General features: G+C 34.5%; 3 protein-coding genes and 1 long non-coding RNA gene across 5 annotated transcripts; 2 read left to right on the top strand and 2 right to left on the bottom strand.

Annotated features, from left to right (window-relative positions):
* Positions 1 to 598: 598 nt before the first annotated feature.
* On the top strand, positions 599 to 4,415 carry LOC110904279 (OVARIAN TUMOR DOMAIN-containing deubiquitinating enzyme 12). 2 transcript variants are annotated; one of them, XM_022150117.2, is made up of 11 exons: positions 599 to 730; positions 1,956 to 2,288; positions 2,367 to 2,518; positions 2,605 to 2,678; positions 2,788 to 2,842; positions 2,956 to 3,030; positions 3,115 to 3,188; positions 3,295 to 3,343; positions 3,436 to 3,520; positions 3,651 to 3,707; positions 4,148 to 4,415. In XM_022150117.2, the coding sequence occupies exons 2-11, from the start codon at positions 2,000 to 2,002 to the stop codon at positions 4,165 to 4,167; spliced, it is 930 nt and encodes a 309-aa protein (XP_022005809.1). In that variant the 5' UTR covers positions 599 to 730; positions 1,956 to 1,999; the 3' UTR covers positions 4,168 to 4,415. The 2 variants fall into 2 exon arrangements, with proteins under 2 accessions (XP_022005809.1, XP_022005810.1); XM_022150118.2 differs by having other exon boundaries at positions 617 to 843.
* A 3,576-nt stretch (positions 4,416 to 7,991) lies between these two features.
* LOC110906069 lies at positions 7,992 to 11,059 on the bottom strand. The gene is made up of 5 exons (XR_002573632.2): positions 11,004 to 11,059; positions 10,477 to 10,583; positions 10,069 to 10,125; positions 8,282 to 8,512; positions 7,992 to 8,175 (listed from the first exon to the last, which is right to left on the bottom strand). It is a non-coding gene; the product is annotated as an uncharacterized LOC110906069 (long non-coding RNA).
* A 19,661-nt stretch (positions 11,060 to 30,720) lies between these two features.
* LOC110904278 (P-loop NTPase domain-containing protein LPA1 homolog 2) lies at positions 30,721 to 34,795 on the top strand. The gene is made up of 8 exons (XM_022150116.2): positions 30,721 to 31,071; positions 31,173 to 31,312; positions 31,892 to 32,196; positions 32,363 to 32,444; positions 32,752 to 33,162; positions 33,240 to 33,959; positions 34,041 to 34,151; positions 34,235 to 34,795. The coding sequence occupies exons 2-8, from the start codon at positions 31,175 to 31,177 to the stop codon at positions 34,616 to 34,618; spliced, it is 2,151 nt and encodes a 716-aa protein (XP_022005808.1). The 5' UTR covers positions 30,721 to 31,071; positions 31,173 to 31,174; the 3' UTR covers positions 34,619 to 34,795.
* Positions 34,796 to 40,704: 5,909 nt separating this feature from the next.
* On the bottom strand, positions 40,705 to 44,865 carry LOC110904277 (cell division cycle protein 48 homolog). The gene is made up of 9 exons (XM_022150114.2): positions 44,702 to 44,865; positions 44,427 to 44,601; positions 43,511 to 43,739; positions 42,644 to 43,410; positions 42,330 to 42,551; positions 42,160 to 42,231; positions 41,793 to 42,074; positions 41,335 to 41,694; positions 40,705 to 41,262 (listed from the first exon to the last, which is right to left on the bottom strand). The coding sequence occupies exons 1-9, from the start codon at positions 44,725 to 44,727 to the stop codon at positions 40,972 to 40,974; spliced, it is 2,424 nt and encodes an 807-aa protein (XP_022005806.1). The 5' UTR covers positions 44,728 to 44,865; the 3' UTR covers positions 40,705 to 40,971.
* Between the last annotated feature and the right edge of the window lie 15,702 nt (positions 44,866 to 60,567).

Genomic DNA, 60,567 nt, shown 5'->3' with positions numbered 1-60,567 from the left:
AACACGACCGTTATCAATTACATTTTTGTCTACTTTCATGATGACTTTTGTATTTATAAAGCAAATAAAATCATCATCATCTTACTCACTAAATCCTCAATAGCAAAGCTAAAATAGGGTCTGAGGAGGGTAAGATGTAGACAACCTTACCTCTACCCCATAGGAATAGAGGAGCTGCTTCCAATAAGACCCCCGGCTCGATAGTAGTTTTGCATCAAGCCTTGGACATAAGGCACATAACACTCAACAATTGGGACAAAGGCCGATTAGTGCATGTACCCCCTTGTCTTTCGGCTATCAACGCCACCACATGATGCATGATTAACTGTCCCTCGCTTTTTAACGTTATTTTCACGAAATTAGTAAAATAACGTTAAAATTAGTGCACTTTCACTTTTGCCCATGAGTGCCTACACATATATACATTATATGCGTATACTGCAAGCGGGCGTATAAAATTATTAATTATTTTTCTTTGATAATAAAGACTCAAGTTTTTTTTTTTTTATTTTTTTTTATAAAGAAACAAAAAAAAAAAAGAAAAAAAAACTTTAGTCTTTATTATCAAAGAAAGAAAAATAAATAATAAATTTTTGACAAAAACACTATTGCAAAAGCGACCGTGGTGAGTATTCCACTCTCGAACAGACAGAGATGACGTTGTTCATCTTTTGATGATTCCGTTTCTGAAGAGCCACTTTTTCGATCTCCAATTTAATATCCGATTCAGGTACATAATAATTCCTACCAATGCATCTAATCTAAAAGCAAATCGCCCTTATTTTATGCCGATCAGCTTTTCAATCTCTTCACTCTTTTCCTTCGATTCACATTAATTATTAGGTAATTGCTGCAATGCATCAAATCACACAATGTGTTGTTATTTGTTCGATTCTTATTGTTGTACAATCGGATTTGTATGTTCATATGTTACAATTTGTCTCTTAAATCGCACATGCATCTTCATCGTTTAATCGAATTTGCTTTACAATCGTTATTGTTAATTGAATCAGTTTGTGCATATGCTTTAGATTTAGTTTATATGCTTTAAGTTTTATCAATTAGGTTATTTAATTACAATTATGTAAGAGGAAAGGGAATTAATTAACTGGAAATTTGCTGCATAAAATGAGTTATTTGACTGTTAATGGTTAATTAGGTTAATGTCTACTGTTATTGATATGATATCTAGGTTTACTTTCTCTTTTTAGTGTTGCTATGTTTATCTCTTCTATATTTGTGACAAGCTGACTACCATTTCCACTAGCCATTACATAGAAACTTTCTTCCTGGTCCCAGCGATACTTTGATACCATGTTAAAAAAGCAATGATAAGGGTTCCATGATCCTGATTGAAATATCCTCTCGGATAACCATACTTGTAAGTCGTAACTTCTAATCATGAATGAACTAATAAAGTCTTTGACGATCGCCCCTAGAGAGCCGATGGATTTTAATCACATCAACGCTGAATAAGAATAGGTAGAAAAGGTACACTTACCTGAAAGGCTTTGTTCTTTAATAAAGATGTAAAGTTATAGTTTGGCAAGCTGCCACCGACTCAAATCCGTCTATTTATAGCCGATTCAATAAAGGCTCTTTGTTAATAACTTTGAGTCTTACGTGTAGCTTGATATGGGTTAAGGTTCAAACCTTTACTTCCTCTGTGTAACCAACCATAAGTCAGTCATGCACTTATTTATATTCTGTAGCTAGGTTGATATTGGTATTCGGGTAATGCGGTATTATAATAGTATCTTGTGGCAAAGAAAGTGGGTGTGTTGTTTAAATAAACAACACCAAAACCTTATTCGTCCAAGTTTAGCCACATAATAAGTCCATTATCATAATCTTTCTAGGGACCACTAGTAGATAAAGTTTGTGGTTTTCTATGAATTAGGCTATTTTCTCTCTTTTCAGCCTAATATTTTGACAAATTTATCTTATCTTTGCAGCCAACAGAACATGAAATAAACTTCACGCTTCACACATTAGCAAAATGTTTTCATATGGTCAGGATCCTGATGTTGTTCGGTGGGGTCTTCAGCTCTTTGATGGTGGGCCACCCACTGACAACGGGTATTCCAGCTACGGTCCACAAAATTACACAGATTGTTATCATGATCAATATTCAAGGGAACTCAGTTACAACACGGAATGTGTCAACACAGAGAACGAAAAACATCATACCCTTGAACCTTCTTGTGAACCAATTGATCATTCACAAGCATCATTTTACTTACAGGATTCTGATTCACTTCATCAATCGATGGCAAACTGCACTCTTGGTAACAGATAAGCAAAATTTGTTCTTGTTCGGTTATTTAAGTTTTTTTCCAGTCTAATGATGTTTGTATGCTTTATAGGAGATGATGAGAACACAAATGATATGCCATGTGGCAGCCCTACAAGGCAGTTGGACTATGAAGAGGAATTGTCTTACTCATTGGAGCTGAGTGATGAGTATGCATTTGATGATGAAGTTGGCAAGAGGTTGAATCAGATGGCTTCTGTTCCTGTAAGTGTCGTATCTTGGAATATAGTTATCTGTTAGTGTTTTTACCAATCAGATATATAAGAAATTGCTACTGGATTTCTGTATAGCATGTCCCTCGAGTCAATGGAGAAATACCTTCTATAGACGAGGCAACTTTAGATCATCAGAGGCTACTCGACAGGTATTAGGACGTACCATAATTCATTATCGTTTTACCTAATTATTATTATTATTATTATTATTATATTTGTTAGTGTGATATAAGGGTTAAATAAATCGTTCTTCTTCAGGCTGCAGTTGTACCAGTTAGTAGAATCTAAAGTTCAAGGGGACGGAAATTGCCAGGTGAAAACTCTTAATCAAACAGTTAAATTATATTCATGTACAAGACACATCATAAAAGCTATGTGGTTATAATTGCTTAATATGAACTCTGAACAATACGTTTCATTTCTCAGTTTCGAGCTCTATCAGATCAAGTTTACCGTACAGCCGAGCATCATAAATTTGTGAGACAACAAATTGTAAATCAGGTTGGTCTAAACATGTTAGTTTTCTTGTGATTATTTATTCATTTTGAATTCTACCCTTTCTAATACTGATTCTCTTTTTCACAGCTTAAATTACATGCAGATATATACGAGGGATACGTCCCCATGCCTTATAGTGATTACTTGAAGAACATGGCAAAGTATTTGCCGCCTCTTTTCTCTTAATTTGGTTAACACTTATTTCCCATGTTACCATCTTACCTTGTATTTATTTTTTTTTTTTTTAAATCTGTGTAATAAAATTAGGGCCGGCGAATGGGGTGATCATGTCACTTTACAGGCTGCTGCTGATTTGGTATGAGATTTCACGTCGTTGTAGATATATTTCTTTTGCATCAGTCTACATAATCTTGACCAGTATATAACATTGATTGATTTATGGTGCAGTATGGCATCAAAATCTTTGTAATCACGTCGTTCAAGGACACCTGCTATATTGAGATTGTTCCAAGTGTTCAAAGGTCAAATCGAGGTATTATTTTTTGTTTGCTGCCCTTATGATATATAGTATAGGATAGTAAGGGAATTATAATTAACAAGATGCAATATTATATATAAATTTGACTTAATTGCTTTTTCTTTTTATGATAACTTTGTGGCAGTAATTTTCTTAAGCTTTTGGGCAGAGGTTCACTACAATTCAATATTACCCGTGGAAGGTAATAACTAATAACTCCATATTGAATGATTATGAATAATAAGAGACTGGTGTGGCTCTAAAATCCTAATTAAATTCCTATAAATCAGAAATTAGTATAATCTCTTTCCCCCAAAATAAATGCATATACTAATTTCTGATTATGGAGGATGTATTAATGAAAACCAACAAGGGTGGTGTAGTGGTGACTGATAATTCTTTTTTACCATAACCTCTTGAAGGCCACTTGCCTAACGCAAGCTATGATTTATCTGATCCCATTGGTTAGTAGGCTATTAGAGGGGTCTTGTAAGTTTTCCGGTAACAGGGTCTCCTGGTTAAAAAAAAAAGGGTGAGTTTATGAAGTTAGATGAAGTGTTACATGCTTGGTTATCTTTTTGAGGTCGCGTCGTGATTGTAGTAATTTTGGTTTCTAATCTTGTACATGGTTTATATATGCAGATGTCCCAAATATGAGATGATAAAGCAATGATGTAGAAGATGGGAATTTGAGTGGCTATTTGACATGCAACATAGTATCTACTCATTTTTATTGGGTATATGTTGCATAATACCTAGCATACAACAACATATTTCATTTTATGATTTTCTGTATCAACTAGAATGTTTGTTATTCTGGGGAAACTCTTAAACCAGAACTTGAGAGAAGATCAATAGTTGATCTTTTATCCATGATCAAAACAAAGCTTAAAATATTAAAAGTACACCATCCAATGCATCATATGATACAAATTAATTAAGTGCATCAATGATAGGCCCCACTACTAGAAATAGCAAAAAAAAAAAAAAAAAAAAAAAACTGTTCTTTTTTAAAGAATATAAACTTTGAGTTAAATGTCATTTTAGTCCCTGTGGTTTGGGCTATTTTGCTAGTTTAGTCTAAAGGTTTCGTTTTTCTCTTGTGAGTCCAAAAAGGTTTCACCGTTGCCATTTTAGTCCACTGGGTTAACGTCATCCATTTTTTCTGTTAACCAGAAGAGCAATTTGGTCATTTTATATGTGATTCTGTTAACTAGAAAGACAATTCGACCATATAAAATGACTGAATCGCCCTTCTCGTTAACAGAAATAATGGATGAAATTTACCCAGCGGACTAAAATGGCAACAATGAAATCTTTTTGAATCCAGAGGTGAAAAATGAAACCTTTGGACTAAACTGGCAAAATGACCCAAACCATGGGGACTAAAATGACATTTAACTCGTAAACTTTTGATCTTTCTATCAAATGCTTGTATATTTGTTATATGATATTGTGGTTCTAACTCTAACATGAAAAACATGTTTGAAAGAAGACACGTGAACTTTATGTTGGATAAAAGCTGATGATAAGGTGATGGAATATTCATATCTTTAAACAATTACTATCTTTAGTCATATATTATATGAAAAGCTCACACAACTCCATACAAGATCTTTGTAACACTCGAATTGAGAGTGATGGATGAGATTCTCTTAAAACCAGCTAAAAATATATGATTTTCTTAAATTTATCCTTCGACATAAATAGCATGTCTCGTATTATAACCCTTTTTGAATTATTTTGATTAGTTAAACAACTAACAAAATATTTATTTGAAACAACCCATGTTTTGTATTTAAAACCTTAACACCTAGTATCAAAAGTACATATCCATCAATGTTTAATGCCATATACAACAAAAATGTTATTGTTCGGTAACAAATATAACAATTTTAAGGGATGGGTGTCAAATTTGTGTCTTTTGTTTTATGTAGTGCAGTGGCGGACCCAGAAATTATTTGCTGGGGGTGCGAATGAGGTGTTCAACCATATTTTCAAGGGGTGCGGTCGGGTTTTTTGCCTAAAATATACACTAAATTTTTTTTTTCAAGGGGTGCGGCCGCCCACCCTGACCACTATGTAGGTCCGCCCCTGATGTAGTGTCATATAGAAGTCTTCCAAAAAAAGGATGACTAGTCTGTCCTTTTAACTCATCACAAAGTTTTATTGCAACAATGGACAACTTCATGAAAGAGTGTCGGTTGGTAGTTATAATAGTTGACAGTTATACAGTTATCATTAGCGGTAGCAAGAACTCATTCAGATAATATTGGCATATTGACAGTATCTAACCATAAGTTGTTGATAGCTTGAGTTACTGTTAATTGAGGTTATTACCGACAACGTCTTTATTGTCTGTCGATCATAGTTGCCAACTTGCAACTGATGGACCAAGTTGCTGCTAATGATAACCAGTTACTACCAATGATGAATTCACATGCAACTTTCCATCATGTATTTTCAAAGACTTTTTAACATGATAATCAACTTTTTATTCCATTGTGAGCACCACTACTTGACCGGGTAGCGAAACCCATGCCATCTAAATTTAAATGACTTAATGACACTAAAATCACCAACAGTTTTATCATTCTGTTAGTTGCTCTTGACCAATGTTCAGGGATAGTTTATCTTCAAAATACTAGTAACTAAGAATAAAAGTAAGGAATTCCTTTTTTTGACAGATGGTTCTTCACAAGGCCAGATCCTCACCTGATGACAGACGCTACGAGAATGATGCTAAACCCTCTTACAGGACCACAGAACGGGCATCTCAATCTCCAAAAATTAATAAAATGACAAATTCTATCTCTTCGCGAGGCGGTTCAAGGGATGCGGCCAAGAAAACCTTCAATTGAGTTCATGCTTGAAACTTAGTTTTTAAACCACTAATAATAATGCCATAACCATCATAGCATAAATATCAATATTTAGCACATAAATCATCATAGTTATTATGAAACCAAAACAGACAGTTTCATTAAATAACTTGATAGACTTAACGAAGACTCCGTCTTTTTTTTTTCAAGAACACGCAATGGATTAAGGAGATTGATTAAATGTCAACTTTAGTGAATATGTTTTTTTTTGTTTTTTTTTTTTTTTGTTTTTTTTTTTTTTGTTTTGAACAGTGTTAATTTTTTAATTTGTAAGTGGTGAATATGTTAATAACTGATAGTTTACTTCTAATTTATAAAGAACCGGGTCTCTTAAATTAATTTTTATATTGACTGACTAAATAAATTTATAGGTCGTGCATTACGCGTTTAACTTATGAATACGTGCTCGGTTTATTTTGAGCTTTGTTTCAAAAATATGAGTTTGGCTCTAAGTAGTTTTTTAGGCTTGAAGTTATCTCGGGCTCAAATCATTTATTATTTATTAGTTAATTGATATACACTTATAATTTGTTTTTTATATATTTAAACTAGGTTAAAACCCCGTGTGTTACACGGGTTAAATAAATATAATTTTATACATTAAGTAATAAAAAAATATATCTTAAAAAAGCACGTGTTGCATAGGTTGAATAAAACTGCGTATTACAACGGTTGAATAAAATTGTGTATTATATAAGTTGAATAAAATGTAATTTAATCGGTTGACACATACAGTCATCAAAACATGTCTTTAAAAATGAATTTTGAAGTACTATTTATTAATTATAAGGGAAAACAAAAAATAGATAGCCTCAATAAATGATACGCGTCACTCATAGGTTTGTTTATTATATAGTATAGATATAGATTCGTAGACTATACTCATATAAGTTATTTAGTTTAGAATTAATGGAGAGAGAAAAAAAAAAGCTTAGCCGTTTAAAAAAATATAAGTTATTTTATTTATAATTTTTGTTTTATATAAGACATTCGTAGACTACAAAGAACCTATTTTAACGATCATTATTTTATATTTAAATAGAAATCAGATTATTATTTTCTAGCATACCCGTTTATTCACCCAACAACAAATTATAACCTGTAATATATTAAGCTGTGAATTATAATATAATAATATGTCAGTAAATGGGTAAATTCAAAATAATCGACTTTCGATAATACATATTTTTAAATTTAATATAATCAATAATTTTAGTACTATATAATAATGATTAGATTTGATTTAATATTATCTTTTAAATTGATGATCAACATTTATCCTCAAAATTGTAAATTAATCCTTAAATGTTTTATTAAAAAGTTAAAATTCGATTAGAAAATAAAGAGTCGTTAGTTTACCCAAACTAAATAGAACATGAATGATATTATCTTCTAAATTGATGATCAACATTTATCCTCAAAATTGTAAATTATTTAATTTAATAAGAAAACAAAAAAATAGATAGTCTCAATGAATGACAAGTGTCCCAAAAATGGTTTCTTTTATTATATAGTATAGACTAGGTTATCACCCGCGAACTTCACGGGTAGAAAAATTTACTTTATATTAATCGAGTTATGTCATTAAATAAAATAAAAATACATGTTTTCAAACGTAATTTTTTTATAATTGTTTTGAATTGAAAGTTGTAGTCAATGGGTTGCGAGTAAGGTCAGAAACTTCGGGCAAGAACCGGAGGCAGAAACTTGCCTCTCTGAACGGCCCATGAAATAAAAAAAAAACTTTTATTTTTTTATAATAAAATATACACATGAAGTTGTTCGAACCTGCAAAACAAACTCATTTAATTAAATTTAGAAGTTAATAGTTTAAATTAGAAAATATAAACAACAAAAACTTTATTCATTAAAATATACACATGAAATTGTTAACCTGAGCTTCACCAACATCTCTGCATCATCGACATCGCAGAGTACATCCAAAATCATTTAACATCCTAAACCTGTAACAACCACCCAGATAAGAGACTTAATCTTCCAAGTACCTCGAATGGTTTGTCGGATCGTTCAAAATCCAGTATGTTTAACGCAACTTCACAGCTCTATGAAACAATCGGCTCTGGATCTTTGGAGAATTTCTCAAATAGAGATATACTTTGGTCATCTACAAAAATGGTTTATTAAGGTCAGAAACATCAAATTTTTCATAAAAGTGTCCCGAGTCAACCCAACACAGCCGTTTTGACCCTAAAAACCATGTTTGACTACCTACCCAATATAGTCCATTTTCCACAAAATATTATTAAAAAGTATAGTAGATTTTAGAAGCATGGTTACCTTATATTTTTGGTTTTAAAAATGTGGCAACTCCCTCTCTATCCTCTTTTCTCTGTGTTAAATTATTCTTTTTTTCCTTTTCCTTTCAGTTTTTCGTTCAGAATATAATTCAGATTATAAGAACCTCTCATTTTTTATACTTAAATGTGAATCTAATTGTTCAAACTTATTTGTCTACAATCAACAAAATCTCATATAACCAGCAATTTCATGCACAATCAAAGGTGTCACAATCAAACACAAACATAATTCAATCTACACATCTCTCAAAACACAATCTCTAACATCACTAACCTGTAGCAATAATTCAAAACCCTAACTAATGTGTTGTGCACTCACTAATATCTGCTACACATGTCTCACTTATTCATCTTCACAACTTCAAACACATCTTATCTAACACTTTATGCCAATCAACAAAATCTCATATATACATAAACCTTAAATATTACTCAAACACATCTTATTTAATGAATCAAAATAAAAACACATAAACCTTGAATATTACTCAATTTATGACTACTATCCCACAAAACAAAAGTTTGTCAACAAATTATACTAACTTATGCAATGGTAAACCATAAAAATAACAAATTAATTTAGATGATTAGCCTTGCAGAAAACCCAAATCGGGAAAGTTTACCAGAATCGTTAACGAAAAAAATCAGACTCAGATTGGGTTACTCAAGCGGATATTAATCACGAAAAAATCAGACTCAGATTGCCATTACTTCAAAATTTAAATTTAAAATAATGATTGACTTCAAAATTTAAAATTTAAAATTTAAAATCTGAAAATCAAATCACTAATATCCAACCCCGTAAATCAAGCAAACTTATAAGGAAAGTCTAACCTTTCAAATTTAAATTCAATTTACAGTTTCGAAATTTAAAATCAAACACATTAATGGCAAACTTTCAAATCTAATAAGTTATGTTCAAACTTATTTGTCTACAATCAACAAAATCTCATATAACCAGCAATTTCATGCACAATCAAAGGTGTCACAATCAAACACAGACATAATTCAATCTACACATTTCTCATAACACAATCTCTAACATCACTAACCTGTAGCAATAATTCAAAACCCTAACTAATGTGTTGTGCACTCACTAATATCTGCTACACATGTCTCACTTATTCATCTTCACAACTTCAAACACATCTTATCTAATACCTTATGCCAATCAACAAAATCTCATACATCAATCAGCAATATAATGCACAATCAAAGACCTCACAATCAATTTCAAACATCAATCAATATACAAAATTTCTCAATGCACAAATTTTAATATCACTAACCTAATGCGCTACTACTCAATAATGTGTCGGTGCCATGAAAAAACATCATAACCTTAACTAATGTGTTAACTTACCAAGGCTCAAGGCTGTATATTTTCCCAATGTTGTTTGTCCGATGCATCGTCACAAATCTAACAACCGAATCAATCAAATTATTAGTTAAAACCCAATAAACAAAGTATACTAATATCCTATCCCGTAAATCAAGCAAACTTATTAGGAAAGACTAACTTTTCAAATTTAAATTCAATTTACAGATTCGAAATTTAAAATCAAACACATTAATGGCAAACTTTCAAATTTAAATTTAACATAATAATTGACTTCGAAATTGAAAATTTAAAATCAAACACAATAATGGTTTATTTCAAAATTTAAATTTAGAATATGGATTAACTTCAAAATTTAAAATTTAAAATCTGAAAATCAAATCACTAATATCTAATCCCGTAAATGAAGCAAACTTATTAGGAAAGTCTAACCTTACCAAGCAAAACCAACCGACATGGTACCAATTTACAGCAATAGCAAGCATATCTCTGTCCAACATAGTTGCAGCCAAAAACTCCGGACCATCCAAAATAAACACCTAATGAATCAAAATAAAAGCACATCCCTAAAATTACAAATAATATAGTCAAAGCATCTCATAAAAAACATCAGGATTTCAAAGCATTCAAAATTTAAAATCAAACACAATAATGGTTTACTTCAAAATTTAAATTTAAAATAATGATTGACTTCAAAATTTAAAATTTAAAATCTGAAAATCAAATCACTAATATCCAATCCCGTAAATCAAGCAACTAACTAAATACAAAAATTATAACTCAATGACTCACGATAAATCATCATCAATAATTTTAAGACATTGACATATGAAAGTTGTTCTCCCCACAATAAGGTTGCAAAATCATATGGTATTTCCTATCAATCGAAACAAAAAAAAAAAACATATAAGTTGCAATAACTTATTGTGTGCACAAAACTGAAAACTTAAGAAACATACCAAAAATATAGGATCATAGTCCCCAATCAACTTTAACAACGAAGGAGCGTTGTTTTCATGATCCATAACTGCAATGGAAGTAACCACTGTTTTAAAAAAAAAATATAACGGTAATCTATTTATAGAAACAAAGTCTATTTACATAAACCGAATCATAATTTCGAATACAAAAATCATCTTTAACAACACTAATCTATTTATAGAAACAAAAACAACTTTAAAAAGAAATTAAAGACATCTTTAAAGAATTAACAATTAACTAAGTACAAAAATCATAACTAAATACAAAAAATTATAACCCACAAAACAAACCATAAGAACTTCAAAAGATAATCACATAAAATTTCAAATTAACACCTAAAGACAAAAATAAAAAGAAAGACTATACATATCAAAAAACAAACAACACCAACAAAACTGAAGTAACCTGTTTTTGGTCGACGAACAATTCGAAAAATATAGGATCATAGTCCTCAACCGACTTTAATAACGAAGGAGCGTTGTTTTCATTATCCATAACTGCAAAGGAAGTAACCATTGTTTAAAAAAAATATAACGGCAATCTATTTATAGAAACAAAGTCTATTTACAGAAACCGAATCATAATTTCGAATACAAAAACCATCTTTAACAACACTAATCTATTTATAGAAACAAAAACAGATTTAAAAAGAAATTAAAGACATCTTTAAAGAATTAAAATCTAATTAAATACAAAAATTATAACTAAAATACAAAAAATTATAACTCACAAAACAGTGCAAGATATACCTTTTCTTCAACTTCTCATAGGAACCCATGCAATAGTTCCTTGTAGGGGAAGGAGTCTGAAAGAAGCTCTTCACCTAAAATTACAAAGCACAAAAAGTTTGTGAGCTATGCAACTCGAGTACAAAAACAATAGTCAAAGACTCGAAGCATCCCTAATATTACAAATAATATAGTCAAAGCATCTCATAAAAAAACATCAAGATTTCAAAGCATACAAAATTTAAAATCAAACACAATAATGGTTTACTTCAAAATTTAAATTTAAAATAATGATTGACTTCAAAATTTAAAATTTAAAATCTAAAAATCAAATCACTAATATCCAATCCCGTAAATCAAGCAAACTTATTAGGAAAATCTAACCTTTCAAATTTAAATTCAATTTACAGATTCGAAATTTAAAATGAAACACATTAATGGAAAACTTTTAAATTTAAAATTTAAATAGAAACCTTAATTCCGGAAAAATTATCATACTAAAAATAAATCACTAAAATTTAAATTTGAGGTTTCAAAAAAAAAATCATTAACAAAATTTAAAATTGCTCAAAAATATAAATTTAAAATTTGAATTCCGGAAATAGAAACCCTAATTCCGGAAAATAATCATACTAAAAATAATTCACTAACGAAATTTAAAATTGATCAAAATTTTAAATTTAAAATTTAAATTCCGGAAATATAAATAGAAACCTTAAAATTTTAAATTTGAGGTTTCAAAAAACGTAACACCATTTATTTATAGAAACAGAAACTTTAATTCCGCAAAATTATCATACTAAAAATAAATCACTAACGAAATTTAAAATTGCTCAAAATTTTAAATTTAAAATTTAAATTAGAAACCTCAAAATTTAAAATTTAAAATTTGAATTCTAAAAATTATATCACTAACATCCAATGCCATAAATTATCATACTAAATATAAATCACCATTTATTTGCTATAAGTTTAAAACGAAATAAAAAAAGATAAATATCAGTTTACTTAAAATATGATTAGTAATTAGAATACACATAAACGTACCAAAAATATCGGTTCATCTTCATCGATAAGCTTTAAAAATAAAGGACTGTTGTGCAAGGGATGCATATCTGAAAAATATATATGAAGGTTTTTAAAAAAATAAAACGGTAAAGTATTTATAGAAAAACAATCAATATTCCTAAATCAACAATCAATAAGCTTTAAAAGATAATTTAATCAATTGAGAAACTTCCAAATTCAAAAATAAAAAGAAACGGTTTAAAAAAATAAAAAATATTTATTTTTTAGAACCAAAATCAATATTCCGAAGACAAAAACATTATACCGGATGAAAAAATATCAGACCACTGTAAATCTTCATCAACACAATCAAAAAACATCGGACACAATCAAAACATATCATCATCAACAACAAACTAAAAGACTGTAAATAAAAATATGAGTAACATGAGAACAAAATCAAAACATCAACAAAATATCATTTCATATGATTGGAATCGGATGATGCAAAATCATCATCAACAAACAACCAACACACAACGAAAAAAAAAAAGAAATACCGAACAGAAAGGATAAAATCAAACCTACACAAACTTAAAAAAAAAAAAGAAAACAGCTATAACATTTAACTAACCTCTGTTGTTTCACGAATGATCGGAGTCCGATTTTATCCAAGATTTAGGGTTCCACATGAAAAACAAAATCAACAAAAATCAGTAACTTTGATATATGTAGATGATGATAATAAAACCTCTGATCTTGATTTTGTTTGCAAAAAAAAAAAAAAAAACAGAAAGATAAATGTTCAATCGCTAGATTAAAGATACACAATAGATAAACAACAAATTAAAATAATATACCTTCAATTTTTATGATCAGATCTACAAAGTTTAGGACAAAGAAGAAGTTAATAGCATTCGACACAATCTTTATAAAATCAAGTTTCTATAGAATTGAATAACATAAATAAAGTAGATTTAGGATCGATTGTGTAGATTACAATCGTAAAACAAAGAAATCAGAAACAATAAAATCAAAAACATAGAAACATACATTTGATTGGTTAATAGGATTGATTTGTGTGAAGAAGATGATGTTGCAGAGATTTGGCTATGGTTTAGAATTGAGGATCTTGGTGATGGTGATAGGAGAGAGGATGCAACTTAGTTTTTTAGGGTTTGTAAAGTGTGTGCAAGAAGAATGAGAAAAAAAGAAAATATATACTATGACCCGAATTCGAAAAACCCGACCCAACTCAATTCGGATCCCGCCTTTTTTCCTTGGAATCGTGATTGTACAAAGCAAATTGGGATTTCCCTCCTAAACCAAATTGCCACATCAGCCTAGATGGCCAAAGACAAAGGACACATAGCCCAAATCCATTTCATTTATATATATATATATATAGATTATACTTTTAATACATATTATTTAGTAATTTTAACACAATTAGTTTTATATATATATATATATATATATATATATTATTAAATAAAAATATATACATAATATACTTGTTTAGCCTCGCGGGCCAACTCGAGCTTGATAAGTGAAGTGTAGGCTTATCTATTAAATAAGCTTATTTTTAGGCTTGAGCTTGTTTAAGCGTGTCTCGATTCAAGCTTTTAGCGAGGCGATCTAGCTAATCTGGATTAGTTTACGAGCGGGCTTCGACCATTTACACCCCTAGTTAGAATGATAAATTAAGGTGAGGTGACATTATATGGTCCAAGGCTCGAAGCATGTTTGAGGGGTTAAGTTGTTAAGCTAATGTATCAAAATTTATACTCCATAATTTTTAGTGGGAATCAAAATATATGACCGGATTAACTGATAATTTTTTCTTTTTCATTTCAAATGATATAAACGTCAATGTGATTTACAAAGTTATATTGTTAAAATAATAACTTTAATAATTTGAAACCATAAAACTAACTTTAAAAAAACCACCGGAACCCACCGGAAACCCATTCCGGTGGAGGTATTGTCAAGAATCACTAAGTTTTACGTAGCAAATCTACGGAAAGATGCAGCGGCGCCGATTTAGCGAAAGAAGTCAGGAATTTCGGAACCATCTTCGATATCTATATCGCAAGGAAAAGAGACAAGGTTGGAAGACGATTCGGGTTTGTGTCATTGTTCGATGTTAAAGATTCAAGAGAGATGGAGAGAGTCCTGTCCTCCATTAGATTGGGAGATTACAAGATCAAGGTCAACGTGGCTAGATTCGTAATGGAGGAAGGTGAGGTTGAAGGCCAAAAGACGTATGTCCCGAAGAATAAGCAGACTCAGAATCCACAGGGGGATAAGGAGCATGGTAATCCAAAGATTGGTACTAGTAATGGTTTTTACTCAAACACTATGTCCTTCAAGGAGGCTTTCTCTGGGGTGGCTAAAGGCAAAACTTTGACGGTGGATGATACCATATGCGCTTATGAAGACCTGCATGGGAGATCGATTGCAGCTAGGGTTACCTCTTTGGATGTGTTGAGGATGATTAAGGTGTTATTGAAGGAGATGGGCCTTGGGGAGGGGATTGTTAACTGCTTGGGAGGTCTAACGGTTTTGATTACGTTTAATACTAAGGAACATGCGTTGATGGCTAAAGACGAAATAACGGGAAGATCGGATGTGTTTACTTCGGCTGTCATATGGGAAGGACAGGAGTTAGACTTCGAACGTGTCTCATGGTTAAAAGTCCTTGGTATTCCTCTATGTATCTTAGACGATCGGGTGATCGAAAACATTGGTAGTTTCTTTGGCATGGTGGTTCGAAAGCCGACGGTTGATAGTTTGGAGTTGGACGCTTCTTTTCAATACATAGGAGTTCTAGTTGGTCAAGGTGCTAGAATTCAAGAAGTTCTGTTCTTGAAATGGCGAGGAAAAACGTTTAAGATATGGGTTGAGGAGGAAGAGAAAGAATGGTTATCGAGCTATATCGCTCAGTGTGATGCTAGGGATTCCCAGGTGAACAGTGATCGGAACTCGAGTTCCATGAAAACGCCGGCTGCAAATCCGGCAAAGGTATTTATGGAAAAGGAAATAATTACAGAAACAATTAATGAGGATTTTAATGTCCAAGTTAATGGGGGTGTAACAGAGGAGGATGGTTCGGTCGAAAATATGGAAGGTGGATCAGGAGAAGTCAATGCAGTTAATCCCTTGATAGCAGAAATTCCGGTCAAAAATAACAAAAGGAAAAAAGATAAAAAGAAACAAGTGGACTTGGGCTTAGGGTCTGGTGGGTCATACCTAAGTAGTAACGATAGGCCCAATAAGGGGCCCAAAACTGATGATGATCCATTCGATTTAGAACCCATTATCAGGGGAGTGGATTGTAATATGGTAAAAACTAGAGGGACTGCTCCTGTTTCCTTGGCTAATTCTTTCCAGGTTCTGGTTGAAGATGTCGACGATTTTGGGGAGAATGGTGTGCCTAGTCAGGAAGATGATAATATGGAAGAAGCTCCAAAATTACCTCAGTCACCTGAGGCGAAACGTACGACAGAGGAATTGGAAGCTACAGTTGAGTTCGGAGGTCGTTTGGGGGTTCAATTACAAGGATTTGAAACCCTGATTGCAGACACTATCGAAGGTGAAGGGGTACAAACAGGTTTGCGATGAATTTCATGTCTTTAAATGTTCGTGGTATAGGGTCGGTGGGTAAACCGGCCTGGGTTAAGGGCTTGGTGTTAAAACATAAGGTCGATTTCTTGGCACTTCAAGAGTCGATGGTGGTCAATTATGAGAATTTTGATTTTGCTCTGCTGTGGGGTAATGGGGGTTTTGAGTTTGATACGGTTGAGGCTAGAGGGAAATCAGGTGGGTTAATCAGCATATGGAACCCGAGGAAATTCAAAAAGTTTAGCTCGGAGAGGGATAGTAATTTTTTGTTAACATCGGGGTGCTTGGTTGAAGATGGGACTGTTGTGAACATGGTCAATGTATACGCTCCTCAGAAAGTTGGGGAAAAAAGAATCCTGTGGAATCGTTTACTGAATTTGATGCAGGGGAAAACGGGAATGTGGGTTTTTGTAGGCGATTTCAATTCTGTCAGGTGGTTTGAAGAGAGAAAAAACTCGAAGTTCAATAGTAAGGCAGCCGAGGACTTTAATAATTTTATAGATGAAGCCACTTTGCAAGAATATTATATGCAGGGGAATAAGTTCACGTATTTGACGGGTGTGGGTAATTCGGCAAAGATGAGCAAGATAGATCGAGTTTTGGTATGTGAGGACTTCTTTACTAGATGGAATGGAGCTTGCTTTCGGGCTTTGGCAAGAGAACTCTCTGATCACAGCCCACTGCTATTGTCTACTAATGAGTTGAATTTCGGGGCCAAACCATTTAAATGGTTCGATTCTTGGTTACATAGAGAAGGTTGTGAAGAAGTGGTCAAGAAAGCATTTGATAGTGTTGTGTGTGATGGTCCTCCGGGTAGTTCCCTGCACAAAAAGCTGGGGGCTGCCAAGCTAGCTCTAAAAGACTGGTGGAAGCAGATTACGCTGAAAGAAGGGGAGGAAATGGCGGATTTGAAAAATACGATTAATCGGATGGAGAAAAAACTCGAGGATGGGGTGTTAGAGGAAGACGAGGAGTGGATCTGGGAGGAAAGCAAGAAGGAAGTGGATAGGTTGAATTTTCTTAAAAATAAAGACCTTAAGCAAAAGTCTCGTATGAACTGGGCGATTTTGGGGGATGAGAACTCTGCCTTCTTTCATCGGTGTATTAACGGGAGAAAAGCGGCGAATATGATTCCGGGGGTTTTGATAGATGGGGATTGGGTCTCGCAACCGCCTTTAGTCAAAAGAGAAATTCTTCGTTTTTACAGAGATTTGTTTAGGGAAAAGCATGTTTGCAGACCAAGGTTCGTGTCTAATGAATTGAAGCAAATTCCGATGGATAAAAAAGAAGACTTGATTGCTCCTTTTACCAAGGAGGAGATCAAGGAAGCGGTTTTCGATTGTGGGTCTGAGAAAGCGCCAGGGCCGGACGGGTTCAATTTCCGTTTCATCAAACATTTTTGGGATTGTTTGGAGGATGACTTTGTTAGTTTATTTGAAGAGTTCCATGGTTCGGGTTGTATTCGTAAGGAGTCCAGCTTGTCTTATATCACTCTAATCGCTAAAAACAGAACGCCTATGGGTTTAAAGGATTACCGTCCTATTAATCTAGTGGGTGTCATAAATAAAGCGATTTCAAAAGTTATTGCCTCTAGAATCAAGAAGGTCATGGGCGATGTGATTTCTAATTCTCAGTCGGCTTTCCTCAAAGACAGGTATATTTTGGATGGCCCGTTGGTGCTTAACGAGTTTATTAGTTGGGCTAAGAAGAGTGGCGAGAAGGCGTTTATGTTTAAAATCGATTTCGAGAAGGCGTATGATAACGTGAACTGGGATTTCCTTATGTCAGTTATGGATCAGATGGGTTTCCCCTCTAGATGGTGTTTATGGGTTAGAGGTATTATACAGTCGGCTCGGTCAGCGGTGCTTGTCAATGGTTCTCCTACGTTCGAGTTCGAGTGTCAAAAAGGGCTAAGGCAAGGTGATCCGTTGTCGCCTTTTCTGTTTTTGATTGTTATGGAAGCTTTGGCTGGCATGATTACTAGAGCTGGTCGTTTGGGGGATATAGAGGGTATAAAATTGCCGAATGCAGGGCCTACCCTTTCGCATATGTTATACGCGGATGACGCGTTAATTTTGGGGAAATGGGATAGAAGTAATATAGTGAATTTAATGAGGCTGCTACGTATATTCCATGTGTGTTCTGGTATGAAGATGAATGTTCACAAGTCGCATTTGTTTGGTGTGGGTTTAGATGATCTAGAAGTGTGTTGTATGGCTGAGTATTTGGGTTGTAATAAGGGTGATCTTCCTTTTAAATACCTTGGCATCAAAGTCGGAGCGAATATGAACCGGGTTAGCTATTGGGATCCAGTTGTGGACACTATCCGGAGTAGGTTACAATCTTGGAAAGCCAAGATGCTATCCATTGGGGGTCGGCTTACTCTGATCAAATCGGTGCTCTCGAGTCTCCCAGTATATTATCTCTCTATGTTCAAAGCGCCGTGTAAAGTTATAGACAATATTGAGAAGATTATGAGAAAATTTCTATGGATGGGTTGTAAGGAAGGAAAAGGGATTCATTGGGTCGCTTGGGAGATTGTTACGAGACCTAAAAGGTTCGGAGGTCTGGGAATATCTAAGCTTTCTGAAGTTAACTCGGCCTTGTTGGTTAAATGGGTGTGGAGGTTCAAAACCGATTATGATGGCCTATGGAGGAGGATTATTCTCAGCATCCATGGGGGAAGAAATAAGTGGGATTTTCTTCCGGTTAAAAATACTATCCCAGGGGTTTGGAAGGCAATTGTTTCGGGGACAGGTGCTATCCGATTTGATGGGAAGAGCATAGACAAGATGCTTTCCTGTCAGCTCGGGGATGGTAAGCGAATTAGCTTCTGGAAGGATACGTGGTTTGGGTCTACGCCGCTTAGTGTTAGATGGCCGGTGCTGTTTTATTTGGACAGGGATAAAAATTGCACGGTTAGTGATCGTCTTATTCAAGTGGAGGGGCAGAATTTAATCGCTGATGATTGGTATCTGGGCGCTTCAACGGTGGAAGGTATATCGGAGATCCAAGATTTGTTCTTTATGCTGTCCACCGTCCGTTTAAATGGGAGCCATGATCGGTGGTATTGGGATAACAACTTGGGTAAGGGGTTCTCTGTTGCCTTAGTGAAAGAGGCGCTGAGAAAAAATCTATATGGGCTGCCAGATCAGCGTATGAGGTGGGTGAATTGGGTTCCGATTAAGGTGAATATACACGTTTGGCGTCTTGAAAAAGAAAGGATTCCCACCTGTGTTGAATTGGTTAAAAGGGGAGTCAATCTGCCCTCTATTAGATGCGCCTTATGTGGAGTTGATGAGGAGACTGTTACCCACACCTTTGTTTCTTGTGGGTTTGTGTTCGGGGTCTGGAGCTTCATTTGGAGATGGTGTCATTTGGTTCCTGCTCACTTCAGCTCTATAGAGGACTTATTTTCTTGGCACGAGTCGGTTTCTACTTCAGCTAAAGGTAAGAAGGTTATTAGAGGCATTATTATGGTTGCTTGTTGGGCCATTTGGTTGGAAAGAAATAAGGCGATTTTTCAGAAGTCCGAGCCTAAGGTTGCTGAGGTGGTGGCTTCGACAAAATCTATGGCTTTTTTGTGGCTGAAGTATAGATCGAGTTGTAAAAGGATAGATTGGAATGAGTGGGTCAAATACCCGTTGTACATGTTGTAAGTTTGTGTTTGGAGCGGTCATGGTTTTTTGGCCTTGCTCTGTGTGTTAATGAAGTTTTAAGTTTCAAAAAAAAAACTTTAAAAAAAGATTTTATATTTAAAAAATCAATATATTTTTAGCTACAGTTTGTAAACCTAACCATAAAAGGTTTGAAAGTTTTGGGTTCAAGTCTCACATATGACAAAACTAAATAAATTAATTCGATATTTTTTTTTAACTAGAGTCCGTAATTGATAATCTATATATCCGTTCCAGGATGTTTTAGTATTTTAAATTGGGATTAGGATCAAATACAAAGGATCCTAATTGTAAGAAGTGTAAGAAGGATTTGTAGAGTGACAAGTGTCCAATAACCTAAAAAAAACCCACTACACAAAAAAACCCCACTACAAAAAAAAAAAGAAAACCTTAAACATTCACCACCACCAAAAACCTAACCCCCCCCACATCACCCACCCAAAAAAAAAAAAAAAAAAATTCCGAGGGGGTGGGGGTTTAGGTTTTTGGGTGTGGGTGTTTTGTTTTTTTTTAGGTTTTTTGGGGGTTTGGGGGGGGGGGGGGGAGGTTAGGTTTTTTTAGGTTTTTGGGGGGTGGGGAGGGGGGGGGGTTAGGTTTTTTTAGGTCTTTGGGGGGTGGGGTGGGGGGGGGTTACGTTTTTTTTAGGTTTTTTGGGGGTTTTTTTGGTGAGGTATAGTTTTTTTTTGTTTTTTTGCCGCGGGGGGGGGGGGGGGGTTAGGTTTTTGGGTGGGGGGGGTTTAGGTTTTTGGGTGGTGGTGGGGTGGGGTGGGGGTGGGGTGGGTGTTTAGGTTTTTTTGGTGGTGATGTAATGGGTTTAGTTTTAGCTTATTGGACACTTGTCACTCTATAAATCCTTCTTACACTTCTTACAATTAGAAGCCTTTGTAGAATAACTTGACCCTTTTAAATTGTTTGTTCTTCTAATTTTAAAGAAGGTTTTTATTTATAAAAACAAAAAAAGCTTTAAGAACCTAAGATAATCAAAATCGAAGTTTTACAAAGTCGTTTGTTTCTAGAAACTTAGTCTTGGACATATGACCTAGTAATACGCTCTATGAACGTGCACGGTGCACCAATAGCTTGTCCATTGACCCGATATTTTTATTACAATTTACAAATTACTTACGAATAATATTTCAACGTCAACAAAACCTAAAAGCCATCCAATCATATCAAATTATGTTGAGGTTGTTTGCTTCAATCATTCAAAGTTAGCAATTTGTTATTCTTTTTCGTATATGACATAGGTCGATTAAACAAAAAAAAAAATTAAAATAATCATAAGATTGTTATTAACCATAACTCTATATAAGTTATAACCATAACTCATAAGACTGGCAAAATCATTGAAGTTAAAGCTAGACGGTATGCAGCCGTCCTCAGCCCCGTCTTCATACGTCGCCGGCGTCACCCCATCCCGCCCCCCTCCCGTCGAGCTCCGTCCCCGTCTTCAACGTCGAGGAATGGACGGCGAGGACGATCCTCCAATGGTGGGCCCCTTTGTTTGTTTGTGTTAGTGACTTGTACATTAGGCTTCAATACTTGTACATAGGACATAGAAATTAAAACTAAAAAATAAAAAAAGTGGTGGGGTAGGATCATCCTCCCATACCCTCTAGTGACCATCCTTGGGAGGACTATGACGTGGCGCCTACGTGCGGATCATCTTCCCTTAGAGGACCATCACCATACCCTCTAGCCTAAGGTGTTGCTCCCCTTAAGGTCAAGGGTTCAAATCTCGTTGAAGACGAATTTAATGTAATTCAAGCCGTTGAAAAAAAAAAGTTCTAACAAGTTCTAACCATAATAAAAAAATATCCTCACTTAATAATCATCATTTCTATATTCTCCATAATCATGTTTTCTGATTTTTTTTATTCATTACGTATACGAGTGCGTAATTTGTGCAAGTAAATATGAAAAACATGGTTTAATCGTTTTTACACAGTCTTGCAAACAATGTTTTTCAAATATGCAGTTTAGACGCTAGTCTATCAAGGACCAATGAACTTGATTTGAAACGTAACCTAAACTACTTTATTTTGTTTGAGAAAAAAATCTTGTATCGCTTTTTTCAGATTTTTTTACTGAAAACATACACTATTTGAAAAGTGACTAGAAGAAATGACTATTTTTCTTGTATTATTAAACATGAATAGACGATGCCTAATGAAGATGCGAATTTTGGTCAAGAATGGGTTTGGACTTGCTCAACCAATAGATGTTTTCGAGGAGAATAGAAGTACCTCCCACCGATTAGACTGGAAATTAGAAAACATCGCTAGGCTCACCACAGGGATTCCTTTATGTGTATGGGTGTGCTAACATCATCTTTGCCCTAATTGGTGGATAGAAATCCCACATCTAAAGTGTGCGATTGGCACGATCTACTGTGCGTGAGACCATCATGGGGGAGAATGTGTAACGTTGCTTTATTGGTGCTTCCTTTGATCTGTAGTCACGTGTTCATAACAACGACGTCGATATATTCATCTACACCTATTATACATGCTCTTACAATTAACTTGTTCTAACCATGTGAAATTGGTGGTCATGTTTACCGAATAGTTAGGATTGTTACAAGTTTTGCTTTTTTATCTTATTTCTAATTCATTATGAAGCGATTGATGCATAATAAAAAAAATACTTTATACCCATAATATGCAACTTAAAGATCATAATTTATGAATAACTAAAATATAAGTTTAGTTTGTCTTTTGGTAAAATATAATTGTGAAAATATAAAAGAGCATACGTGAACAAAGAAATCATTTGAGATATAAAATCAAAATTTGCACAATCAAACAGAGATTATAAATTGCAAAAACTTAAACTCTGAAAATAACAATGTCACAAAACTTATTGTAAGTCAAACTCGGTTGTGTATGCTCCCATGCATAATCAAATTAGTCAGTTTATAAATTGAAGAAACACTAGATAGCACTAGACTATTTAGCCGATCGTCTCAAACAGAAATTATAAATTGCAAAAACATGAACTTTGAAAATAACAATGTCACAAAATCTATTGTAAATCAAACTCGGTTGTGTATGCTCCCATACATAATCAAATTAGTCAGTTTATAAATTGAAGAAACACTAGATATAGCACTAGACTATTTAGTCGGTCGTCGCGTACATGATGGTTCTACCTCTGTTCTCCACTCGACGAATGACTGATTCTTCCAAGGTATCCTTCAAAACAAACAACACCGGTGACTCGCTACAAGGAGGAGAAGATGGGGGGTTCTCCTTATAACCACCCTCCGGCGTGAGAATAGGTAATCACTTTGAGGATAAGTGGATGTATAGAGTGAGAGAGTAAGAACCAGATCCTTAAACCTGGAGGTTGAGTCTTCTATTATATCCATTCTGTCCCCCCTGCCATGGTCAGGCCTGGAGGTGACGTGACACATGGTTATTCGCTCCATTGGTGCCACATGTCGTCTTTTTTGTCTGTTGAGAGCATCTTCTTGTTGCCAGGTATCCTCTTCCAGAATCTTCTAGAACCTTCTGAATGCTTTTGTATGGCAAGGTTGTCGGCTTGGAGTGGTATGGTCCCTTTGACACGTGTGCACCTGCGATTAGATCATATCTTTTCATAAATTATATTATTTAGTAATGATCTAAAAGCTAAAATTATTAATAAAATTAAAGAAGTAATTTAATATGTGCAAAACTCAAAAGCCATAAATTTTGCAAGGAAAGTTCAGTAAGTTACGGGCCAAGACCCCTTTCATCAAATGGTCTTTTTCGAAATTGGCACCAACTATAATGGCCCTACTTCTTTCGAGAAAATTTTGACACTATTTTATTCTTTTTTCTCTTTATATATTCACAATTATACAAATGAATTAATCAACCCTCAACTGGTGTTCGATGTAAATCCATTGACTATGGTGTGGCCCTGAGGGACAAAATTAATTGCAATTGACGACCGCTTTACACGAGTCAATCTATGGATGACTTTGAAAATACTATTCATGTTGAAGAATTGATATAGACAACCGTGTTTTTGTCTCGTTTAACAGGTCGTGACGAAAATTTTGAGCCAAACCACTAAATACGGTTTTCGAAAAATATAAAGTATACTAATGAGATTGGTTGGATGGGCTAAACGAGTTGGGTGTTTTTATCTGGTTTAACAAGCCGTGACAAAAACTTTGAGCCAAACCGGTAATTACGATTTTAGAAAAATGCAAATCAAACCGATGAAATTACAATTTTAGAAAAATGCAAATCAAAACCGATGAGATTGGTTGGGTGGGCTAAATCGACTGGTTTTATGGTTTGGTTCTCTAGGTTTAGAACAAAGAAAATATTTTTAACATATTTTAAATTTTATTTTTAAAAATGAAAAGGATTATTCAAAAATATATTATACACATACAATTTTATAATCCTAAAATATAAAAACAATAGATAATAAATGTTAAACGACCGGTTCGGTTTACCGACTAGTTCCAAATTTCAAGTTAAACCGTTAAATCCGAACTGCACGTGTTTCAAATTGGCTGAGTTTCTTTGATATGGATTGCTTAATTAGTTTCGTCAGTTTGGGTGGTTTGACTGGTTTCTCCGGTTTATGAACGCGCTAGCTACAAACATGATTTGATAGACCCTTTCAAAGATTTTTTTCTCTTTAATTTCATTTTCCTTATTTATATTTCATATCTTATTTTTTTTAAAAGAAATTGTAATATTTAAATATTTTTTAAAAACAAATTTGGATCATTGATGAACTAATTGAGTATCATTATGCCATCAACCACTAGGCTATAATGCCTATATAGATAGGAGTAAACTCAATAAATCTAGGAAAATTCTCATTGTGGGAATCGAACCCATGACCTAATGGTCACTAAGCCTTATCCCACTCTAAAAATGTCACTAGGCTATAAAACCACGTACTTTAATATTTAAATATAGTTTATATTATTCATATACACGATATAAAAAAACTATAGTTTATCATAATAACAAATTTGATTGTGTCATATGTAAAAGAGAGATTGGATTTATATAACTCAAACTTTTACCAATTGGCTGATAGCACTCTCAATTTTCGATTTGTGTCACACTATCCCAATTTTCAACTTATTAGCCGATAACATTTCCAAACTAACCCAGTTTGTTGACATCAGCTGCCACATCCGCTGCTACGTCATAAAAAAAAGCCAAGTCAGATGCCACATCCCCTGCCACGTCATAAAAAAGCCAATTCAGACGTCACGTCAGCTGCCACGTCATCAAAAAACAAGTTAGATGCCACGTCACCACACATGTGCCACATCAGTAAAAAGTTAATTGGGTTAGGGTTCAGTTAGTTTTGAAGTGCTATCGGCCAATAAGTTGAAAGTTGGAAGTGATGTGCTACAAATCAAAAGTTGAGAGTGCTATCGACCAATTGGTGAAAGTTGATGTTATTTAAATCCAATATCCCTACGTAAAAAGGTTGGCGGTATGGAAAATACAAGGATACCAATGAGGTGGTGGTCAATTGATAAAAACAAAACATTTAAACAACTGGCTCAGGTAGGGGGATGCAGTGGCGGAACTAGGACATTAATTTAGGGGTATCCCAATTTTTTTTACCGTGCAATCATACAATATTAAAAAAAACAATACATAAATAAAGTAAAACATTGTTACCTAATAGATTTGTCCTCTTCTTTTTTTCATAGCTTGAAATCGTTCCATCATATCGTCGTCTTTTACTTCACTTAAAAAATCCTTTTCGACCGCACAAACCATAGCATTGTTCAAGAATTCCGGGCCGATTTGATTGCGTAAATCCGTCTTCACAAGCTTCAATTTCGAAAAACGTCATCATCATTAATTTCTTCGTATTTTCTTTTGATCAACATTCGCACTTGCATCAACGTCATCATTTGCTTGGATATTAACATTATCAACATTCGGACTTGAATCAACGTCAACATTCGGAGGAGTTGTTTCATTCGGAATTGTATCATCATCATTAATTTCTTCGTACTTTCTTTTGAAAAAGTTCCCGATTAAAGCTTGTTTTTTGGATTTTGGTTTCGTCATAACTTCAAAGAATTCAAACAATAAAACAATCAATTAACAATCAACGGCCATTAACAATGAGTAACAACAACAATTAAACCAACTAATCATATCAAACTAAAACAATAAAAAAACCAATAAAAAACTAATCAATTCCATAGATTTTATTCATATAAATATAAAATATTCATAAAACTAATGAATACCTCCTGTTCGTGTGAATGTGAATCTTGACTATATCTAATACTAATAAAAGACTCAAAATAATGCCACATGGCAATACCTCCTTATTCCTCAAATAAATTTGCTTACATAATTATTAAAAATATGTATTAAATTATTTATTATTTTCATAGCAAAATAATGAAATTAAATTAATTTTTTTTAATTCGATGCTTATCCGTTGATTCATTTTGTTTTAATTTTTATTCTTAAGCAAACGACCATTTTATTTTTTTAATATGTTAATATTAAATTAATTCATTAATTAATATGAATATATCAAAATCAAAAGCTTTATAACCATTAATTAATTATTATAAAAAATTTGTTGTTGTATCGCAAAGTTAATTGTTTATAAATTATTATAATTTTATAATTAATATATCAAGTCATTAAAATTTCATTATACGTTTTTTTTTTTTTGGGTTTGGGAATCAAAAAAAAAACTAAAGAAAAGTGTTATAGATATACCAAAGAATCTCCTCACTACTAAGTACTAACCCATCTGATCCTTTCTTTCATTATTTCTTAACGAAGAAAAAGAATATCTAAGTTATGTTAGTTTATAAGAGTCAAAGTGTCTTTATGATAATTTTAAGGCAAATCTACACTCATTGTTATAAGAGTCAAAGTATCTTCATGATAAGGTTAAGGCAAATCTACACTCATCGAATGTCCTTAATGGACTTAAACTTTTAGGCTTGCTAAACCATAGATAATTACTAAAGGTCGATGTTCTAATAACCATAGATAATTACTAAAGATCGATGTTCTAATAACGTCATTAAGAAATATTGATTAAAAGATATGGTTTACGCAATGGAACCCGACTACAGGTCCAATCAATGGCTATCGGGTTATTGAGGCACAAATCTTATTTGGAAGTAAAATTGGCGCTCAAAGGCTTATCTCTAGATTTCAATTAATACCCTTAGATAAAATGACACTCTAAATATTGAAAAGGTGACAAATTCCTCTCGCCATATCTTTTGTCATTCCAATAAATAAAAGTCAAAAACATTCACTATGTAAGGTTGGTTTGTTTCTAAAAAAAATAGTTTTTACACATGACCAACTATATGAGACATTGTCCAAAGTAAAAGATATAGTTATGTCAATTTATGTAAAGATTGTAAAATTATATAATTTTTTATTTTTAAACCCGTGTAATACACGGGTCTAATAATCTAGTTCATATAAATAAATATAAAATATTCATAAAACTAATCACTTATTCACTTCCATATATTTCTGAAACAAACCTCCGATTCTCCGAATGCCGATGCCCGATAACAGCAAGCTGACAACCTCCTGCGATTCTGCGAAACTGAAACAATCAAACAAACCTCCTGCGAAAGTGATTTCTGTTCGTGTAATGTAATCGTGTGACGTTGTTCGACAACAATTCTGCAAGTGCGAATGTGCGATGACAAATTGACAAACTGTTCGTGACTTGGAGTCTTGGACAATCGACCTTTGGTTTCCCTTCCCTGCATTCAATCTGCCGACTGCCGCCCCCATACACTATTGGTTTTTTTTTTTTGGAAAAATTACAGGTTTTGTCCTTTATCTTTATACCACTTTTCAGGCGGTGTCCTTTTTAACAAATATTGACAGGCCGTGTCCTTTACTAGGTATTTTGTTACAAGTTTAGTCCTTTACACCCAACCGAGTTAAAAAACTCTGTTAATTGTTGGGTGTAAAGGACTAAACTTGCAACAAAATACATAGATAAAGGACTAAACTTGCAACAAAATACCTAGTAAAGGACACCGTCTGTCAACATTTATTAAAAAGGACACCGCCTGAAAAGTGATATAAAGATAAAGGACAAAACTTGTAATTTTTCTTTTTTTTTTTTGTTTATTTGGGCTAACTAAAATTGGGCTATCATTTGGTTATTTGAGCCAATATAATCAGAATTATTTGGGCTTAATATCAGTTTGTAAATTTTTTTTGAGGGGTGTCCTAGTAGCTGTTGAGGGGTGTCCTTAGTATAAAAATCGGAAAAAAAAAATTACACTACCGGTTAAAAGTTGAGCCGTAGCCTGTGCTACGCCTCCGACCACACTAAGTCCGCCCCGGGGGGGATGAGTCTTGGTTTCAAGTTATACAGATGACAAGGATTAAAAGAAATTTATGGTTAAAAAATGGAAAATGTAGGGATATATTTAGGATGTAAGAATTGTTTGAGAAAGAATTATAAGTATAACGTTTTCGAAACCATACCCTATAAATGCTCTTAGGGTGTACGGGGCGTCTTCGGGGAGTGAATCGGTGAGGCGTTTCCCCGATCGGGAACACCGCCGCCATCACCGCGGGGTCCCGATTCGGGGTGGGTTTTGGGTGTGGGTTCACCGCGTGAAGATGGCACAAGTTTCGAAAGGGACCGTTGACAAACGGTCAAATTTAAAAAAAAAAATCAATTTTTTTTAAACAATATATATCTAACCAACCTAATTCATTTTTTTTACCACATTCACAACTCTCAAACCCACACCAAAACTCTCAAACTCAAATCTTTCAAACACAAAATGGATTCCAAGCTTCCGTTTCTTTCTACCCTACCTGACTTTCCCGATGATGGAGATGCATCGTCAAGCGATAGTAGCTTAATTTTCTTCCAAAATCTCATCCAACAAGCGGAGCTACTAGACACGGCATCGTCTAGTAAAAAAAAATTATGTCCGTCGAGATCGTGTGGGGGGCCACGAGACACTCATGGCCGATTATTTTGATGAAAATCCAAAATTTAATGAAGATACTTTTCGTCACAGGTTTCGTATGTCCAAGTCTTTGTTCCTAAAAATTGTTAGTGACGTGGAAGCGTATGACGAGTGGTTTCAAGAAGGCTTAGACGGGAGAATGAAGAAAAGCTTTACACCGTTGCAAAAGGTTACTTCGGCAATTAAACAACTTGCAACCGGTAACCCACCAGACGAGGGGGACGAGTATTTAAATATGTCTGAAAGGACCTCTCGTGAGTGCTTTGAATATTTCTGCGAGACGGTATGTAAAAGGTATGACGGTGAATTCCTACGTAGACCAACGAGCCACGACATCGCGCTATTGTATCAGGCTCATGAGGAGAGGCATCACCTACCTGGTATGTTAGGGAGTCTGGATTGTACACACTTCGTCTGGAGAATGTGCCCCACAGAATTGCGTGGACAATACATGAGAGGCGATCATCAATACCCGACGGTTATGTTAGAAGCGGTAGCGTCTCAAGATTTGTGGATTTGGCATGCTTTTTGTGGGCCAGCGGGTTCACAAAACGACATCAACGTGCTGCAACAATCTCCGTTATTTCTTGCTCAACGAAACGGAACGGCGCCAAATTGTCCATTTCAAGTGAACAACCACTTATACAAACGCGGGTATTATCTTACTGATGGGATCTACCCTACCTGGTCCGTGTTTGTGAAGTCTTTTCCATATCCACACGACCCGAACGAAAAAAAGTTCAAGAGGCAACACGAGGCCACAAGAAAAGATGTGGAACGGGCGTTTGGTGTGTTAAAGTCGAAGTGAGGAATACTAAATCGTCCAATGCGTTCGAAAACGGTGAGAAAGATAAGGTCCATCGTGTATACGTGCCTTATTTTACACAACATGATTATAAAAGACGACGGAAGGGCGATAGCACCGGTTCATATTCAAGATCCTCCAGTCGAACCCGTCTTCGATGATACAGCCTATACGGAGCTCATTGACGAAGACACGCATTGGAGGCTAAAACACGATCTCGTTGAGCATCTCGGAAGTTTAGATTTGCCTCACCTTGAAGTTGATTCGGATGACGAGTAGTTTGTTTTTATATTTTTCTAGGTTGAATGTATTTTTTTTCTAGTTCGAATGTTTTTTTTTTAATTTAATGAAATGTCTTTTATTTAATTTTTATTTTTATTAATCTTTTTTTAATTTGTAAACATGCATTATTTTAGAAAAAAAAAAAAAAAAAACCAACTCCCCTAATAGGGGAGTGCCGCCATCAAAAAGGGGTATTAGGAGAGTGTTAGAGGGGAGTTGACGTGACTTATTCTGTTTGGTTACGTGTAAGAGGGGGGACTCACCTATTAGGTGAGCACCCCTTACACCCTTATGAATGAGAGAGAGGACACGACTAAGTTTAAGTCGTCATTATTTCATTTAACTAAATTATAAGTTTAATTTCCTTTTCTCTACTTTCAACATTTGTAAGTTAAGTTGATGTATAATAATAAAAGGAATGGAATACTAATCAAATAAATTAAAACTACGTTCATATATTAAAACTACGTTCATATATAAAAAGAAAAAGTCTTTTGTGGAAATTGTGGCAACGAAGAAGATTTATTTAAATACCCGTAAACAACAAATGGGTCCAAATTATTTAGTCGTGATTGTTCTGAATCCATAGGGTTTGTCATTCATTCCGTTTGAACGCTTCACACCAAATTCATCGTAAAATCAATTTCACATTTTCTTTTCAAACAAACGAACAATTCTAGAGAGAGAGAGAGAGAGAGAAAGAAACAAGAAGAGAGAGGGGGAGACGACTCGTGGAGTGTTGAAGACGTTGATGCGTGGAAGCAGGTGCCAGACAACAACAACAACAATGTCCACATCCCTCTGCAATGCAACCCCCCCTCCCTTCTCACATTTCCACTACTCCCTCTGTTTATATTTAATATGGCTCTATCTCCCTTCTATCATTCCTGAAGAATTTTGATGATACATACATACATACATACACCTTTTCTATTCTATTCTCACGTAAGGAAGGAAGAATCTGCATTGCCCCTATTTCCCGCTTTAATTATATTCTAATTCAAATAATAATAATAATAATATAATTTTTTTTTTCTTTTTGGCAGAGATGGAGGTGGGTAAATTGTTGTACATCGTGGTGGAGGATGATGATGCGAATGAAGAAGAGTTATGTTTTAGGTACACACGTCATGTTCTTCAGAGCACCTTGCAGTTAATGGGTTGTAAAGCACGTCACGCCTTCAAGGTATTTATTCTTTTCTAGTTTTCTTCTAATTCATGCACCCATCTTCTTCAAAAGTCAATTATTCCAACCAGAAAGTGGGATGGAATAAGTGACAGAACCAGAACTTTTTTCTTTATCAGATCATTATAGGATCTCTCCACTAATAGTTGAAAAAAAAGAACTGTAGTCTTATTTTAAGACAAGTTTGGTTAAGCCCACGGATTGCCCCCTGAAAACAAATCCCGGATTGAGTTTAGCGGGCCCTCTTGACCTCTCTCTGGTTCTGCCTCTTTATTGTAGCATTGTGATGATTTAAATCTTATACAAAAAGTTCAACCCCTTAAAAGTTTGGTTAAGCCCACAGATTGCCCCTGAAAAGAAATCCTGGATCCACCACTGTTCACTATCCTCTACGACTAAAGAGTCTAAATCATGTTTTTTTTTTTCTAAAAGAAATCTCTTTTTTATGTATAAAATTCCTAACAAATTCTCGCAGTTGAGGTCAGCGGACCCTCTTGACCCTCTGCCCATGATCGTAGCATTGTGATGCTTTAAATCTTATGCAAGTTGTTTATATTAATTATATGTTTGTTTGAGCAGATTAGTCAGAGGGTTTTTGAAATTATGAGAACAGAATGTTTAGGGGATACTTTAGCAGCTATGGGTGTGATTAAAACCGGAAAAGATTTCTTGAAAGTTCATACTGGGAGTAAGGAAGGGGGAGGTAGCAACAACACTGTGTTAAAGGATGATGATAAATTAAGTAGCATACCTTTTGAATGTTACAAAAAACTCACAACCGTTATCGTCAAAAGGAGACGATTCGTAGATGTTGTTTGTGATGCTCTGGCTGAATACAAGTATGTTGGTCCTAATCAGAGGGCTGATTTGGTCTTGGCTTGCAGGTATAATCTTTCCTTTAGTTAATGTATGCAATATGTTAATGAGATCATATTTGGAAATACCGTTATTCTAACATTGTCTTTTTGTTGGTGTGTTTGCGCATGCGTGTGTTTGAATGTTGTTGGGATGATTAGCGTAGTTTAATACGATTTTCTTTCTGGATTACAGAATCCGGGAAAGAAAAGAATCCGTGACGGTGTTACTTTGTGGTACCAGTGGATGTGGCAAATCTACATTGTCCGCTTTGCTGGTAAATCGACACTTCATAATCCTTTCTTAGTTTTGTACCCTCGGGCATATAAACCAACCGTTTGTTCTTCTATGTTTACTAATGTTTCCAAGATAACCGATTGCACTCTTGATCTTATTGTAAGATTCTTAACTAATGTCAATGTCGAACGCATTCTATAGGAGAAAATGATTAGTGACCTTCTGACTTTTTTTGTGCAACACAACGCAATAAAAACCGCCAAGATTGAGAAAGCAGTTGTTTTTTTCAATATTTGTTTCATTTGATTATGTTATTCAGGTTTTGAGCCATCAAATTGGTTGTGCAGGCTAGCAGATTAGGGATCACAACGGTTGTATCCACAGACTCCATTCGGCACATGATGAGAAGTTTTGTTGATGAAAAACAAAATCCCCTGCTCTGGTCTTCTACGTACCATGCGGGAGAACATCTAGATGTAGTGGCAGTTTCCGAAGCAAAAGCCAAAAGAAAAGCACAGAAAAACGGAAGTGTTTCACCTCAACCGCAATTTAAGAGTGCCCCATTTGATACTTCATCACCACTACCACACGAGGGTTTGACCACAGTTGACTTGATTAGCCCTAAACAAATGGCAATCGAGGGCTTTAAGGCACAAAGTGAAATGGTCATCGATAGCCTTGATCGACTCATCACCGCATGGGAAGAAAGAAAAGAATCGGTCGTTGTAGAGGGTGTTCACCTGAGCCTCAACTTTGTGGTATAATAATATCTAATCCGTTTTAACATTTTTATCGTTTTGGACATCAGTTCGTGTTAATTTGTTTCAAAATGCAGATGGGGTTAATGAAAAAACATCCATCAATCATACCGTTCATGTTATACATCACAAACGAGGACAAACACATGGAAAGATTTGCGGTTCGCGCAAAGTACATGACTTTAGATCCTGCAAAAAACAAATACGTAAAATACATAAAAAACATAAGAACAATCCAAGACTACCTTTGTAACCATGCTGACAAACATCTAGTACCAAAAGTAAATAATACAAACGTCGATAAAAGTGTTGCTGCTATACACGCCACAGTTTTCAGCTGTTTAAGAAGACGCGAGGCTGGAGAGCAGCTTTATGATTCTACAACTAACACGGTCTCTGTAGTTAACGAAGAATATAGAAATCAATGTATCGCTAATTCCTTAAGCTCTAAGGGAATGTTTCAACTGATTCAAAGACAAGGTTCGTCAAGAAATTTAATGGCTCTGTTAAATGATGACGGGTCTGTCGCAAAAGTATGGCCTGTGCATTCTGTAGATGCTGATGGGAAACCGGTTATCGGTCATCCTGATTACGGACCGTTGCAGATTGGTAAGGCTGAACCGGTTAACTTGCAATTCGGTAATTTTGGAATCAGCGCTTGGCCTACTGACCTTGGTTGCACTAGTCAGGCTAGTAGCGTCGATGAGTCACGGGGTGAGCTTACCGATAATGGTAGTCGATATCCATCATGTTGTAGTTCACCTAAAGCCTCCGACGGACCTTCACCTTCTAAAGAGGTACTATTCATTTAACAGTAGTAAACGAAAACGCGTGATCTTACAATTTTTTAACGATTTTGTTTGCTGTACGAGTTTCAGTTGAAGGAGGAACAGTCTGTGTATGGAAGTGATGAAGAGGGAGACGATAACCTTGAAGCGGATAGCGATGAGGATCTTAGCGATGATGGCAAAGAACATATGCTTGAAGAGGTACATCACGATTCTGGTTTTTTTTTTTTAATTTTATTCTGACTCCGGATATTGACCACGTTGTGTATTTTCTTTTTGAACAGATGGAAGGTTCGGTGGACGAGGAGTCAACAAAATCAGATGAGGAGTATGATGATCTTGCAATGCAAGATATTCAAGAAAACGATTACTTCACTGAGGATGAATTTGTCCAAAAGCATAATCTTATTACCGCTACTCAACATGATACAGTTATAACCAACTATCATGGCGACAAGTACAGTCAAAATCTAGACCGGTTCCTGGGAGCTAAAAGTGAGCCAAGCTGGGATTCGGTGCAGCCAAACCCGAGTATCATGAAGGAGAAAAGGGTTGTGTTGTCTGGAAGCTTAAAAGTGAACAGACGGTCTCACAGCATTTCATGTTTTGGCAGGGACGTCTCGCTGAGCGTGACCCCTGATGACGGTTACTGTTACACTATCTCGTGAGTCGTGATCATCATCCTTAACTTTTGTTTTGTGGGTTGTCATCTTTGTTAACTTTTAACTTAAGTTGTTACTCTGTGTGTGTGAAGTTGGAAGGGTTGTTAAACTATCACTTCCACGTTGTAGAAAAGTTTGTTTATCTAAGATTCTGCCCTTACCAAGATACAAAATGTTTCTGCATTACTTCTCTCAGTCATTTTATCAAACACTTGATATGCACTCTCCATTCTCCCATACTTACAGTAGTTCCACAAATGGATAACTTTATCATACCTTTCCATAATAAACTTAAAATGACAATAATAAACCGAAAGACAGCATGTATCAATCTTAACCTTAATGTCTCTTAACCCTAGATTTTCACATCTCACGAGTGCAATCAAGTAAACACAGCATGTACTCTCATCAATCCAAATGAACTTTTAGCATCGAATTGTACAGTTTTGACAGAAAATTAACTAACCCTGGAGACAGATACCTGAAACTTCCATCATTTGCTAATGGATTTACATGACTCTTAGCATCTTCAAACTTCCTTTACTAGTGTTCATTTTCGATCTTCAAAGGGACTAATATGGAATTTCTGAGATGACGCTGAAAGGTATTGGATTGTCTAGTGAGTCACCAGTAGTGCCTGGGTTTCTGTGTGTTTTTTCTGCTTTGTATGGGATTTCTGCTAGTCCCCCACTAGGTTCTTTGATACTGGATGATGCCCCACGTTGCAAGGTGATTGACCGAATATTTCGGATGATGCCCCACGTTGCAAGGTGATAGGCCGAATATTTCTCAACTAATTAAAAATAACACTGAAGGAGCGTCCTGTTATTGGCCATCGATCACGCGTGGAAGGAAATGAAACACCGCCGCCACCCTTGTTTTTAACGCGTGGTAAGTTAAACGCGTTGTCTCTGTCACACGTTAAAATTTCAAAAAAGTTGAACGTTGGACCATTTGACCGTTTTAAAAAAATTATATATATACACACACAATATAATTTTTTAAATTACCAAACATTCTTTCAATTCAAACACAAAAAATACAAACTTTAAGTTCAAAAAAATTTAAATCAAAGATGGAAGGTTCAAGCAAACGAAAAACAATAGTGATTTAAACATCTTGTTACAACCGCACAACACTCTCGACGAACCGTTTAGGTCGATCGTACTTCAACGCAAACGCGAGATATGTGAAAAGTGGGGTTGGGAGATGCCGTACGTTTTTTTTTAATTTGCAATGTTTAGTTTTTTTTAGTTTGTAATTTAGGATTTATTTAAACTAGTGTTATTAAATCCGCGCGTTGCGCGGTGGGTGGGTATCAGTTCGTTTAATTACGGTACTGATACTCGTTATAGCAATCAATAGAAAAAAAATCATGATATGACCAAAAATATACCAACACGGCGGGAATTTGATCGGTATCGGTTTGTTTTGTTACGTTATCTACACTCATTACAGCAACCTATAGAGAAAAAAAATCTTGATATGATCAAAAAATACTGACAACTGAATTACATCGATAAAAAACAAACGCAAGTTACATAATATATATAAAAGAACCACATAACACATGTATAAAACCACTAAATAACACATATAAAGAACCTTTAAAACAAACATACTGTTCATTCACTTTATCTATTATTAGTGGTGGGTGGGTATCACTTCGTTTAATTACGGTACTGACACTCGTTATAGCAACCAATAGAGAAAAAAATTATGATACAACCAAAAATATACCAACACGGCGGAAATTTGATCAGTATCGGTTTGTTTTGTTACGTCACCTACACTCGTTACAGCAACCCATAGAGAAAAAAATCTTGATATGATCAAAAAATACTGACACGTGAATTAAATCGACAAAAAACAAACGCAAGTTACATATGATATATAAAAGAACCACATAACACATGTAAAAAACCAAACACATGTAAAAAAACAGTAAGAGCATTCATATCCATCCCACCATATTTTCACCCTAAATTACACCAAAAAGCATTACATTTTCTCTCTTCTTTTCAATTAAATAATATTTTTATACCTTTATCATTAACTTTTCCCCCTCCTCCACTCACAACCACTTTCAAAATATATTAAAAAATTATAGGAGGTGAACAGTGTCCCTCCAAATATACAGATGAACGGTAACATTTTCTCTCTTCCACTCACAACCACTTTTTATACTTTTTATATTTTAAAAACACCACACACAAAATCAGATGCCATAGATGTGAATGCTAACACATATAAAAACCTTTAAAATTAATATACTGTTCATTCAGTTTATCAATTATTAGTATACAATGAAATGAAATTTATAATTTATAATTGTATTATTTTATTGTTAATTTATAATTTAAAAACCTAAAAAAGAGGTTGTGTGACGGAATTCCATCACTAGTGATGGACATTTCCACAAAAATCCATCACTAGTGATGGAATAATGTTTGATGACATAACGGAACTTGATTGGATATTGTGAGTGATGGAATTTCATCACTAGTGGAGCGCCACTACCCCCTTATAGTTTTGCTAGAAAAAAGAAAAACTAAAACGATGACAAAACCATAATTTTGAGCTCGGGGCAAAACTATAATTTGTCGAATGAGCGAGTGTTAGGCGACACGAAAAAAAATTAAATCGAGTCAACCAATTAAAACAAAACACCTCTATAGTTTTGCTACAAAAACTAAAAGGATGGCAGTACTGTAATTTTGAACTGATGGTAAATTGTAATTTTGACAGTGGTAAAATCGTAATTTGCCAAAAGCTAAAGCGATGACAATACTATAATTTTGAACCAGGGGCAATATCGTAATTTTGAATAGGGGAAAATTCATAATTTTGAACTGGGGGTAAAATCGTAACATACCTGGGCCAATGGGGGAGTGCCATGCAGCAGCCTGACACTATTCCCCCACACACCTTGTAAAAAAACTAAAACGATAACAATACTGTAATTTTTAACTGGGGGCAAAATTGTAATTTCGGGCTGGGGTAAAATCATAAAATTTGCCAAAAGCTAAAGTGATGGCAATATTGTAACTTTTAACCAGGGACAAATCGTAACTTTGAACAGGGGGCAAATTTGTAAGTTTAAACTAGGGGTAAAATCGTAATATACCTGGACCAAAAGTGGAGTGTCAGGCAACAGCCTGACACTATTCTGATATTCTCTATATTGGTTTTGTAGTTATAGGCAACTAGTTGATGCCCCGCCCGCGTTGCGAGGCGATGGCCGAATAATTCTCAATCAATTAAAAAAAGACTACTATAATTTTGCTAGAAAAAAAAAAACAAAAACAAAAACAATGATAAGACCGTAATTTTGGGCTAATGGCAAAACTGTAATTTTTCAGGACTAATGAGCCAGTGTTAGGCAGCTCCTTTACACGAAAAAATATTAAATCGAGTAAACCAATTAAAACAAAAAACCTTTATGGTTTTGCTAAAAAAAACTAAAACGATGGGAAAAACGTAATTTTTAACTGAGTGCGAAATAATAATTTTAATTCAGGGATAAATCGTAAATTAAATGGACCAGTGGGGGAGTGCCAGGAAGATGCCGGCATGACTGTAATTTTAAACTAGGGGCAAAATTGTAATTTCACCAGGAAAACAAACAAAAACGATTGGCAAAATGTAAATTCAAGTTGAGGGCAAAATCGTAACTTGGCTGTGAGAAAAAAAAAAAAAAACTAATGGCAAAACTATAAATTTATACGGGGCAAAATCGTAATTTTGAACCGAGGGCAAAATTGGAATTTTTTGCTGGGAGCAAAAGCGTAAATTTATTTTTAAGTGTGGGTAAAAACATAATTTTGAACTGATGGCAAAATCGTAATTTTAAAGGAAAAAAACTAATGGCAAAACTGTAAATTGAAACGGGGCAAAATCATAATTATGAACCGGGGGCAAAATTAAAATATTTAGCTAGGAGCAAAAGCGTAAATTTATTTTTAAGTGGGGGCAAAAACATAATTTTGAACTGATGGCAAAATCGTAATTTTAAAGCGGGATAAAATCGTAAATTTGTTGGGCCAATAGGAGAGTGCCAGGCAGCTGCCTGGCACTATTCCCCCTTGCCGCCCATTTAGCCCAATAGAAGGCAGGGACTATTCCCGCCGACATTAATGTTTGTAGTTGTTGAAAATGTGTCATTGTTTTCGTTAAAAAGATAATAATAATAATAATAATAATAATAATAATAATAATAATAATAATAATAATAATAATAAGAATAATAATAATAATAATAATAATAATAATAATAATAATAACTAGGCTTAAAGAAGTTCGTCGCGTTGCGACGAATTTCTTTTGTTATTTAGTCTGTGTTTACATGTGTTTTGAAATCACTACGAGCGTGTTGCGAACAGAAATGCTGACAAAAATAAAAAGAAAATGTAGAAAAAACACTAAAAGATAACCGAAAGAAAATCAACCAAAAAAGTTGTATGGTAATGGTGTTGTTCGTATGAAACCCGTGGTCAGAGATGAGCAAATTGTTCTGGGTACCGGTACCAAATTTGACGAATCGAAAGATCTTAAGTACCAATTCGGTACCGACTATTGGCGTTCCTGGTACCGGTTCACTACCGTTTTTTACCTTCATATACCGGTACCGTAACCGGTATTTTCGGTATCAGTACCGATTATGTATTGGTTGGCACCGAACTCATCCCTACCCCGGAAACTAAAAAAGAAAAAATTAAAAGTTGAAGAAAATCAACAAAAAAAGTTGTACGATACCGTTGTACGTACGATAACCGTGGTCAGAGATGAGCAAATGGTACCGGGTAGCCGCACTGAATTTCACGAACCAAAATTCGGCACTAACTTTTGACGTTTTCTGTATTAGTGCCGGTTTTTACCTTCATGTACTGATACCGAACAGGACCGTACCGGTATTTTCGATACCAGTTGACACCAAGCTTATCCCAACCTCTGATATTAAAAAAATGATTAAAGTTAAAAAGTAAAGAAAATAACTATTATTATAATATTAAAATAAAAGAATATTAAAAAATATATATTATTATAATATTAAAATCACTATTTATTCTCATCTTACTATTCATTTCAATTCGTTTATTCTCATCTTACTATTCATTTCAATTCGTTTATAAATATAAATATAATATAATATAATATAATATAAATATAAATATAAATATAAATAAATATATATATAAATATATAAATATATAAATACTATATACTAATAATAATAATAATAATAATAATAATAATAATAATAATAATAATAATAATAATAATAATAATAATAATAATAATAATAATAATAATAATAATAATAATAATTAAATAAAAAAATTGTTTGGAGATCTCTCACTAGTTACTTCTAGAGTTACACAAAACCCGGTTTGGGTTCAAAGCGGTTAGGTATATAAACTGAGGCGGGTTTTTTTTGGATGGGACTCGAACATGTTTGACCCAAACCAGTTTAGGTTGAAAAACCCAACCCGATCAAACCTGTTTCAATAGGGTTCAAAACCGGCTTGGTAAAAAAAAACGGCATTTTAGATATTCAAACCGGTTTATACACATGAAATCTCGAACTGGGCTCAAACCGCCGGGCTGGATCAGGCCAAAACCGGCTTTTTTGACGGGCTGGGTCAGTTTGTGAACCGGTTTGGGCACCTCTAGTTACTTGTTGGACCATCATAGCCCTGGACCCGACCCAAGGATCATAGAATTCGCTTTTCAAATATCAATATGCGTAATTCGTAAACAAGATTAAACTTAAAGAACATGGAAATCAAAGGAGACGAATGATCAAGTGGTGCATCATATTTTCATCTACAAAACATGTTTTAAACATGTGTTGGTTACATGAATTAGTCATTAAAAGTTTAATGTTTTTAAAGAGGTTGTAAACAGCACATTTTGAATAAGCCCGAGGCCCTGAAGGATCCATTGTACACATGGATCAGAGGTTTTCTTGAATTTAAGCCTGAAGGCTAAGCCTTTTTCTATTTATCAGGACTAGTTCTTGTGTAACTAATGTCATTTTGTCTAGTTTTTAAAACATTCAGAACCATATTTTAAAGAACTGGAAATGACCATGCATGCAATACTAGGCTCAAGTCATATGAGCTTGAAAACCCAAAAAATTTAGTTGAAACATCAAAGGTAGTATTTGCCAACAAAGCAAGAGTATAAAGTTAAACCATACATAAACACATGTTCAAATGAAAACAAGATTCCATCACTTGATAATGCACAATAAGTCTTCTTCTGTCTCCCATCAAGAGAAACCAAATTGCCAGAACAGAACGGAAATCCTCAAAGTCTATTTCTTTCTTAAAACATCACCTTGTTTATAATAAAACCTAACTGTATAGGTCGTCATCATCAGCTCCACCACCAGAAGCAGCAAACGGATCAGACGCATTAGCAGCCCCACCAGACGTCTCCGAGAACCGGAATTCAGACCCAAATCCTCTCGACTGCTGCAATGTCTGAGCAAACGCCTGGTACTTCCTGATGTCAGCGTCACTCACACTTCTGCGTGCATACTTCATTGATTCCTCAAAATGAGCCGCCTTTATCTCCGCCACATCATCATCATCCTCATCCATGGAATCAGGATTCTCACTCCTCTTTCTTTCCCTTTCTATATCCTGCAACATAGACAATAATAAGCATTAGTCATCCTAAATGAAAACAAACACATAAAAAAATGAAAAGCTTACTTTTTCAATGTTCTCTCTGATCGCATACTTGCAGGCGCGTTGACATATCTCAGTAATATCAGCACCACTAAACCCTTGAGTGTACCTAGCAAGTGCTCTCAAATCAACATCTTTGGAAACAGGGGATTTCCTCATTGCAGCCTTAAAAATCGCGTAACGTGAGTCCTCATCTGGCAGTGGAATGTAAATTAGTTGATCAAGACGCCCGGGTCGAAGTAAAGCCGGGTCAATAATGTCAGGTCGGTTAGTAGCTCCAATTATGAAAACAGTCTTTTTAGCAGACATTCCGTCCATTTCAGTCAATAGTTGATTCAAAACCCGGTCAGCAGCACCACCTGCATCTCCAGAACTGCTTCCCCTCTGCAATAATAATTTATATAAATACCAAATCTTAGAAGTCAAAAGGTCATAACGAGTAGAATGTGTATATATATAGTATAGAGGGGTGGTGTGATCACCTGAGTTGCAATGGAGTCAAGTTCATCAAAGAAAAGGACACATGGTGCAGATCCTCTGGCTTTGTCGAAAATCTCGCGAACATTAGCTTCACTCTCCCCGAACCACATTGTTAGTAGTTCAGGTCCTTTGATACTAATGAAATTTGCTTGGCATTCGTTTGCAATAGCTTTTGCCAGCAGTGTTTTACCACATCCAGGAGGACCGTAGAAAAGAACTCCTTTCGATGGTGACATGCCAAATTTCTCGAACTTCTCTGGATGCTCCACCGGATATTGCACCGTCTATTTCATTTATTAAATAAAAAAATCAGAAGCGCAGTATAATTATGACTGAAATAGTTAAACCTAATGACGACATGTTCATTACCTCTTGAAGCTCACGCTTAACATTCTCAAGGCCTCCAATATCCTCCCAGCTAACATTTGGAACCTCAACAACCTACATTCCAAACCGAAAATAATAATTATTAATTGGAAATAATGTTAGTATATAACTAACTATATATAAACAAATATATATTTAGTATATTGACGTACGGTCTCACGCAGAGCAGACGGGTTGCTAGTTCCAAGAGCAGTAGAGAAATGTTCATTTGTGACTGCCATAGAGTTGAGTATCTCAGCGTCAATAGATTCATCTTCCAAATCGATAACATCCATTTTTTCTCTAATGCATTGAAGTGCTGCTTCAGTGCAAAGAGCAGCCAAATCAGCACCAACATAACCATGTGTTTCTTTAGATATCTTTTCCAAATCAACCTACAAAAAATGCATGATATCATCTTAGTGATCAATCAACTCAATGATGATGATTTAATACCGTAAGTCAAAAAACCATAAGTCATACTTACATCTTCAGAAAGCTTCATGTTCTTTGTATGGATACGAAGAACCTCAAGACGTCCAACTTCATCCGGGACACCAATATCAATTTCCCTATCGAACCTACCAAACCGTCTAAGAGCAGGATCAATGCTGTTCGGGCGATTTGTGGCCCCCATTACAATAACATGTGCCCGCGATTTTAACCCATCCATAAGTGTCAAAAGCTGTGACACAATCCTTCTTTCAACTTCACCGTTAGTCTTCTCTCTCTTCGGAGCTATAGAATCTATCTCATCAATGAAAATAATCGATGGCGCGTTCTTCTCGGCCTCCTCAAACGCCTTTCGGAGATTGCTTTCACTTTCTCCAGCCAATTTCGACATGATTTCTGGACCGTTGATTAAGAAAAAGAAAGCTCCGGTTTCGTTAGCAACGGCTCTTGCTATCAGTGTCTTTCCGGAACCAGGAGGTCCATAGAGCAAGATTCCTTTCGGGGGTTTGACTCCTATTGACTTGAAAAGTTGCGGGTGTCTTAACGGTAGTTCCACCAATTCACGAATCTGTGCCATTTGTTTCCTGACACCGCCTACATCATCATAGCCCACCTCATCCAATCTATCCTCGTCGTCTCTCTTAATCGGCTCACCTTCACAAAAGATCTCAGTGTCGGGAGCGACAACACAATATTCCCCTGGATCGGTTTCGATTACTTTGAATTCGATGCTGCGCATCCCTCCTCTAACGAGAAAATGATCCCCTTTCCTTACAGGTCTATATGCCTCCAAGAAGTAAGCTGCAATAATGACATTTAAACCCGATTACAGATCGTTATGCTAAGTTGGAATTATAAGTCGGGTATTTTTTTATGAAGTAGAAATCACACAAAAACTTACGTTTCAGAAATGTATCAAATAAGTCTCCCGTGACACCTTCGATGGTGTCATCAAGTGGAAGAACGTGTATGCGTTTTCCATACTTGACATCTGGACACTGATGTACTGACACAACATCACCGAGACGGATTCTTAAGTTAGTCCTAACAACCTTGTTCATTCTGATTTTCGGTTCATCACATGTTTCATCAGCAAGGGCAATGCAGACTGTGTCTTTTCGTTTCTTGCCCTGTGAACAAAATATTAAATCAGAACAAAATTACTCGGTTAGATCTTTACAGAAAAAAGTGCAACGAAAAAAATACATATCAATAGATTGTTCAAAGGGAAACACAAACCTAACACTATATCCAGATGTACATGTAAAACAAATTGATACGAATTCCTAACAGTAAACAACCAGCGCATAGTGTTACTGGCATTTAGATGCGATTTGTATTCATCTAACTAGCGATGCTACACCAATTTAGTAAAATTTGGAGCCTAATAATACTCAAGGTTGCTATGAGACTTGTTTTTGCCCCTAGTTCCAAAAGATGATTCAATTCAACCTAATCCTTCACATGTAATTCCTCTTTCAAATAAAAAAAATACACAAGTTCACCCATAACAATAACTAGAATCACTACGGTACAAATCGAGAACTACACTAGACTATGCATCTCAAAAAATTCCAGCAAATTTACCCTAAAAATCGAATAATCTTAAGAGTTATAGTATTCAATTTTGGAATATAGCAAATGTTTTCACTCCAAATCCTAATATAATAAGTTCTATTCAACTTAAATTTGAGACAAATCATCAGATAAACATGTCAGATCGGTATACCTAACATATTATACAACAACTTTAATCAATAATCAGAATCACAATACACAATATATATCAACAAAATCGTAAAATTGAGGGAGAAAACCTTGATGAGAATGGTATCACCACGGAAAAGCTGCAATTTCTCCATAGTGGCAGGGTGCATAGCGACGACGGAGTTATCGTCATTGACAGCTTCGTCAACAACAAGGCGATTCGGAGATTTCTTGCGCTCCAAGATAGCTGTTGAAAAGTCCTTTTTCTGCGACGGCTGAGCTTTCCTGTAATAAAGAAAACGATAATTAGAGGGTGAATGGAAGCGATCTAGATGAGAAATCGGTAAAAGGTGAAGAGGAGATAGATTGGTGTTGGAGAACGTACGGATCGGAAGAAGAGGGTTCCGTCATGGCGATTGGGATCGAAGAGAAGAGAAGAGATGTGAGAGTGCGATTAGAGGAAGAGGAAGATGAAGATCCGAGTGTCTTGGGTAACAATTTATTTATGGAGAACTGACCTACCCAATATATATTTGTTATTCTTGTATGGGATAAAGAAATTATGGATTTAAATAATAAATTAAGGCGTTATTAGGCTACTGGGAGTGGTCATGACCCTTAACCACTATAACCCTCTATATATGTGTTATGTCATCCATCTTTAATTAATGGTCCTATGTGTAAACAATATTTCAATCCATGACGTCCACACCCCATAGCCTTAACGTATGAGATAAAAAAATTATATGGATTGAAATAATAAATTAAAGCAAGGCGTGTGAACCAATTTTCGTGAAGTGCTTGAGGGAAAGTTTATCTATATCCGTTTGTTGAGTTGAGCTGAATTGGATAAGTAAACAAACGTGAACGTATGTTTTCATTTAATTAAACAAATAGATATGGACACATGTTTTATTCGTTTATATGTGTTCGTAATATTTGTTAGTTCGTTTACTTTTTGATAAATACATAAGTTTTAAGTAGTGATATTTATTTCTAACTACTTGAGATGTGATTTGTCGGGGATAACGTCAAGATATCTCGTAAAATCATAAATTTATTATTAGGGGCTATTTTGGGATGTGGGAAAATTGTTGAGGATGACATTTGTGTACGTTTTTTCGGAAACATTATTTTTTAAGTACGTGTGTGTATATACAAACACACATCCTTGAAGGTCTCTCTTGTAGTATGCTATGGAAGGCTTTTCAACCTTATAGATTTTGTGTCCGATGCTTTCATTCCCAAGAAGAAGGACGTTCTAGGTAACTTGTTCGGGTTCATTCGTTACGAGGATGTGGTCAATGTCCGTGGAGTTCTTGCCTAGATGAATACAATGAAAATGTGGGACATAAATCTCTGTGTTGTCTTGGTGAAATATGACTAATGTCATCAAAGGTTTAACTAGGGGCAAGGTAATGAGGCGGGACCGTCGCCTAGACCTTCTCAAGGGTAGAACCCAGTTGGCCCTCCCTCCCTGGGAGGTCATTTCGGGATACCGTCGCTTCGGAAGAAGCCTTGAAAACCCTCCTGGTTGAAGCTGAAATACCTTGGTATCCTAATCACTGCATTGGACGTTCAGTCATTGCCACGACTATATTTGTTAGTTGCATTTTAACCATGTAAGCATGTTTTATTACGCTTTATCATCCAATTTTTACTACATACCATGCATATATCATCGGCAAATTCAATTATTTTGTGTAAAACTTATTTCGGTGGGATGGAATCTATTTTGGTTTGTTTTTGGTTAATTTTATAGGTGTAGAGTGATTGCGAGAGACGACAATAGGTGTTAGAAGAACTCGACAGGATTCAAGAATAAAAGTTGACACCATATGGTACTTGGGAAAGTTCTAAGATTTGTAAAATTAGAACTAGCAAATTAAACGTGGAGTTAAACTAGGGATGGACATTTGGTACTTGGTACCGGTACCAAATTTCCTGTATCGAAATATTTTTTGTACCAATTCAATATCCACTTTTTGGTGTTTTCAATACCAGTATTTTTGGTTCGGTACGGTGCCTGTATTTTACATACAAATACCGGTATCATACCAGTACTGGTACCCACATTTGATGATTTTCAGTACCGGTATTTTTCTAGTACCAGTATTGAGCTCTAAGTCTGACAAAACAATTGCTACATACTAAATGGTGGAGTTATTAACTTTGTGTCTTTGTATGATTAGTTGGTTTTGAGCCTCAAGTTTACAATTGGCAAAACAAGTAAGTGGGTTAGACTAGAGGTGCACAAAATAACCGGTTAATTAACCGTAACTGGTTATTAACTGAAACCGTAACCGGTTAATAACCGATTTAGGAATAACCGGTTCAATAGGTTATTTAACCGTAGGTTAGTAACCGGTTATTAGTGTTTAGTATAATAACCGGTTATTAACCGGTTTTTTTAAACCGGTTTTTTAATCGATAGACTGGTTAACCGAAAAAATAACCAAAAAATTCAAAAAAAAAGGCAAAAAAACCGGTTAATAACCGAAAATAACCGGTTAATTAACCGAACCGGTTAAAGTAATTAACCGGACCAGTTAAAAAAATAACCGGTTAAAGCATTAACCGGTTAAATTCAAAAAGTCAAATTAACCGGTATAACCGGTTAACCGAACCGGTTTGTGCACCTCTAGGTTAGACTCAAGTGTGACTGTGTGACACAGATTAAATATAATGGGCTGTACATCAAATAACAATATTGGACTTAGATGGGCCATCAAACTTTTTGGAGACATGGGCTGCAAATACAGTTCCGCATTTGAAGATAAAATGGGAAATTGAACATTAAAGGCAACGATTAGGAATTTAGGGGAGACATCGACTTCTTGTACGGCAATTGAGGACAACAAAGCCGAGAACTCGAGAAGGAAGAAAGCAATTTAATTTTATTGTGAATCGATCTCAAGAGAATTAATATTGGTTTCGTAAGTTTTTAATAATATGTTTTGTTTCTTAAATAGTTTGACTGGTTTAGCCATCGTGTTTGGCTAAATCAATTTTAATCTCAACACTAGGGTTTATCTTCTTTAATTTGGTTCATAAACTTATGGTACATTCTATCCAGTTGTTTTAAAAGTCTGTTCGTCGTTTTTGATACAAATGCAATTAGGAAAAATATTAGATTGTTAATAAAAACCTAATCAATTTATTAATTTTTTTAATAAAGTTCATCGAGTTTTAATACCCTAATCAGATTTTAACTTTTGTTGCAAGGAACAAATAACAATCTAAGTTTGTCAATGAACCCAAGGTTATTATAGAATCACATAATTTAGTAAAACGTTTCGAGCAATGTGTATGTGATTATGATCGATAGATCCAATTATACAACTCGCACGCTAAGATCCGAACAAAGTAAGCTTGGAGTTGGGGTTTAATTATGATCGATAGATATATAACCATAATACATCTATCAAATAATTTATAATTTTATATGTATATATTTTTTTCACGCTATGCTCTATTGTGTCACACCCTAACCCGCAGCGGAATAGGTGATCGGGGCATGATTTGGCTGACTTGAGAGCTTATAACTTGCTATTACTTGTTTTAAATAATCATTAATCCAAACTATATGTTTCACATAACAAACAATCCAAATAACAATTACATAAGAGACATTGATCATAACAATTAAATTCCACTAATCCGTGTCTTATTAACTAAGGCCCATCCTATGTCATGTGTAAAAATAGTTTTTGGACCAACAAAGGTTGGTGAGTGAACCTTATTGTTATTAGAAAAATAATATGTATAGATTTTGTTTATTAAGAAAACGTCCGTTAATCAATGTAAGTAAATATGTTGTATCTTATATGTCAAATGTCGAACCTCATAACACAATTTTCAGTGTTTCAACCTAATTTTCTGTGTTTTGAGATTAGGAGGAGAGGGGTGGAGAGAGGGTTGGAAAACATTGGACCATGTCTGCGTGGGGAAGAGGACACACAGAGGTTTGAAGACATTTTTTAATGAAATGTCTTCTAAAAAACAAACGGTCTGCAGAGCTATATGTCTGCGCGTGGTCTGCGCAGTGCAAACATAAGAAGTCAGAAGAGGTGTTTCTGAAAAAACAAACACCGCTAAGTCACGAGATTTTTTTATAAGTTAACCGTTTTAGAGGATAGATTCAGTAACATTGTTTTATATTTTATGGGCGGTGATGAGTTTGGTCATGTTAAATAATTATTGGTTCTAAACATCTAATCCTTGCAGATGCATTTTAGGTGTTCGGCATTATTATCTTTTTACTATAAAAATTGCAACAAGGTTTTAAATTAAATAAGCAACAGCTATAAAGTCTATAAACTCATTACATATTTTTGATAACTGCAATTCAACCTCTTTTTACCTAAGTTTTCAAAATGTTATTTTGTAATACTTTTTTTTAAAAGTAATTTAGTTCCAATTTTCAACTATAAGCTTAAACCAATACCAGATTATGAATATTTAATTGAAACTGATAAGGAAGGTTTGTCTTGTCCTGGGGTATTTTAGTTTATTTCCAACTCTTCCCATTTCCAAGGGATTCGCATTCTGCAAATTTTGTTTAATAAATTCATCAACATTATAAAAAATCACCAATATTATATGTATTCTTATGTATTAAAAAACTCATAGGATCACACACATACACACAATCTCTCTCACATATTCTTATGGTGGCACCATAGTGTAATTAAAAGGAAGTTCAGTGGTATGGGTTTACAAACATAACATGCATGGAGAGTCAAATAAAAAGGTTGGGACAAAATTTGGTTGTCCATCACATTCCAAGCCTTTCATGTGGTTTTACAACATTCATTTTTAATATGCACTGTCAAATTTGGTTTCTTTAATTAGTTTATTTCTTATAATAATAGGAAATCATTAACGAGTATATAAAGTAAAATAGTTAAAACTAAAAGTGATGTTAGTGGTGTACTATACAAATCATTTCTTGTGTATGATTCTCAAAACTCTGGCTTTGATTACACAAATGCATGATTTACCATCTATTCTAAAGTATTACACTTGTCTTTTTATGAAATCAGATAATGTGATTGAACAAGCAACAAAGATTGAGAACTTTGGCTATGATTACATAAGACTATCTATTATCACAATCCAAACCAACCCAATTTTTTATTAAAAAATTAATTTCTCTCTCTTCCACCTACACAACCCAACCCAATTCAAATTTTCACCCATATTCACAACCCAACCTAAACTAATATATTATTAAATAAATATGATTTATTGAGGTAATTATTAGCTAAGAAAAAAACTAAAAAAGAAAGATAAAAACAGTGTACCAATTAAATTTGGACATATGGTATGATGTTGGGTTGCAACCTAGGTTGCCATGACAACCAGGCCGTGGACTTTTTCTAATAAAGAATTGTTTTTTCATTTTTATTAAATCCACATATTAACCAACCCAAAGAAATGGTTTCCATAGTGGGTAGTCTAATGGATGAAGTACACACACATATATATATATATATATATATATATAAGAGAGATAGGATGAAAACCCACTTGAGTTAAGAAAAACTTATATAATAATTTTTTTTTCTAAACAAAATTAGCGAATGTAGGTTATATGTTATCGAACATTTTGTTAAAAAAAATGCTGAGGGGGTTTTTTTAATAAAAAAATTCAGTTTTTAGCACATATATAAAAACACTGAATTTTCAAAAAAATTATAAAAAATCACTTGGCGCTTTTTTAAAACGCTCGTGAATTTTCTTAGAAAAAAAATTATCACATAAGGTTTTCTTGAGTTTTCTTAACTTAAGTGAATTTCTTTATATATATATATATATATATATATATATATATATATATATATATATATAGAGAGAGAGAGAGAGAGAGAGAGAGAGAGAAAGTGTAACGTACAATTAGGATTTATCGTACGCTCATACGATATTGTGAAATCGCATGTTATCAAAAACCATGTTGGAAATCGCATGTGGGTTTTTTTGTAGCAATTTCGCATGTTGGTAAATATGATGAAATCACATGTTGGTATATAAAGCAATTTCGCATATTGGTTTTTTAGCACAAATCGCATGTTCAAGAGTGAATTCGCACCAGATTGTACGGCTGAGATGATTGCGTACATATTGTACGAAAGAGCCATTGTACGTTAACCTAACCATATATATATATATATATATATATATATATATATATAGGGAGGGGCTCATGCGAGAACTCCATTTATTGCGAGAACCGCGAGAACCAATGTGAACACAACCTAAAATAGCTAAAAAAACCTAAAAAAACCTAAGCCCCCCCCCCCGCCAAAAAAAAAAAAAACCTAACACCCCCCCCCCCCCCAAGCTAACCCCCCCAAGCTAAATGCTAAAAATTAAAACCCCCAAAAAACCTAAAAAAACCTAACCCCCCCCCCCCACAAAAAAAAAAAAAACCTAAACCCTCCTCCCCCACCCCCCAAAAAACTAAACCCCCCCAAGCTAAAATGCTAAAAACTAAACCTCCAAAAAACCTAAAAAAATCTAAAAAAAATCTAAAAAAAACTAAAAAAAAATCTAAATTTTTTTTTTTAATATTTTTTATGCTCAAATCACTACTTTTAGTGGCCAAATTTTTTTTTTAATTTTTTAATTTTTTTTTGGCTTCGAAAAGTAGCGATTTTTATATAAAAAATATTAAAAAAAAATTGTGTGATTTTTAGCTATTTTTAGGCATTTTTGGTTGTGTTCACATTGGTTCTCGCGGTTCTCGCAATAAGAGGTGGTTCTCGCATGATCTTCTCCATATATATATATATATATATATATATATATATATATATATATATATATATATATATATATATATATATATATATATATATATATATATATATAGGAGAATGATCCGTTGGGAACCACCTTTTATTGCGATAACCAATGTGAACACAATAAAAAAATACCTAAAAAATCTAAAAAAACACACAATTTTTTAAATATTTTTTTATTGAAAATCGCTACTTTTAGTCAATATATTTTTTTGATAACGAAAATTAGTGATTTTTTTTATAAAAATATTTTTTTGTGTTTTTTAGATTTTTTTTTTGTTTTTTGGGGGGTTTAGCTTTATAGTTTAGTTTTTAGCATTTAGCTTGGGTGATTGGGGGGGGGGGTTGGTTCTTTTTAGGTTTTTGGGGGGTTTAGCTTTATGGTTTAGTTTTTAGCATTTAGCTTGAGTGGGAGGGGGGATGTTTAGGTTTTTTTTTTTTGGGGGGGGGGTGGGGAGGGGGGGGGGGTTAGGTTTCTTTTTAGGTTTTGGGTGGTGTAGTGGGTTTATTTTGTTGTGTTCACATTGGTTCTCGCAATAAAGGTGGTTCTCGCATGAACACTACCCTATATATATATATATGGAAAGGTTATCATACAAAAACCCTTATCGTACATCATGTACGCGAAGGGCGTAACCGTCCGATCAGGCACAAATCACGCATTGGACACAAAATAACGCATGGGATCCTTTTTTTTGACCTAATCACGCGTTGGAACATTATTACGCATGTTCATTTTGTCAAACCTTACTGATAATAACGCATGGAACATAATCACGCAAGTTCTATAGTTTGTCGCGTACGATAATGTAGGATAAGGCTTTTTGTACATTATACTTATTCTATATATATATAGGGGATGGTTCAAATGAAAACCACTTTTATTGTGAAAACTCGAAAACTAATTAAAAAAAGCCTAAAAAACACACAAATTTTTTTTTTCAATTTTTTTTATAAAAATCGCTGGTTTTTATATATAAAAAAAACTTTTTTTCAAAAAAAAAAATTTGTGTAGTGCACACGTGTAATACTATACACATGTGCACTACACAATTTTTTTTTTGAATTTTTTTTATATAAAAAAACCTGCGAATTTTGGTTTGCAAAAAATAAAAAATAAAAAATTTTTTTTGTATGTTTTTTTTGGCTTTTTTTAATTAGTTTTCGAGTTTTCACAATAAAAAGTGGTTTTCATTTGAACCTTCCCCTATATATATATATATATATATATATATATATATATATATATATATATATATATATATATAGGGTCAGGATTTAGGGAAAACAGTGAAAAGTGTGAGAACGGTGAGAATGCTTATGGATCGTCAGATCAAAACAATTCATGGACTATATTGGCGCGGTGGCGTTTTCGTAAATAACATCAAACTAATGAGCAAGACGCCATTCAAAACGACTAAAACAACATTAATACAATACGCCAAACCTTAATGGTAAAACGCGTTGCAGACTTAGCAGGTAGATGTAACAAACAGTAGCTGAAAGTCAATTATTAACATTATTACAAAAAATTCCCTCCTAAACTACGCACCAGAAACATCATTATATAAACGACGTTACCATCGCTTCGATCATCACTTCCATTGATCATACTAAAAACGCCATCTTTATCCAAAATGCCAAATTAAAAAAAAAAACTGAAAGGAAGAAAAATGGCAACCATCGTTTCATGGAGATACACCCTTAAATCAGAAGATTCGTGATCCGTTTTGACAATACAAGAAGAGTGTTTGTTAAAACAATCAAAGCCATTTTGAACATGGAAGAAGAGGTACAGAGGGGTATCCTATCACTTGGCGCCCATCTTGATAACCACTGTGATAAAACACATACAATTATAAAAAGATTAACTAGAAAATTTGGACCAAACAAAGCAAATGCAAAAATGGACCCAGTCATCACATCATGGCGTTTTGATAAAGACACAGACATGGTCACCGTTATATGTGACAACGGGGCGCAGGAAGACTACATGCTTGAAGACATCATGACCAAGCAGGGTCTGGGTTCCTGGAGGAGTTATACAACGCCACATGTTTGAACACAGACATGAACATAAAATTGGTGTTGTTGCGGGACATGTTCAAATGGAGGCTTCAAAATCTTCAAGAACAAGAAGCCAATGAAAGTGAAAGTGATGACTTGGATGAGAGACTGGAAGAAGAATCCGAAGAAGAAGACGAGGAGTGATGGATGCTTCTCAGACAAAGTCCCTTCTGACGAAAAGTTTTAATTTTTTTTCCTTTGTGTAATTTTTTCTGTGTTTGTTATGTACTTTTCAAATAATAAAATATTATATTTCTATCATTAGTTACAAAACACCAAAATGCCACAAAAGCCATTAAATACAAAACGCCAAATAATAAAAAAACTATTTTTCTGTGTAATTTTTTTCTGTGTTTTGGTTAGTGTATTTTATCATCATGGTCTACAAAACGCCATTAAATATAAAACGCCAAACTTGAAAGATGGGACGTATTACAGCCTTAACAAATAAAGCTGAACAAAACTGTAAATACAAACACTAACTGAAACGACGGATACTTTATTACTAGCATTCATGATAATAAAATCCCGCCTAAACTACGCGCCAAAAACATCTTATAAAAACAAACTTCTCAGCACCTTCCATTGATCACACCCAAAAACAAATGACATGTTTCCTGAATACCACTCACTTTAAAACGCCAAAAAAGTTAAAAAAACCACAGATGACAAACGTCGTTTCTTGGATATTCAGTATTGTTCTGCATGAAGTTTCACTGAATGGATTCTTAGGTGAGGTGGATAACTCTATAAGATTTTGCTGAATGAGATGGATAAATCTTCAAGAAAAAGAGACTGATGGCAGTGATATGTCATTTTGTGTGTTTTGTTCTTAAAGAAGGTTTGGATGAGAAGAAGAGACCGATCCCACTGTAAATGCTATTTTGGACTCCATGATAATAATGAGGATGACGGCCAAATAGCATCCACACATACGACATCGATCTATGTCTCCAAAAATCCGCAAAACCACTACAACAACAAACAACAATAGATCACACCAAAAACCAGGATGCCATATTTTACTGACTGATCAGTTTCGTCTAGAGCCGGGCGTTTCAGCTGTGTAGGGAAATCGACATCTATCTAAGGAATTCAAAGGTTCAAGGCACAAAAACTTCAAGAAGAAGAGACAGATGACAACGAAGATTTGGATGAGAAATTGGATTAACATTTTTAATTTTTTTCCTTTTCTATTTTTTGGGGTCATTTTCTGTGGTTTGTTATCTAATTCTCCACTAATACGTTATTTCTGTAAATTGATTATGAAACGCCAAGATGCTACAAACAACAAATGCCTAAAAGTGTGAAAATTGTAAGAACGGACCCTGGCTGAACACGTTGTTGCTTATAAAACGCCAAAATGCCACAAAAACCAAACGCAAAACTTATAACAAAATTACTTTAAACAAATATTATTAAAAAACTACAAAAATTAACTGAAATGTATAAAACAATGTGCAAGAGAATAGAACAATGTGCCATCTTTATCTAAACGCCATTAAATACAAAACGTCAAAACCTAAAATATGGGACATGTTCCAGCCTTAACAGATGAAGCTGAACAAACAGTAACTAAAACGACGGAAACTTTATTACTAACATTTATTATATTAAAAGCCACGCCATGGTAATTGAATTTATTTATCTTTTCAAAACGCCATAATTACCTGTCACAATATAGGTCTGCATCTTACATGGCACGACAAAAGATACAAAAAAAATAAACATAAAAAATATAATTACTATTGTTTTTTAGCGCCAAAAACATATAACTAGCTCGCGCAAAAAAAGGTCATTATATAAGAAGAAAAGGTAAACATACTTAACACTCCACACATTCTCTAAACACGCCACACATTGTCTAAAACACCATACAACTTAAAAAAAATGGCTCAGGTTATTGCATGGAGTTTTGAGACGTCGGAGAGACGTTTTGTCCTAAAGTTCTCTAACAGGCCAAAACAATCAAGGCCATACTTAGTATGGATGAAGCCGTTCAGAGGGATATTCTGACCCTTGGGGTTCCAAGGGCCAATTATTGTGAAAGGACTAAAACGGTAATAAGAAGATTGAAGAGAAAATTTCCAGCAGATGATGATGATGATGTTGACGATACTGATCTACCAACAGTTACCAGTTGGAGTTTGGATGAACAATCAAGAACGGTGAAAGTGACTTATCAACATGGGTTGGATTATTCATTGACGATGGACGAAATGCTGAACACAGATAGACTACATCTTTTTGAACAACTATGTGATTTAGCACCTTCTAACGATGCAAGATCCAGGGTTGTGATGATATTTAAGTATAGGATGCAACAAAGACGAGACGAGTTTATAGCGTTATACGCCAATGCACAAGATGATGATGACGAGTCTGAAGAAAGTGATGAACAAAGCGATGGGTACATGTAATATCATCCACAGAATACTACTAGTTTGGTTTGATTTCATCTTAGTTGTAATCTTTTGAATTATTAATGAATTATAATTAATTTAAGAATGCCATGAACACCAATAAATTTACCTTTATAACATATATGGGATTAATTCAACTGGTGAAATCTACAAAAACGCCTAAAAATTTGTAAAGTTTGAATTATTAAAGGTATATAATGAATTCGGGAATGCCATGGACGCCACGATGTTAGAATTACTAATTGATTTTAATGAATTTGGGAACGACATAAACGCCACAATATTTACTATGTAACACAAAAACGATTAATTCATCAAGGCCATACTTAGTATGGATGAAGCCGTTCAGAGGGATATTCTGACCCTTGGGGTTCCAAGGGCCAACTATTGTGAAAGGACTCAAACGGTAATAAGAAGATTGAAGAGAAAATTTCCAGCAGATGATGATGATGATGTTGACGATACTGATCTACCAACAGTTACCAGTTGGAGTTTGGATGAACAATCAAGAACGGTGAAAGTGACTTATCAAGGCAGATCTAAAAAAACAATAAAACGCCAGGTAGTTATTGAATCTAACTAAAAGCCAAAAAAATCTTACATGCCAAAAATGAAGCGGTGTTGTGAGACACGCACTGGAAAAAGAAGATAAAAGGACAAAAAAGCCCCTCCGCCTTCATTATATCGCGCACCACGTGTTCGGCCAGGATCTGTTCACACCGTTTTCACACTTTTAGGCGTTTTCTTCTGATCCTGATTTTATATATATATATATATATATATATATATATATATATATATATATATATATATATATATATATATATATATATATATATCGAGGGTTAGGTTCATTAGTGAACAACCCCCTTGATTGTGAACACCAGTGATCTAATCCTAGCCCTTGATTATCAATACACAAGTGTAAATCAATGGTCAGCATTTGATGATGAAAATACACTAGTGTATTTTACGATTTGATGATGTAAATCAATGATCAGAATTTGTTCACTCAGTTCACAAATAAACTAGTGTTTACTTTAGAACCCCATATGATACGATACACTTTTTCTATATATATATATTCGAAAGTATTACAATGCAAATACACTTGTCTTTTTATGAATCAGGTAATATGATTGAACAAGCAACAAAAATGAGGTGATGGTAAAAATGATTTGAAAACTATTTATTATGTACATAACTATGTTAAAGTACGTTGTGCATGTGTTGTGTCGTAGCGAACCGTGCTTTTGCTTTTGTGAGGGTTTGAGTACGAGAAAGAAAAGTGGAAGATACCATGGTCTAGTATATATGTACGCCAGTACGTGGAATGTGTTGCAATTCGTGCTTACAATGAGTATGTATATAGAAACGGGATCAGGAGAAAACGCTCAAAAGTGTGAGAACGGTGAGAACGCATCGTGGTCCAACACGTGTCACGCGTCATAGAAAAGGGCAGGGGGGCTTTTTTATCCTTTTATCTTCTGCTTTTCCATTTCTGCTTTTCACAATATTGTTTTATTTTTGGGGTTTAAGATTTTTGGCGTTAACCAAATTCAATAATTAATGGCGTTTAATGGTTTCATTGTATTAACATTTTGGCGTTTATGCAAATCGTATGCCATTGGAACCAGGGGGTCAGGAAATCTATCTGAATGGTGTTTTTCAAGTCGTTTTAGACAAGATGGCCCATTGTTCTATTATTTTTTATATACATTTTGGCGTTTGTGGTATCTTGGCGTTTTACAATTGTAAGATTATATTACAACCACGGGGGAAAAAATAGAAACGAAGAAAATAAACTAAAAATCCTAATCGGATCTCTCTTCACAATCTTCACTGTCATCAGTCTCTCTCTTCTTTAATAGTACAAGAACTGTCACCAAATATATGGCATTTTATGTAAAACTTAACAAACCCATCGGTTTGATTATTTTGTCTGATTGTCTGTTGAAGTGGCTTTTTGTGGATGTTTGGGGACATAGATCTATGACGTGTGGGTGGGTTTTTCGCTTTTTCTTCATCTTGATCTTTATCTTTGTAATCATCCCACTCTTCAGTGTCATTGATCTCTTCTCCTCATCCAAGCCTTTTTCTTGAATTTTTGTCCATCTCATGCAGCAAAATCTTACTGAGTTACTCCCCTCAGCTAAGAATTCATTCAGTGAAACTTCCCGAAGAACAATATTGAATATCCAAGAAAGCATATTAGCAATCTTTGATTTTTTTTTTAATTTTTTGGCGTTTTACAGTGAGTGGTATTTAGTAGTTGTAACACCTCGAAAATTCCTGCCCAATAAAATAAAGACACGTATCATGAGACAAACGTGTCAGGAACCCGGATCAAATAAAAAGATGTATGGTAGGATTTTAAAGAGGGCGTCATGTTATTAAAAATACCTCTGAACGACCCACCGGCGACATGTTGTTAAAACACCTCTGAGCGACCCAAATTTATAAATCCCAAGATCCTTAATTCATTTGATAAACATCTGATATATTAACCGGTTGTCTTCTAAATAAATAAAATTCCATCTTCATATGGAAATTGGGTTATTAGGAGTATTACTACAAGAAAATGCTGGTTTAAATCCTAGTCTTATGGAAGTTGGAAGTAGATAATTAAACTTGTTCAACTATTATGAGAATCCAAGACTTGTTCTTGGTATTTCCGTCAATTTAAAGCTCGCCATAAGAATCCAAAGTAAAGATGTTCATGCAAGCATGCAAAACCTGAAATAATGGACCCTACACTGCAGTAAAGGCCCAAAGATTCGGCATTTCACAATTGCATGGTCAATACTTGGATGTTCACAAAATTTTTAGCATCTGGCCAACGGTTACGGACCGTATGGCTTTAATCTTACGGTCCGTAAGGTGCATACCTGGGCGATTTCAGCAAAGGTCGGTTACGGACCGCAACCATTTCAACATACGATCCGCAAGAGCTGCATACGGACCGCAAGAGCTTAGGCTTACGGTCCGTAAGCCTGTCGCTGGCAGCAGAAAATGGACAGCTGCCTGTTCAGCCTGTTGCACCGACTTATAAGCATGGTTTTCGAAACCAGGGACTTGCTAGGCAGTATTTAGCCCTCTAGGGACACCTGGGGTGATCACACAACAATTGTAGAGTTGCATGGAATGATCTTGAGCTTCCTTGGTCACTATATAAAGGAGTGAAGGTTGTAACTTTTGATCATTCATTTTGCAACCCACTTGGAGCATTCTTGGAGCTTCTCTGGACAGTAAACAAGTTCCTCTTAAGCCCCTAATCCTATTTAGGACCTTTGTAAGTGATCTTAACCATTCATAATTAAGTTTAGCTTAGTTAATTAGCTAAAAGTCAAACTATCATAATTAAGGTTTGACTTCGAGATTAGTCCATAATTACTCAGTCAAATCTCGAATTAAAAATACCTATAAGTAGGTAATTATGTGGGTAACAAACCCTTAAAAGGGTATTTCCAGATTCCCACTCTAACTATGTTAATTGTCGAGTCAAAGCATACTTTAAAAAGTCAACAGAATGCTTAAATCCAAATTAACTCATAATTAGCAATGTAGGATACATGCAACCTGTTTGATCATTAATATAACTTGGTAACTAATGTAAGAACATGTCCCAACATGTTCAACTCGACAATTTTCTGTTTAGACCCGGTTTGGAACCGAAAGTCGCATAGTTTGACTTTCGCTTTGACTTTCAGTTCTGACCCGTTTTAGTCAAGTTTAGCATTGCCTTAGAGCTTCTTTTGGACCTAGTTACATGTTAGTATAACCCTCTGTGATTATACGGCTTGGTTCACTAGTTGTCTAATTATTATGCAAGTTTCCGTTAAATGCCATATGTTGACCATTATGCCCAAGTATCCATAAAATGTGATTTTTGAAAATATGAAAGGGTAAACATCTTAGTTACTGAATTATAAATTTGTACCAAAATTTTGACATCAGTTGGAGGTCTAGATTAAGAGTTATGCTTATTAGCGTAATTAGAAGCTTTCTTAGTAATTAATTAGCATAATTAGCATATAGCCTAACTAAACCCAAATCTTTGTATCAAACTTTATACCCACTGATATATAATAATATTTTGGGATTTTTAAAGATTTTTATTTATTTTTAGGCTGAGCATAGCTTAGAGTTTTAAGCTTAATTCGGTTATTGCCGGTTATGCCCTTTTAGGCCATAAAATGAGTTTTATAAATCCTTTTGACCCCAAACCTTTTTCTACTGATTTATTATGTTAAATATATTATTTTGAGCCTGCTGGAATTATAAAAATATTAGCTTTTCTTTCAAAACCCGAAAATCGCTCCAAATCGCCTTTTTAGGTTTTTTTACGACATAGTATGTATTAAAACTAGTATATATATATAAGGGTTGATACCTACTGATATATTTAGTAAAATTTTATATTATAACAGTAAATTAAATTTTCAAACTCAGGTTTCCAGTTTTCATCTTTTAGACTTATGTGAAATTACCAAAATGCCCTTTCGGTGCATAAGATGGTTATAATTAATAAAATTCACATATATTTGATACCCTACTGTTATAACATAGTAAACTAAGTATATTAACTGATTCATTCAGATATGTAACTCAGATTACTAGTTTAACTCTTTTACACCCTTTAAAATGACCAAAATGCCCGTATGAGGCATAGTTTGGGTTTAAAACCATTTGGGGCATAATGGAAGGTATCTTGCTGGTATCACAACATATTTGGTGCATATAATCTCAGGAAAACTTGTATATGATTTATATGGTTACCCGTTACGCACTTTCGCGTTCGGATCGGCTTATGTAACTAGTTTACGCATGTTAGCCGAAACGTGTCAAACCATATCATCTTTGTCTCAAAATCCAGAATGTGTTTAGTTTACCCATATTATACAATTCTCCAAACTTGTTGGGTCTAAATCACATTCCTTCCCGGTTGTCGCCTTTCA

This window comes from Helianthus annuus, chromosome 14 (assembly GCF_002127325.2).
Source record: "Helianthus annuus cultivar XRQ/B chromosome 14, HanXRQr2.0-SUNRISE, whole genome shotgun sequence".
Classification (NCBI taxonomy): domain Eukaryota; kingdom Viridiplantae; phylum Streptophyta; class Magnoliopsida; order Asterales; family Asteraceae; genus Helianthus; species Helianthus annuus.
The sequence above is the reverse complement of the archived record's forward strand: the minus strand, read 5'-3'. Positions and strand labels throughout refer to the sequence as shown.

Coding starts and splice junctions, on each gene's coding strand:
- LOC110904279 (XM_022150117.2), top strand. CDS start 2,000: ATGTTTTCATATGGTCAGGATCCTGATGTTGTTCGGTGGGGTCTTCAG. Junction 2,679..2,787: donor CATCAGAGGCTACTCGACAG/GTATTAGGACGT, acceptor GTTCTTCTTCAG/GCTGCAGTTGTACCAGTTAG. Junction 3,344..3,435: donor TACAGGCTGCTGCTGATTTG/GTATGAGATTTC, acceptor TTTATGGTGCAG/TATGGCATCAAAATCTTTGT.
- LOC110904278 (XM_022150116.2), top strand. CDS start 31,175: ATGGAGGTGGGTAAATTGTTGTACATCGTGGTGGAGGATGATGATGCG. Junction 33,163..33,239: donor ACCTGAGCCTCAACTTTGTG/GTATAATAATAT, acceptor TTCAAAATGCAG/ATGGGGTTAATGAAAAAACA. Junction 33,960..34,040: donor GACCTTCACCTTCTAAAGAG/GTACTATTCATT, acceptor TACGAGTTTCAG/TTGAAGGAGGAACAGTCTGT.
- LOC110904277 (XM_022150114.2), bottom strand. CDS start 44,727: ATGACGGAACCCTCTTCTTCCGATCC. Junction 43,740..44,426: donor GTGATACCATTCTCATCAAG/GTTTTCTCCCTC, acceptor TTTTGTTCACAG/GGCAAGAAACGAAAAGACAC. Junction 41,263..41,334: donor TCAGAGAGAACATTGAAAAA/GTAAGCTTTTCA, acceptor TCTATGTTGCAG/GATATAGAAAGGGAAAGAAA.